General features: G+C 41.0%; 4 protein-coding genes across 5 annotated transcripts in view; all 4 read left to right on the plus strand.

Moving 5' to 3' along the window:
* Positions 1 to 7,743, plus strand: part of ADGRG4 (adhesion G protein-coupled receptor G4) — a 9,922-nt gene extending 2,179 nt beyond the window's left edge. Inside the window, exons 4-12 of the mRNA XM_069015867.1 lie at positions 557 to 722; positions 844 to 993; positions 1,800 to 1,922; positions 3,200 to 3,288; positions 3,384 to 3,391; positions 4,600 to 4,703; positions 6,487 to 6,608; positions 7,201 to 7,469; positions 7,739 to 7,743. Coding sequence (XP_068871968.1) covers positions 557 to 722; positions 844 to 993; positions 1,800 to 1,922; positions 3,200 to 3,288; positions 3,384 to 3,391; positions 4,600 to 4,703; positions 6,487 to 6,608; positions 7,201 to 7,469; positions 7,739 to 7,743 — 1,036 coding nt within the window. The remainder of the gene's footprint in view (positions 1 to 556; positions 723 to 843; positions 994 to 1,799; positions 1,923 to 3,199; positions 3,289 to 3,383; positions 3,392 to 4,599; positions 4,704 to 6,486; positions 6,609 to 7,200; positions 7,470 to 7,738) is intronic.
* A 14,458-nt stretch (positions 7,744 to 22,201) lies between these two features.
* On the plus strand, positions 22,202 to 26,795 carry BRS3 (bombesin receptor subtype 3). Its single transcript, XM_069014884.1, has 3 exons — positions 22,202 to 22,632; positions 25,311 to 25,662; positions 26,388 to 26,795. The coding sequence occupies exons 1-3, from the start codon at positions 22,202 to 22,204 to the stop codon at positions 26,793 to 26,795; spliced, it is 1,191 nt and encodes a 396-aa protein (XP_068870985.1).
* A 6,037-nt stretch (positions 26,796 to 32,832) lies between these two features.
* Positions 32,833 to 47,744, plus strand: HTATSF1 (HIV-1 Tat specific factor 1). The gene is made up of 9 exons (XM_069014977.1): positions 32,833 to 33,180; positions 36,758 to 36,962; positions 37,272 to 37,319; positions 38,457 to 38,611; positions 39,632 to 39,795; positions 41,417 to 41,516; positions 42,038 to 42,127; positions 42,626 to 42,763; positions 43,136 to 47,744. Exons 1-9 carry the CDS (start codon positions 33,004 to 33,006, stop codon positions 43,418 to 43,420), a joined length of 1,362 nt encoding a protein of 453 aa, XP_068871078.1. The 5' UTR covers positions 32,833 to 33,003; the 3' UTR covers positions 43,421 to 47,744.
* An 823-nt stretch (positions 47,745 to 48,567) lies between these two features.
* Positions 48,568 to 58,163, plus strand: VGLL1 (vestigial like family member 1). 2 transcript variants are annotated; one of them, XM_069014978.1, is made up of 6 exons: positions 48,568 to 49,256; positions 51,814 to 51,877; positions 52,452 to 52,681; positions 53,263 to 53,682; positions 55,760 to 55,819; positions 56,467 to 58,163. In XM_069014978.1, the coding sequence occupies exons 3-6, from the start codon at positions 52,471 to 52,473 to the stop codon at positions 56,505 to 56,507; spliced, it is 732 nt and encodes a 243-aa protein (XP_068871079.1). In that variant the 5' UTR covers positions 48,568 to 49,256; positions 51,814 to 51,877; positions 52,452 to 52,470; the 3' UTR covers positions 56,508 to 58,163. The 2 variants fall into 2 exon arrangements, with proteins under 2 accessions (XP_068871079.1, XP_068871080.1); XM_069014979.1 differs by having other exon boundaries at positions 53,266 to 53,682.
* Positions 58,164 to 70,731: the final 12,568 nt, after the last annotated feature.

The raw sequence follows: 70,731 nt of genomic DNA on the forward strand, positions 1-70,731 counted from the left end.
CAGCCTTGACAAGGGCAAATGAAAGGACACGGAGTTTACCCATTCAGAGCTTTGCTGGACAAGCCGCTGAGCAGCAGCTCTGCCTTTAGAGCCTATCCTGCCTGAGGTGGTGAGGAGCTGGAGGATGGACTTCCAGAGGTTCCTACCAGACTAAATTGTTCTGGCTCCAATATTTCGTCTCCTGGTACAATTAGATGACCAGAAATAATCAGATTATCAGATTTTACAAGTTACTGCCTTCCAGATGAAGTGCAGTTTTTGACTGGGTGTGGATTTTGGTTCAGTTCTTCTCAGAACCTCCTTCTGTGGTCCCCACAGGAGAGTATCTTCCACCTGCCAGAGTCCACTGAATCATGCCAACTCAGCTGTTTGCCATCACCTGAGCCTGTGCAGACAAAGTGCCATCTACCCCAAAATGGACCCATTCTGCTCAAGTGCTTGCTCTTTGTGATCATAAATCAGAGCAAAGGGTTTTAGTCACTTGGGTGTGTGTTATGAAACCAGCAGAACATTTCAAGAGTTGTATTTTTTTTTCTTTCTGTTGCTCTTATTGAAGTATCCTGAAGATGGCTGAGGAGATGGGCTATAAGGTTACCTACACAGACAGAAATATGTCAGTCATAACCACGTCCTTGGCCCTGTTGGTCCTGCGTCCAGATCCCAGCCTGTTTGGAGGACTGGCCTTTGGCATTACCTCCTACAACAGAAGTGTGGATCTCAAGGTGAGAGCAAAGTATCACCTCAGGGACCACTGACTAAACCGGACCATCCTCCTGCTCTTTTGTCTCATTTTGAATTTGACCGGAGGATGGCACCCCTGAGCATGTCATCTCTCTCCTGCAGATCAGTGTGCAAGAAAACCCTTTCAAAAAGGCTTTGGCCTCGGTGTTTTTGCCAAAATCCCTGAAGAACTTCCTAGGGATCGAGTACTCTGACCCAGACAAGCATTCAAAGATCCAGTTCAAGTTTTTTGGCACTACTTCACTTTTTGTGGTAACTACGACTCCCAGCAAACCCTAACACAGCAGGAATGGGCTCAGCTGTTCTCAGTGCCTACAAAAGAAATCCCAACAGCATCATCTGTTCTGGGCACATTTAGCATCAGACTGATGGAGGGATGTGCAGGCAAAATGTACTCAGGCAGCAAAACCTTTTCTGTAGCAAGGTGTCTGTAGACCTTAGACTTTTTTTTCATTTTCTGTAGCTGATGTTATTCTAGTCCTTCTGTTCTGCGGAAAAAAAAAAACATACCCTAACCTTCCTCTGATAGTAAGGATGGTGCATAGCATACGCCAAACATCACGAAAATAATTTCAAGATTGATGTCTCCATTGAAATAATATAGCAGCATGATATGCAGGATTTATGACTATTCTAATACTTATTATATTTCCTTAAGGAGGGGGGGTGGGTATAATTTAGAAAGGGAGACATTTCTTTGAAATGATGGCTCATACAGTGTGCTAAACAATGCTTTTCACAATGAAGGAGCATTCACAGTTGTGTCCACTGTCTAATGACCTTAATGATGTACAACCAAATGTTTAAATGTACTGAAAAAATTATACAGCTTTCTCAATCCAGCTGGTGCATCTGAAACTCAGTTCTGCTTCAGCTGATGTGGAGACTGTCCCTGAGCTGCAGCTAACTATGATTTTAATGACATAGCAAGTAGCTAAATTACATTAGGCATCCCATGGAGTTTAGCTGATCACTATTTCCAAGGAATACAGTTTTAAAAAAATGAGAGCAGGGAAGAGCTTGGATTCTTTTTGCATGTGTGTGTTTTTCCCCTGCAGGATGACAGTTTAACGATGGAGAGGTTGAACACTTACGTTGTGAGTGCCAGCATTGAAAATGCATCAATTCAGAATCTTAATGAGCCCGTGACTGTCACTCTCCACCACAAAGACCAGAACAGGGTAGGATTCGTTCATTTCATCAGGAACGGGGTGAGGCAGAGCTGACTTCACTTACCCTTTCAATAAACTGGGAACAGGACAAATAAGCTTAAAACACTTTGCTGCCTGACTTCCCCATGATACATGGACCCAAACATTGACTGACCACACAGATCTCAGTGTTTAATAATTCCTTTAGCCGGTCACTAAAGCTTGTGTCTCCATGCTAAATCCATGCTTAGTAAAAAGGGACATTCTTATTGTTTCCTTGTTCTGATCTAGACAATTTTTTTTCAAGGAATAGTTTTATTTGCTAAAAACCAGTGAGTTTTGGATTGGACTGAAATGATTTATCCTTGATCTGAATTTGGAAAATAGGTTAAGTCACCAAAAGAGAGAAACTATAAAAAACCCAAAACCTTGCAAAGATGTTTTCAAAATCAAATTGCTTTGTTTTGTTTCAAAATGGTGTTTCAAAAAGTTAGTCTGTTTTATTTTTAAATGGGCATGGGTCAAATTTGTTGACTGAATTCCTCCTTAGCATTTTTGTGCTGCCAATGTTTATGGTCCAGCCTCCACATGAATATATTACAAACCCAGGGCAGAAGAAAATTATTCAATGAGATGAACTTGATTAAAATTCGAGTTAATGAGGACTTGTAATTGCTGCTTTTATGGCAAAATGCTCTTTCCATTCGGTTCTAGCAAATATATACCCAGAAATTTCACCTAGATATCCCCTCTCTTCTGTCATTTTTACTCCACCAGGCCATCTGGCACCTTTCAGATATTTTCCTTGACCTTTTAAAATTATCTTAATTAAATATTTAATGAGTTATCATCCAAACCTACATCTTTGGCTCTCTGCCTAATTATATTTGACAGTCTACAAATGACACATCTTAACAGCTTATCTGTTAGGCTGGCTTCCTGTAAGCTCTGTGCATTATTAAACTTTATTAATGATATAATAATAATAAAAGAAAATTATTCTGTGCCTTGGAAAAGTTTGCTGCAGCATTATGAGTAATGAACTAGAGTGTCCCCACGAGAAAACATTGCATTGAATATCCATTTACCTCTGTTCAGCTCTTGCTTGTCTTCCCTGCCTGATTTCAGAGAGGGCAATTGCTGAAATTCTAAAATAAAGGTTTCTTGTAGGGGTTCTTTTGTTTTGGTTTTTTGTTGGTTTGGGTTTTTTTGGTTTTTTTTTTTTTCTTCCATAAAATCCCAGGTTGTTATTCCAGGTCTTAGTCATAACTTTTGAATTTCACCAGTAATTTGGTGTGACATCTCAGGTACCACATGAACCCAATGAGATTAGACACAGGAATTTCCCGAAGGTGAACCATTTGTCAGATTTTCTGCTGTCCTTAAAGACAACAAGGTATTGAAAGATACAGGTAAAACTGGGAAAATCACTGACTCACAGGATTTCCCTTGGTGAAGGGGAAGGCAAAACTTGGGACTCTGCTGGTTTAGTGCCATGGGTGAGATGGCCAATATCCTGGCTGTGTCCTCAAGCCAAGTGTCCAGCCTCTGACCTCGTGGCATCTCCACTCACCCACAGACCCCCTGCAGCACCACCACACAAACAATCACAGATGTGAGTGGGCTTTGCTGCCAAGTGGTGCAGGGGAAATCAAATCCAAGTGCCTTGGTTATACACCCCAATTAGAGGCAAGATGCACTGTCTGCAAGTGCAGACGGAGTGCAGATGTCCTGAATAAATGTCACAGCCTCCTTTCCTCTGCTTCCAGGGCAATGCAGCAGTGCACTGTGTCTTTTGGGACTTTGGGAAGAACAGTAAGTGTTACTTGCTGAGCTGGCTCTGTCCCCGGCATCACAGAGGCTTTGGCTTCTTGACAATGTACCTTGAAACTTGAGTATGTGTTGCTGCTCTGTGTTGATGTTGATACCTCAGTACTCAGTGTTATCCCCAGGGATACGGATATGGCATTGCACAGTGCTTCATCTACACGAATAAGAAGACTTCGCCTAAGAAAAAGGCAGAAATGCAATGAAATGTCAGATGAATTCTTACAATGACTTCAGGGAATACAGTAGGGGCTTTGCTGGGGTCAGGACTTTAAAGTGGCTCAGACAGTCACCAGACAGAGAGGGATGACTGAATTGGGTTAACTCAGAGCATGTGAGAGAGGTTTCCTCTGCAATTACTAGGATAAGAATTTTTTTTTTTTTTTTTTTAAATCAGAATCTTAGCTTCTGGGTATGTGATGCACACTACATAAATAGGGTCATAACTTCAGTCTTACCAGGGAAGATCTGGCTAGTTCAGTGCTGCACTCTGCCTAAACAAATCCTCTGCCCTGGACATGTTTCTTTCCTTTTCCTTTTCCCTTTTCCCTTTTCCCTTTTCCTTTTCCCTTTTCCCTTTTCCTTTCTCTTTTCATTTTGTTTCATTTAGTTTCGTTTCCTCCAGCACAATCTAGCCCAGCACTAGGTTCTTTATCTTCCTTCTTTCAGTATGTGCAGACATTCATTCCACCAAAAGCTTTGAGGTTCTCAGGCAACTACAGAAGATGTGTTTTGGTGTGAAATCTCACTTGTGTGCTGCTAAATGACCCTGCAATCTGTACTAACTTGAGCTCATCTTCACACACCCTGCATGCTACAGAGCTATAAATGATGGAGCGTGACTACCTCTGCTTAAAAATCCTTTTTCTCTATTACACAGATGGACTGGGTGGTTGGAATAAATCGGGGTGTGAAATGGAATATACAGATATGAATTACACAATCTGTTTTTGTAACCATCTTACCCATTTTGGAGTCCTACTGGTAAGTACTCTATGAATCATCTCCCAGAAAATCCCATGGCACTAAACAAAGTCATCACTAGTTTTGGAGAAGAGATGGGAGATTCATATCTATACAAGCTGTTAGATATCTGCAATTTTGCCAAAATCAGCAATAACAAAAAAGCCAGTTATAATAATTTAACGGTGTAAAGTCCTTTAAATGTCACTTGCTTCAAGGCAATTTTGTTTTACAGATGTAGTTTGTACTTCTTTGCAGTGTAACTTAATCAACCTTAATGGGTTATTTACTGTGTTGGAAGTACTGTGTTAAATTTATTAACTGCCAGCAGCAACTAACGACATTACATCTTTTTAAAAGTTTTATCTATGCTCCATCAGAAAGTGAAGTTTAGTATAAATATGGGAGATGTCATTGTCACCTCTTATTTCTCCAGAAATAAATAATTAGAGATAATTGTGGATACAAATATTGCTGTTAGCAAGAATTTTTCTTGCTTCTTTCCAGTCCCATGAAATACTTTTCTCTCTCACAGAAGATATTAGCAGAGTTCTAAAAACTATGAACACCTGCAACATTTTAAAGCTTTGTTTATGGTACAGTAGAAAAATATTTTGACAATGGATGTTTTAGGATTTTAGCCAGTCACCCCAAGGGGTGGCTGATCCTTTGACCAATTAGACTATGAAGAAAAAAGTCTATAAAAGAGTTTGTAAAATAATTAAATAAATCATTCTTGCTGCACAATTCCTGCCTGTTGGATCTCTCTTCTCCTCCCTGCCACTGTGGGATACTGTAATAGATAATTATTATATTATATTATATTATATTATATTATATTATATTATATTATATTATATTATAATTATTATTATAGAGGTAATACAGAAAAAACTGCCTCTAAAAGCAAAATGTCAAAAGCTCAGATGACTACCTGAGAATGGGCTGAAACAAAGGCAAAGAGACAGGGGAGTTCTAAGCAAACTAAGTAGATTAAATTGTCTATTCCCAGTAGGACACCACTCACAGGATGGGATGCAGCCCTACCTTTGCCTTTGGATGATTCCCCTAGAGGTCAGCATGACCCTGCTCCAGAGGCAAAAGCCCTCCTGGGAGTAAAATTGTGGCTTTTCAGAAAGGAATTGAGATGGTTCAGATTTCACACACTTGCTCAAGTTTCCAAGCAAGGAAAATTCAACCTGATTTTCAGATCACACCTCTCACTGCCACTTTGGTAATCGGCACAGCTACAGGTATTCAACAGCATCGTCCATGGTACATCAGAGATGTAGGTTACTAGTCTGAGGTTCAAAGTTTCATGAAATAGCAGAGAAGCTATATTCCTCCTGGCAGCAGCTGTGGAGAAGCAGGGTTCCTGTCTGGTCTTGCAGTGGTGCTTTCTGGACAGGTAGGGCCTACCACGCTCCAAGACATTTAGCAGGTTTGTGCAGTTCCCAAGCATGGCAGCTGACACTGAAACAAAGCAGTTTCTCCTACAAAGCGAGCTCCCAGTGGAATAATTTTTATAAGATCCTGGAATCCATGTTGAATTTGCAGTTTTTGAAGAACAGCTTTTCTAGCTTCACAACTTATTGCTGGATACTTTAAATACTGCTGGTTAATTTACCGTTTACTAGTTTGGATATTCTGTGGGACTATACAGTAAGAAACACATAAAAATATTAATGGAAAACCTCCAAAAGTAGCAGTAAGAAGAACAGGAATTTCACAATGTGAAAATGTGGAAAGGAATTTTCTAAATCTGTCCTGGCAAACAACTGTGTTTCTTTATCTTGTAACACAGGACTTGGCTCGGACAGAAATAGATGTCACAAATGATCATATATTAACTCTGATAAGCTATGCAGGATGTGGTGCTTCCTCCCTTTTTTTGGGAATAACACTCATGGCATACCTAACCCTTGAGTAAGTCTGATCCTTTTTCTTACACTGATTTAAATATTTTGGCAATAATGAATTTGCAGCAGTTATCAGAATGTTTGCTAATATTTGATTCTCTGATGCATGAGGGAAGACTGAGAGCTGACAGTGTAAATATTGTTTTATTTTGATGTCTGACTGTTGCAAAATTGGAGCTATTTGAATACTCATACTTCAATACAAGCACCTGTCTGAACTGTCCAGCAATTTTTATGTTCCTAAATTTCACAAAATCATGGAATGGTTTGGATTGGAAGGGATCTAAAAGGTCCTTTAATTCTGACACCCTGCCATGGGCAGGAACACTTTCTACTAGACCACATTGCTCCAAGCCCCATCCAAACTGGCCTGGAACACTTCCAGGGATGGGGCAGCCACAGGTTCTCTGGGCAACCTGTGCCAGGGCCTCCCAACCCTCACAGTAAAATGTCTGTAAAGAGTAAAAACTTCTCTCATTTCAAAAATTTACCCCTGGACATGGGTGAGATATTACGTCAAGAATCTGGAATATTACTGTGTATAGGCTGTACATTGGATGATGCAGTGATAACCTTGTGGACTTTCCCCTTCTTGTTAGGAAGGTGCGGAGAGACAACCCTTCAAAAATCCTGCTCAACCTTTGTGCTGCACTGCTGATGCTGAACATGGTCTTCCTCACAAATTCCTGGCTGACCTCGTTCAACCAGCCAGGCCTCTGCATCATCATGGCCATGCTCCTCCACTATTTCCTTCTTGCAGCATTCACATGGATGTGCCTGGAGTCTGTTCACTTTTATTTGGCTCTTGTCAAAGTTTTCAATGTTTATGTCCCAAAGTACATTCTAAAATGCTGCATTGCTGGCTGGGGTAAGTAGACAGATTTCCCCTCCACTTCTGTGTTTGTCAGCTTCTCTAAGATTGGGGCATATTTACAGAGGTAAGTGAAGACACTGAGCTAGCAGAAATGCGATGCACACCCTGCACTACAAGGATGGATCTCTTCCCCCAGGCTGTTCAGCTTAGATTTCTTCCGTCCAGGGAGACATTAGCAGAGAGTGCTTGTTGGTCCCTGCACAGTCATATGCAACTGAAAGTGGGTGTAAGACTCTGCTTTCCTACCCCTCTTCTCTTTACAGGATGATTTATCGTGGTACCTCACATCAGTGGGTGTGATTGGGGCAGTAATGCTGTCCACAGCCTTCACCCCTGTGTGGTGATCCTCAGAGGTGATTTTAACTCCCTCTTCAGGCCTCATGTCCATTCCTGGCATTCTCTTCCTGATTCCCACGCAGAGCGGATTTGGCTTTCATTCACTGCTCTCCCAAGGACTTCCCTTGACATGTATCAGAGATTTGTTTGGGAGAAACATGCCAAGAAGAACCCAAATTTTGGTTCACCTGTTAGAAAAGGTGTTATCAGAAGCACTGGCCTAGAGCAGAATTTAGGCTGTATTATCTGGGTCAACATTAGATGCTGTTTCAGAGGGGGGTTTTTACTCTTGAATAGTGTGCAGCATATTATCATCCCTATCCTCAGATCTGATGTCCCATGCAATTGTTCTCAGGGGCAGCCATCCTTGATGGTGCTGCCAGCAATTCTCTAGAGAAAACCTAGAACTGAAAAAAATATGGGAAATGTGTGGAAGGGAAGACTGATAAAGCACTGCCTGGGAAACATCTGTCTCTATAAGCTCTTAAAACAAATTGCTGTGGTCTGCTTATCCTTCGACACCCAGCTTTCGTAATAATCAGTTGGTTTTATTTTACCAGATTGGATCCCTTCTGGAGATGTTTGAAGACTCACAAACATTTTGCAAACACAGATATTTTTATGCCTACTCATTTGTAATTTGCATAAATAAGGAGATTAAACCTGCTATGCTACACATCTAATTGCACTTGTTTCAGAAGGAGCTTTGGGGGTAGAGTTTGATCCAAAGATGCACACATCTGCTGTAATTACATATCAAAGATTATCTGACATCTTCCCAAATTCTCAATTTTTTCTTTTGAATCAAACTATTTATTTTTCTTTTGCTTTCCACATTAGGAATACCAGCTATTGTAATTACTCTTGTGCTCATTATAAATAAAGACTTCTATGGCAATGGGTCACTGTCTGAGAGCCATCCTTACAGCAATTTGTAAGTATAATATTTTAAGCTTTTTTATGGTCACCAGAATATCTGAAAAATACAAGAAATAACCAGAAATAACTCACTTTTGTCTCTTCTCCCCCATCTTTACCCTCTCCTTTTGGAGGTTCTGGTCCACAGGAACATTTTGAATGCATGGCTACTACATGGAGTAACTTTCACATTACTGAGCACATGAACTGGGCTCGAGGACAGGGAAGGCTTTTGCCAGTCAACTCCACTTTTATTTTCTGTGAAATTTATTTCTTTGCATTAACCCAGTCTAATGGGATATTTGTATATGCTTCTGCATATTCTGGATTTCTGGTAAAATCTAAAGGCACAATAATTGCTCCAGGATTTTCCACATTTCCTTATGTTGTTTTTTTTTGTTTTAAATGTCAACTCACATCACTGTCTCATCATAATTTCAAGTAGTTTAATTTAAATCGTCTCAACCTCCTCTCTTTTCCAGTGAGAAAACACTGCATTCTTTCACCCTTTTTAAAAATGCTTTTGTAGCAAAGAACGTTTCCACCTCCTTCTTGTTTAGCACAATCTGATCACTTGTTGGTGAAAATTACCTGGAATATTTGAATTTTCTCCCATCACAGAGGCAACACACACCCATGACACCTCAGAGGGAGAATTGTTCCCCATCTTTAACAAAAAGATGTTAAGAAAAAAAAAAGTAAAATTCACTAATTTGTGTCTAAGGAAAAGCTAACCAGTGGCATGCTATTATTTAGACCCCTAATTAAGTCGTATTTAACTTGGTTTTTCTAAGGCAGTGTGTCTTTGTGTTTATACATTATTAAGCTGTGAAACAATCATCAGGTTTATCTGAATCTGGCAGAAATATCAATGTCTTAAAGAATTTCCATAACATCCATAAAAAAAAGGTAAGTGCAGGGATTCTATTAATGTCCTCGTTGTGGGAAAATAGCAGGTGCTAGGGAATGCCCCTAACTAGGTTTTGGAGAACCATACAGAATACTTATTTTGGGAACCAGGCTTCCTGAGTTTCCCCCTCACAAAACTCCTTATTGAATACACACCTCCCTTTCTTGCAGTTGCTGGATCCAGGACAACACAGTGTTCTACATCTCCGTTGTGGCCTATTTCTTCTTAATATTTTTGATTAATACAGCCATGTTCATCACTGTTCTCCTTCAAATCCACTCTGTAAAAACAAGGACACAAAAGCCATCCAGATTCTGGAAACAGGGTGTTCTCCAAGACCTCAAAAGTGCTTTCAGCCTGATGTTTCTTTTGGGCTTAACTTGGGGTTTTGCCTTTTTTGCCTTGGGAGCAGTGAGGATATTTTTCTTGTATCTCTTCAGCATTTTTAACACCTTGCAAGGTAATTTCTGAATGGAGTAGTGCAATAAGCACAATGGTTTAGGGATGTGAAATAGAAATAAATCTGTATTATCATGTAACTCAAGCATGGGCAAAGAGGAGACCTGATACAGCTTTTGTATTACAGGCTTTAGCTATTTTAAAAGGAAAGTTCTGTTGCGAAGTGAGATGACAGTGTTGTTTAGATAGTATTGCTGTGATAGAAAGACTATTAAAGACATGAATTCATGCCTTGGAAACACAGGTCCCAATAAATGCGCCTTTTCAGGAGCTGGCATGATCCTTTTCATCTGGGCATAAAAATGGCTGATAGAATCCACATTGACTTGCAGATTGTTCTTAAACCAAATCTGCAGAAAACTCTTCCTGTCACCCTTTCATATGCACGAAGAAGTCAGTGCAACTCTGGGCCAACATGATTATAAAATTGGCTTGGATTGGAAGGGACCTTAAAGATCTTAATGCTGGCCCAGGGACACTTTGCCCACACAGAACACACTGGTGTCAGTGGCATGACAAAAGTTTAGAAAATGGGCAGCAGGTTGGAGAATACACATGAAAACCCATGAATCTCTCCTTTCTTCTTTAGGGTTCTTTATCTTTGTGTTTCACTGCCTGATGAAGGATGAAGTAGTGAAGCAGTGCCGAGTACACTTCTGCTGGGGAAGATTTCGTCTGAGTGATTATTCTGGTAAGCTCTGAAGGGATTTGTTTAGTTGACTCATAAATCTTCGTCTGCTACTGGTGTCACATTTGTTCTGCATTAAGAAATACGGCTCCTCTCAACAGCCCTTCTGCATTGCATTGGATAATTGTTCTTTAATAGGTCTTTATCCTCTTGCATTAACTGCTTATATGATATGATGATGGGGTGACAGCATGCAGTAAAAACTGCAGATTTCCAAAAGAGATTTCAGCTCTGTCTCTTAATTCTGTTCTCATATGCCATTCAGGGTTTCCTTAGGTGAGCCATGTTTTTGGTGGCTTTCCAGTCACCATAAAGCTGAGATTCTGAAATTTATGCAGAATATTGGGCATACTAGTTGCTATTTTTTATGTGCGGGAGCTGGATTTGCTCAGCCTGGGAAGGAGAAGGGAGATGTCTTGCTATCTTTGGCTATCTGAGGGGTAGTTACAGAAAAGAGGCGGATTTTCAGAGCTGCACATCAAGAGGACCAGAGGCAATGGACACAAGCCACAGTGATGGAAATTCACATTATTCCTAAGGAAATAAATTTTTTTCACTATGTGGGTAGTTGGGTGTCAGTGGCCCAGAAAGATGGTGCGGGGAGTCCCTCTCCTTGGAGAGTAAAAATTCAGCTAGACCCATGCCAGACCAACTCGATCCAGCTCTGGGCAGGAGGTTGGAGTGAAGACCTCTGAAGGTCTGTTCCAATCTAAATTATTCTAATATTCTTCTATCTGCCAGCTCAGCAAGAAGTAGCATGTGCCGTGGCTTATTCTGGGCTACTCCAGTGATGTTGATTTTTTACAGAAATGTGGAAGAATTTAATAACTCTGTGTGTCTACCAAAATGAGTTGATGTTATGAATGGGTATAACAAAGGACAAGCTTAGCCCCTTGGTTTTCAGGAAACCAGACTAAAAATCCTGGTTTAACACCTGTGTCTTGTGCACAGCATCCTGTGCACCCTGTGCTGTTGAAGAAGAGGCAGCTTTCCGTTTGCAGAGGGGGAGTTCAGCACAAGTGCTCTCAGTAGCACACAGAGTGTTCTCCCTTGAGCAGAAGCCAGGTCAGTGTTGTATGACAGAATAAAGATGAGGCTGCAATTCCTACCCTTTGTGTGACTCCTGCCTTCTTCTTTGTGACCTTATCAAATTAGTAATACTAGATTGGGTCCTCAAGGGGAAATAGAAGACTGAATTGCTGGTATCCCCACCTGCACAAGTGTGATAGAGCTAATGTAAAAATTTACATCAGGAATTGTGCACTGTGTGGCACAGAGACCCCTGGCCTCCGGGCAGGGATAAGGATGGCACAAGGATGACACAGAAGCAAGCACAGACCATTCCCCTCTCTGCTCTCTGGTAGCTTGAGATGTGGCACCTGTACAGAATTTTATTTCTGCACCTTCCGCTCTCTGATTTCAGACTGGAGTGGGTCAGGTGCAACTGCTGGATTTAAACCAAAGCATTTAAACCACAGATCACCCTCCCAGGCTTTGTGGAGTCTACATTCTAATGGAACAAGTTCAACTTTTAATGCAGATTTCCTTCCCAGGACTTCTCCAGATACAGATTTTAAGACTGGTAAGAAAAACCATGTGCACTGCATAGACTATAATAGGTATATACTATAATAAATTCCATATGGTGGCAGTCAAATCCTAACCAATGGAAATAAATAGGAAACCTTTCACTGATTTGTCTGTGCCAGGCTTCCATTTGGGGGTTAACATTACAGAAGGCTTTTGCTGTACTAGGGAAAATAAGAAAGCTCTTAAAATCCTGGGATGGCTCTTCTCCAAAAGGACAGGAACTCCCTGCTCAGCTGCCACCCTAGGTACCTAAGGAATATTCTACCCTCTGCCAGCTGACTGCCACTCTCATGGGACCTATTGCCAATTAGGGAGCACCATAGTCTTGAGGTAGACTATGGTGCTCTCTAACTGGAATTGCATTCCCAAAAGAGCAAGGATCTTGGGGTTTACAGAAAGCTAAACAGGACATGCTCTGAGCCTTTTTAAACCAGGAGAATCCCAGCAGAAGGTTTTGCCTTCCAAGATGGAGAAATTGTTGCAGAGACATATTCTGAAAAAGGAATAGCACCAAACATTCCTGGTGGGTTTTGGAAAAATGCTAATTTCTGTTATTTCCTCAAAGACATACATTAAAACTGCATAGGCAGGTTCTTTCTAAGTACAATAAACCAAGTTATTATAATGGAAAAATGTTCCCAGTTCTTTCCCACAGCTGAAGTCCATTACAACCCCGCTGCTGTATCTCCAGAAGATGGTGAGACCAACCATCCTTATCCACGAAGAATGCTATCTATGGATACAGGGTTGCAGTATACACAGAAAGTAGGATTTTTACACCAATACTGAATTTGTTTTCCTCTGCTTATCTAATGTTGGTTCTCTTTTAAGGCATGTAGAAACACAGTTCTAAAGAATTACTTCTGATGTACAGATATCGCTCTGGACACAATTATAGAGCTAAAACATCCCATGACTCAACTTTAGGCTTCATTAGGAGTAGCAGTACTGACCACAAAAGGATATGGTCCCACTGTGTTTCCAAGATTAGTCCTCATGTTAAACAGAGACTGGAAACATTCCTCATCCTGAGCCCCGTTCTTAGTTCATCCTCCTTTTTTTTCCCTTTCCACTGTCCTGATAGCCCTCTGTTTTCTTCTTCATCTGATACTTATCTTGATGCCTTAGGTTTCACTTCAGGCATCAATCTCAGAATCTAATACCAGTAATATTGAGTTACAAGTGATATTTTTGAGCCTGTTGGCTGACTGTCTCAAGCATGGATATCTAGGATCCTTGATCAGTATCTTTCCTTACTTTTCTGAAATGGACTTTGACCAACTCATACATGAAAAAGTTGTACTCAGATTTCCACGACGTTCCTCTCAGTTGTATGTTTTTATTTTCAGTCATGCTGTCAATGATGACTTGCTTAGATCCCTAAAGAGATGTAGATGCATGTCTAAGTGTTTGAAAATGCTACCTAGTACCTTCCAATGGAACGTGGAAACATTAAAAACTGAAATTCCCACCTTCAAGGGGTATCCACAGCTATGGTATAGGTTTCAGATTATCTGTCCTAAAAAAAAACCAAAACTAAACCCAAACAGAGCAATAGCAGATAAAGCCCTACTATCGTTGCAGCTGGAAATAAGGAAGTTTTCCCTTTAGTGTTGCTTTGCTGTGAATACAGCAGGATGTGAACTCTATTTCATAACATCACAAGAGAGACTTAACTTTCCTCATCTGCTGAGCAGGGGCTTTTTTTCAGCAAATGTGTTTGAATCAGTAATTTGCCTGCTCAATCGATCCTAGTTTTGAATGCCCTTCTCTGTATCATTCAAGTAAAGATTTTTAAATTATTGTTAATATAGTGGAACACTAACCTGTACCCATGATAGAGGAGTAAAATAATATAATGGAGTGATGTCTTAGAACTGGTATGTATGATACAGAAGACAAAAGGTTCTTTCAGTCTGTGAATAACTCCCACATAGCAATTAGTGGAAAAAGATGAATATTTTAATGTACAGTAGCTACAGCCAACCTACTTGAAATCAGACAGATCACCTTCAGTTCCTTGGCTCTATGGGAGAAATCTCAGCATTAAAAACATGCAACCAAGGTCCAGCTTGTACTTGTTTCTAACTTGAAATTGCTTTCAAGGGGAGTGAAATTTAACATAAATGGCAGTTCATTATGTTGGACATGAACTATTGTATTTTTTATTTTCTTTAGTAAACTCTTTGTTCCACAATCTGCTGCTGTTTTCCCTGCTTTCCAATGTGAAGCACAACACACTGTGCTGTAGTGCTAAAGCTGTGCCTAACCTTCCCTGCACCCCTAACCTGGCTGCTGCACACCCCAGGGGGATCCTGAGAGACTTAGGAAAGAGACTATGTAGTTCTTTGGGAGAACTGGAGCTTTAGTCCTCCCCCAGGCCCCTTTGAGACCAGTTTCTCTCTGCCACATCAATAAGACCAGGTGGGTGGACAGTCTGATGTGTCTCTATCACCCTGCTTTGACCTGCACTTTCTCCTTCACGCAGTAATTCTTTCTGCATCAACTTCAGAGGACAGAAAATAATAGGCTTACATTACAAATAGACGTTAGGTAACAATTTCTATTGTTAAGGAATAAGAGGTCTAGAGAGCACATGGAATTGCCGTCACTGCAGGTCTTAAAAAACACTCAGGGTGATGAGACAAATATCTGCCAGAATTGGTATAGGTTGATTTTGCCTTAGGGCAAGTCCTTCCAAGTGTAATTTCTATTACTCTAATTTAAAACAAAAAGACATCAGAAGGCGGCAAAACATGAGAGCAACATAAGACTGGCCTTATCTCCTGCATCCTGTAATTGTTTTTTTACATTCCTGATAAAAGCTGAAAGGTACCTTGATTTTCTAAAGTTTTTGCTAGATGCCCTCATAAAGGATGAGGAGAAACAAAGATTCAGGTAAAAGCTGGACAAGCAGTGAGAAAAGTGCTGGAATATGGAAGATTTCTCAGGCTGCTGAGAAATGTCTGGAAATGCCATTTCTTGGGCATATCCATCAGCATGCTTCCCACTTTGGAGGTGTACCAGTGGGACGAAGGGCAAGCTGCACAGAGGGGAGGTCTTCATTCTTCCTACTGATTTTTTTTTTTTTTTTTTTTTTTTTTAATCTGGAAGTCAATTTTTAAAAACCTGTCAAGTTGTTTATGCAAAATGCAAAGCGCTATTTGTTCTGGGAAGGTGGTTAGCTCACTTCCACTCTCCATCACATGCCTAATGCCTTTTCCAGCTAAACACTGTATCATTTATGTTTCAAGCATGGCATTGTGTAGGTTGTCAGCTGGAATGAAGATGTGTAATTTTCCTTGGGCTGAAATAATATCTTCCGCACCAGCACTGTTGCATTTGCTCTTCTCCAACATATCTGTGCTGACATTCTGTCACAGAATTGTGCATTGATGGTTTTCACAGGGAGAGGACACGCACAAAGACAAATCTAATAAAATTTCCTATGCGCTTGTGTTTCACATCCTAATAATTTTAAATGATGGGAGCAGTGTGTGACCAATACAAGAACATCCTCCTTCTCCCCGTTTGGATTCTATCAGTTGACTTCTACCCATGGCAGGGTGCTGGAACGAGATGATCTTAAGGTCCCTTTCAACCCTAAACCACTCCATGATTCTATGACTCAATGTAAAAGCTGCTTTGATTTCTAAGTTACTCTCAATTTACTCCTAGATTGCTTATTTTTAGTGATACATACACCAGGAAATGTGTGCTCTATTTTAAAGCAATAAAAGGATTTCAGAAGGTACATTTATCTATGAAGACAATTGTTTGATGTCAGATCTCAGTGGGTTGTTAACAATAGGTTAGATGATACAAGAGAAATAAAAAATGATAGTAAAATCACAGCAGCAGTTGTGGTAAATTGAACAAAACACTCCCCCCTCCAACTTTACTATTTAGACTGGCACAAAACTCCACCAGTCTTCATCCTAGCTAAATCATGGGATGCAGATCCAAGGTGTAGGCAGCTCACTCATGTGTTCCTGGAGACTTTTTAAGTCTCCTCATGGACAAGTAGCTAAAGCTGCTTTCTAGTTCAGCATATGTACAGTGGTTTGGTAACCCTGGGATAGATAAATATTACATAGGATGAGAGCTAAGGGTCAGTATGGCTTGTTTAAGCTTCCTCCTGACTGTGTGAATCTGCAGTAGTGGTTAGCAGTACACCCAAGATGTATAATTCTTTCTAAATTTAGCAGACAGTTATTATTGGGACAATGAAAGAAATGTCATTAGGGAAAATGATTTGAGATTAAAAATCAAAATACTGGGAAGATAATTGCCTATTGCATAAGATGATTGTTGAGTCTTAATGCACAATTCTCTGTGCTTTTAGGTATCAGAAAGTATTTAGCATGTAATGGCACTTTAATGGTTCCAAATTAAATGTATTGTGGAGAGTTTCAAAGATGCCCAGAAGAATTCTCCTTGCTATATTACTTCATTGCCTGATTGCTCCTGTAACTAGAGAAGCCTGAGGACACGTTCCAGTGTTTATTTTTCTCTCTTTTCTAAGAAATTACACCAATATTTCACTGGCCATTCCCATACTGACACTGGCTGAGGAAACTCCTGGAAAAAGGGGGCTGGAAGGGATGCAAGAATGGAAAAACAGGATAAAAGGTATTTGAAGCCATAGATTAATGACAGCATCTGAGATCCTGTTGCAGCCAAATTGCACCACACTAAGTCCACTGAACAGGCTGGATTTGGGCATCGTAACAAAATCAGAAACTCTTTTCTTATATTTTTAACCAAAAAGATACTCCATCTTGTTGCTGCATCACTGACTGCTCGTCCGGACAGCTCCTCTGAACTGACCTTCCGTCTCACTTTTGTAACAGTGACAGCTAGGATGGTATTATTTTTGCTTCTACACATGCTCATAAGTCTTGTGGTATTTGAAAGTTTAATTGGGTAGCTCATCTTCAGTTTCAAAAAACAGGGACACTGTTCCAATTAAGCATTGCAACAGGATTTTATGCCCTGAGTCTCAGTACCTGCACAGCTCCCTTGGCCCTTGGTGTAAAATCAACTCCACACAGATAAACCCAAAAATAAACCAATGTATTTTTCTCCTAAATAGGTAGTCTTTGACAATAAATGGTTACACTCTGCTATGAATGTGACACATATGAGGAAATTGTCATTGAAGTGTACTAAAAAATATTTTCCATTTTCATAGCTCAGTAGTTGTTTAGTCTCCAGCTGCTGAGGAGACTGGACAATAGTAAAAAATCAAAATACAGGGTAGAGAAGATGCTCCCACTTAGTGGTGAAAACCTTCAGATTGACAGACACTGAAATCAAGCTCTTGTCATCACAAGTGAAGGAATCCAGTGTGGGCAGTGTCCTCTGCAACATTCCTCCCCTTTGCCTGAGACTTGTAGCTCTGAAATAGATGCCGGGCAAGATGAGGAGGTGATGTTCTCTCTGTTCCAGGAGGCACTCGGTGTGGTCTGTGGAAATTACTTACTCCCATTCTTCCAGTAGGACAGAGCAGAACAGAACACAGCCCTGAATATGTTGGTAATCTGCTCTGAACATGGACTGCTCTCTCCGACATGGATGCTCACTCCAGCATGCATTCAGGCTTTTCCACTTAACACTTGCCTTCCTGAAAACTAGAAAAAGCATTGGGAACAGTCACACAGCCATGACATGGCTTTTTGTCCCCTCATCTTGCCATTATTTGTCATGCCATTGACAATACCAGTTTAAAGAGAAGACATTAAAGCTCTAACACATTCTGACTGCTGTAAGTCAGAAACATGGTAATTGCACACACCCATCCCTGAGAATATAGTCTCTAGAGCAGGGACTCCTCTTCCCAACACAGAGGTGGCAAAGCCAGTTCAGAAAACACTAGGAAGAAAAATACATTTCAGAAGTTCTAGTTACAAATGCAAACTCTGGTTTATAAATTGGAGTTGTTAAAGGACTCCAGGTCAGGACTTCTTGATGAAGGAGCAAAAAGCTTTCCTGCATGTCAGAAAAACATGACCTAAAAGGAAGGCTACTGGGACTTGCTGAAAGATTTACATTGATCTGGGAAGACTTCTAGACTTAAATCAGTTTTCCTCATCTTGGGAGGAGTAGGAGGAATGTTCCTGTGGTGTCCCAGCAGCAGAGTCCCACTTTGCACTAAAGAGTTTGGGCACGTGGAGAGCAACCAGGCTCACCTGCAGGAGAGATCCTAACCTAAGAACAGCCTTTTATAAGAGAAGATGCCACAATGGAGTCTACCCAATTCAGAACTAGGATAGACAAGCTGTTCAGAACCTCTCTACCGTAAACACCCGACAAACATAAATGTCAGTTCACTCAGGGGAGAGACAGAAGGATACGTCAGCCAACAATAAACAGATGGTGAAACTGCTAGGAGAGACAATCAAAGGGTCTAAAATGAGTTTGAGACATAAAAGAAGAATTAAGACAACTAAATAGTTCTATTCAGAAGTGATACCAATAACAACCAAAAAAAAGTGAGCTAAAATTATCCTAAAAACACCAGGCTGGCTAATATAGCTGCAGTTCAGTGTGTATCAGTTTTGTGCTCCTAGCACTTTAGCTACAAAGCATTCTGACATATTTGTATAAATAACAATCAATGCAGCATGACCAATGTACCTTGAAATAACAAAAATAAGCAACACAAAACAATTACTATTTTGGAAAATAATTTTCTTTAATGTGAGTTAAGGCTTTGGCTGTTTTCTTCCTATTTTGGCTTGGTGCAGAGCAAATGTTTCTGAAAGATTTTTCTGAGTGGGTGATAGTATGCAGCACATGGCAATGATTTAAGTCAGTCGGCACACTGCATTAAAACAGAAAATTTGCATTAAAAATGCAGCTAAATGATATACTCTTGAGTATTTTACTCTTCTTTTTTGGGGGGCATGGAGTTCAAAAGGAGCATTTATTTTCTGTGAAGCTGGAACTTGAAAAAGTAGCCAGAATTACTCAAATTGCTTTTCACACCAGGAGGCAAAGCTCTAAAATAATGCCTTAGAGTACTTTACAGTTTGGAATAACAATGCCATTCTCTTCCTTTTCAGCTGGATTTGTACAACAGAAAGCTATCAGAAATAGCTAAAATTCTACTATCATAAACAAATTGCAGATGTGGTTTGCTGTCTGTCCTTCAGATTTTCATTGGGCCTAAACAATGTTATTTTGTGTGCTTTTTGAAAATAGTGTTTTTCACCTCCTACTGGTCCACTAAGACAGTATCTTAGGCTCCATAAAGAGAGAACCTGGGCAACTACCTAAAACTTCCAGTAATATAAGCACTGAAGAAAGAATTGTGAGAAATGATGAAACTTCCTTCTGCCACATTCCCACTGGGAGGCAGAAAGATGGGGGGAAAAGCAGTTTCTCAGTGGAAAGAGAAAACCAAGTAGAATTTCATGTTGCTCTGAGCAGGATTAGACATATGTACTGTGCTCTGTTAGAGAGAGAGAGCAGGGAAAATGTGTCTGTGTTTCCAGACTGGGGAGGATTCTAAAGCATGAAGCATCAGAACAGGCATTCAGGTCCAGGTACATGAACTCAGATCCAGTTCAGGATGAACAGCACATGAAGTACCAGGAGTAATGAGAATTTTAAGCTTTTGCCACTTTCTGGAGTTGCTTGCATCCGTGACACATGTTGATGTCCTCAAGAGGCTTTCATATGGGTCGGGAGGTCTGTCTGCTTTCCCTTCATACCTGAATCATCCCCCAAACCAACTGGTGGGAGCAACTCACAGCTCAAGAGCCCAGTCCTGTGGATTATGAGTTACAGAGAGGGGTATCAGTTTAGGTCCTCCATCCCAAAATGCTCAAGTGACAGAACTACCAAGCTTCAGAGTTCACACTGCCAGCCCGAATCTCTCAGACGGCTCTGGAAGCTCAGGGACTGTAAGCGTTGGTTGGGATCTCTGCTGCTGGCTGAGCTTTGGTGCATTAATCAACCTCTGGTGTAATTCAAGGCAAGCAACAAGCTTCTTTCAGCTCAATTCCAGTTTCAGCTAAACACCCGATGCTTCATTCAGATGCCACCCTTGAGTACTCAACACCTGGTGGAGTACAATTAGTTCCCAATGTTTGGTGACACCCTGCTTCTCCCATACAGGAAAATGAAACATTTTGTGTAAGTATCTGACATTAAGCTGTCACAATCTGCTACAGTTACTGAACTCTGTATTAAATTTAATGCATGGTACTATGCCAGTGTGGGTGGACAACATAATCAGGATCCTCAAAGGTACCTAAATCTGTGAACAACCTACATAGTGTGCCTGCATGAAAGGACATATTGTGGTTGATGATGACAAGAGCTTCTCTTCTAAAAGCACTTTCAAAAAGCATAATTGGAATTTTTAACCCATGAATCCTCTTTCCATCAGTGACTCCTTCTCCCACCATGCCACAGTACAGATCTTCCATTTGATGCACAATCTACCACCTGGTCTTTCACCACCTGATATCTATGGCATGGTTATATTTGAAAGGACTGGGGTTGGGAGAGGACAAATTAGGCCTTTCATGCATAGTACTTAGAGAAGGTTTTTTTGAGTAAATGAAACAAGCTTGATTTTGTGTCTCTGTGTGTATGCAGCTAAAGGGACTCTGCTATAAGGTTGCTTTTGTGATTTGAGCAGGGTACCTTCCCCACTCCAATGTCACAGCTCAAGAACAATCCAAAGCAAAAATACTTCAGCACCTGATCTAAATTTTCAAGGCATAAGGCTTTGATCCCTTTTCCACTCCCACTATTTAGAAATTAGATCTTGGCTTTCTTAGTTTTAAGAGATTTAACTCAATGCGCCACATTTCTTGTATCTTAGTTTACACAAAAGTTAATCAGGATTTCATCAAAGTAAGATGATTTGAGCACATAATGAGATGATGTGAGATTTGACTGTTGACTAATCTAAAGATAAGAAAACCCATACTACTACTAACATGACTGTTTGAGAAAGCATCAGGAAAAGTTATTTTTCTCTCAGAAGATTTAAATCATCAGTTGTACAGCCAATACATACATGGGTTATTGCAAGATAACAGGCATCTATCCCGCAACTACGTATGAAGTTGTTCAAACTTTAGTGTAAGGTGTGGTTTTAATGTCAGTGGGGCTGTTTCAAGGGAAAAAACCTAAGTGCTACCAGGACCGTGGCCATGAATTTTGATTTTATATTGCCTTTTGGAAGGTCACTGCATTTCTGTGATAGAAAGACTAATCAGAGCATAGTCTGTCTCTATAGCTTTTTCCGCAAATACTAACTATATTCTGATATCTTTTATCTGCCATTAATGTATACTGAAGAGTTTTGTGTTAAATTAGTATATTCTCTGCTTATCTGTACTACTGAGAAAACTATTTCAGGTTTTCATTTTATTTCCATTTTAGAAAATTTTGAACAACAGTGACAAAAGTTTGCTACGTAATATACAAACCCTAACATTACAGTTTTGATACAATATGATATTTACTTGCCAGACATCTCTAGGAAAAAACCCACCTTATTTTAGCTAATGTCTTTAAAGAAACTTGGTTTCCCTTTTCCTCCTCCCTCTCTGTTCCAGTAGCTGAAAAGCCAATAAAAATATTCTCCTCCTCCCCAGTTCAGAACAAGATCTATGTGCATTTCTCCTAGGCATATTTTGAGATCCAGAAGGGGATGAAAGTAGTCAATGTGCAACAGGAATCTGAATTTCAGACGCAAACCTGTACCTTTCCCCTGACCCTGCTGATATGCTGCAAGCTAAATATTAAACATTTTTTTTGATCAATTGAAGTCCAGCCTGGGGAGAAGAAACAGTTAAAGAAATGTCTCAATTATACTTGCAATCAGCTAATCAGACTTTGTGTGCATCTACAGATGGTACAGAACTGAAATCAAGCTCTGATAATGAAACCATGAATGAAAAATGGACTGAAGACTCCTTTCCAGGATTAAAAATACTGTGCATAATTTATGTTACATATGCTGTGATCATTTCAGTGGGTCTCCTTGGAAATGCAATACTCATCAAAGTCTTTTTCAAGATTAAATCAATGCAGACGGTTCCAAACATCTTCATCACCAGCCTGGCATTCGGAGACCTGCTGCTTTTGTTAACGTGTGTGCCTATAGATGCAACACGTTACATTGTGGATACCTGGCTCTTCGGAAGAATTGGGTGCAAGCTGCTGTCTTTTATCCAGTTAACATCAGTTGGAGTATCAGTGTTTACCCTGACTGTTCTCAGTGCTGACAGGTGGGTCTGTGCAACTGATTTACCAGGAGATGCTGCGGGTTTGAAGTTAGAAATGGATAAAATAGCAGGTATTATCATTTTGCACAGTCTTAAATGGCATACTGTAATAGACTAAAAATCCCAAACTACCAGTCTCCCATGTAATTTAAAAATGCGTGTTAGTAAAATCGTAGCACTTCTTTTTAAGGTAGTGAAGTGAGAAAAACTCTTCAACTCTTCTGACCTTTTATTAGTTTGAAGTACAGTACAAGGGTTAGTCTCAATTGCACAAAAAAGGGAGATGGCTTAAGTTGAGAAAAAAAGACAGTATATTGGTGCTATCTAGTGGTACAGTGAAGTAGTCGAGGAACATGAAAAATAAAACTGAATATGAGTGAAAATTCTTTGATCTATGCACTCAGGGAGGATTTAAAATCCTAGAACATAAAAGATTGCCATGGGATAAAACGCCAAAAGAAAACACAGAACAGACTGACAGACAAATGAATTACTCTCATGATGTGATAGCTAATATAATTTTCAGCTTGAAAAGTGAATATCTATTATTTTTTTTTCTCTTGTAGTTCTTCTATCTTTTACAGAAATATTATAGCCCAGGCGTCCTGAAGTTAAACTCAGGTGGTAAGGACAGCATTGCTAGGATGGATCAGTATTCTGACTGCTGTCAGGAAGTGCTGAATCTTTTTTCCATGTACTTCTTTCTTGAATGAATAAAACTAAGATGATATTTCAGTTCTGATAATCAGCAGGAGCAGGAGCATTGAGGAGTAGAAAAACAAAAAAATAAAATTTACTATTAAGAGGGAAAAATATCTTCATCTTGTCCACCAGCAATTTTAGACTGTATGTAATAGCGAATTGTTCATGTGTCCAGAATTTTACCAATGCTCCTGTTACTGTACTCTAAAATAATCAGCCAGCACAGGAATGGCCACATAGGGTCAGATCAAGGATCCATGTAGACCAATACCAGCCTCCAGCAGTGGTAGTATAAGAACAAGAAAAGACAAATAAGAAGAATAAAAACCTCTATCCAACTACATTTTTGACCCTATGCCTTCAGATGACACTGAACAGATGTGGTTTCTATTTAATAACCTCAAAGGATTTCTCTTCTGGATACTTGTTCAGCCTCTTCTTGAACTTGTTTAACAATGACTTTCACTGCCTGTACCAAGCAACTCCTTTTACTTCTGCACTGCACATGGCTTCATTTAGGGTGCTGGCTCTTGTGTCATAAGAGACAGAGATCCCTGTTTATGTCTCCAGGCTATTCATGTCATAATCTCTCCTTAGGTTGTTTGTGTTTCTTTTAGTTAAGGTGTGCAGAGCAACACATGGTATTCAAAGGTTGCATGAATCAGGGATACAGGTAATTGCACAATTGTCTCTTTTTCTCTCCATTATTTTCTTAATACTACCTAACATTTTGCTTTTTTGTTGTTGTTTTGGTTTGGGTTTATTTTAGGGTTTTTTAACTACTGCTAAAGATAATGCTAATGTTTACACTGAACTATCTATTGTAGCTCCAAGGTCTTGGTCCTGTATGATGTCAGTTCAGAATTCACCATGACTAGATGACCTTTAAAGATCTCTTCCAACCCCAGCTCTTCTCTGATTCTATGGTTTAGACACTTGCTTCTGTATTCAATTCTTCACGGTAGCTGCTACATAAATACTCTGCACTACATTCTCACAGTCACTACACAGTAAAATTACAGAGAAAGCTCAGGTCATGTGCTCAACACCAGACTGTTGTCTTCCACTGTGCTAGAAGAGCTCAAAGTCAATAAAAATGGTATTTATTTGATAAATAGCAAGCCAGCTTCCAGCTTGCTATTTAAATTTGCCTAGAGGAGAAAAAGACCAGATCTTCAGCTTGCACAAAATGGTACAACTACGCTGTCTTATCCCCTGGGTCCTTTTTCACCACCTTTCTTTTCATGCCAGCCTTGTGCCCCCTGGAGGGGTTGCTTCTTTCTGTGTTATCAAGACTCCCTGGTCCTTTAGGAGCAGGGTATAATGTTTCCTGCTCTTCATCTGCCGTCATGGAAGTTGGTCTTTTTCCATGTGCCACTTCCACACAGATTATCATACATCTATAGATTAATCCAGATTTTTCTCATATGCCTGACTCAGTCCACATGCTGCAGAATCGCAGGCATGAATCAACAGCAGTGCCCTCTCCTGCTTTATAAATATGAATGAATCCTGGAGCATTATTTTGAGTCAGATCACTGCACTCAGCTGTGGTCTTAGGAAGATGGAAGAAAGGAGGGGCGAACATGCTTGGTTTCATGTATTTATGAAATATTTAACCTGTTTCATCCCTTCATCAGTTTTGCATACTAATTCCCTCATTTATCTTTCAAGGCGGTGTCATAAAATTAGGAGTGATGATTGCCCTTAGTGATCCCAATTCAAACTGTAGAAGTCATCTTTACATAGGAAGGTTTTAATGGTAAGTCCTGCCTGCCAATCCATTAAAATACATGCTTGAAGTTAATTTTTACATTTCCTTCTTAATTCCAAAGAGCTAGTGTCTGTTTTCATTTCCAAGAGAATCCCAGCACCCTTAGTTTAGCAAGAAGAGTAATGGCTTTAGCCTTAAGAATTTTGCAGTGTCAGAGCTCGCATTATTTCTGTGTTTATTCTGATAGTGATGTTGGTCATTCTAGGTACAGAGCCATCGTTAAACCCTTGGAACTGCAGACTTCAGATGCACTCCTGAAGACCTGCTGTAAAGCTGGCTGTGTTTGGATTGTCTCAATGATATTTGCTATCCCAGAGGCTGTTTTTTCAGATTTGTATTCTTTCAGCAATCCTGAGAAAAATGTAACTTTTGAGGCATGTGCCCCCTATCCTGTATCTGAGAAGATCCTGCAGGAAGCTCACTCCCTGGTTTGCTTCTTAGTGTTCTATATTGTGCCCTTAGCTGTCATTTCTGTCTACTACTTTCTTATCGCCAGAACTTTATACAAAAGTACATCCAACATGCCAGCAGAAGAACATGGTCATGCCCGTAAGCAGGTAAGCTCTGATCAAGCACTAAACTCTCCAATTTTCCAAAGTGTATTATGCTGATTAAATCTGAATTCTTGAGTACAAAACCTGGCAATGGAGTAAAAATCTCCACAAACTCAGCCCATACCAAACTCAAATCCAAACTCAGCTGTGCACTTAGGCATGACACATGCTCATGACTTGTGAGTGTCCACACTGCCCTATAGAGGGATGGGTCTGTCATGCTTTATCATGACCCTGTTAAAAAGAGGAGTAGCCTGTCTGTACTTAGTCACTAGTTACTGCCTTCATTTAACATAACAAAGCAGCTTAAGAAAAGAGTGTTTACCTAATTAAGGATTAGCTAGCAAATTGCTGGTTCCCCTCTTATAGGGAGCAAAATATTTCAGGAAAACCTGAATTTTAAACACTGGGACCTCATCCATGTGAGCTGACACATTAATTACTGTACTTTTAAATGCAAGTCTAGATGAGAGTGCCATATGATTTATAATGGAAAGGAAATGTGATCTGCACTGGGAATACTTTGTTAAAAAATTATGAAATAGATTTACTTTCCTGTTTAATTCTTCTGGTTTGGGGGTTTTGTTTGTTTTTTCATTTTCCTTTTACTTTTTGCTTTTTTGGTTACTCATGCATTTAGACTTTTACAGTGCTTTGCAAATCAACACCAACAACACAAACATTTTACTAATTGGTATTAATACCAGCTATGCATTAATTTCTTGTAGATTGAATCCCGCAAGAGAGTTGCAAAGACAGTGCTGGTGCTTGTGGCTCTGTTTGCCTTCTGCTGGCTGCCCAACCACATCCTCTACCTGTACCGCTCTTTCACGTACCACACATCTGTTGATGCTTCCACCTTTCATCTGATAGCAACTATTTTTTCCCGCGCCTTGGCCTTCAGCAATTCTTGTGTCAATCCTTTTGCTCTTTATTGGCTGAGTAAAAGTTTCCGGCAACATTTTAAAAAGCAAGTCTCATGCTGCAAGGCAGCATTCTGTGCAAAGCCTCCCAGTGCTCCCCAGAGCAGTTCTCCTACCAGAGCCCTGTCGGTCACGGGCAGCATGCATGGCTCAGAAATCAGTGTTACACTGCTAACAGATTACAGCATCACGAAAGAAGAGGAAAGTGTTTAGTCCATGTGGGATGAAGAAGGACAGAAACTGAGTCTTTGCTATCAAGTCACTGCTACTGGGATCCTGGAAAGAGGTGCCATGGCTTGCCCTGTCTGTTAAAGTGTGTTCATCAGGTGTTCCTCATTTTTCAAAATATAGAATAAAGAAATCAAACTGCGGGGGGGGGGAAGAAGCTGAAACTTTCCAGCATAAGCTCAAAGGGATTGCTCATGTTCCCAGGCATGAACACACATTCCTAGCTGGAATTCCTGGACTGGAAAGGAGACGACTTAGCAGAGTTGGTGCAAGAATTGGCTGTAAGGATGGTTTTGTTCTTGGTGACTTGCTCTTTGAGTCATACCTGAGAGCTCCCTCTGACAGCTACTTCTACAGCAAGCAAGAAAAGCCACTTGGTCGTAACACAACCATCCAGGCACATCTTTGATTCATTTATTTTCTTGTCCTAAATGTTAATAATTGGTAAACGCATGAGAAAGAATGCTAAAATGAAAGAAGGCTAAGGTTTGTAGCACTGTGAAGTAAAAAAAGAGAAAGCATTATGGGCCAGATCCACAGTAGCTGTTTCTCTGTCAGTGATTTAGCAATTCTGTGTAAGAGCTGACTGCTGTGAGATGGATGTTCCTAAGGAAGTCAAGGGAACCAGGAGGTGATAATCTCTCCAAGAAAGCTATAATCATCTTTAACCACACTTGTAAAATTCTTTGTGATATATGGGTAAAACATCTCAATAGTGCAGAGTTTCTTTATTGTTACAGTAATTTAACATCAGGAAATTGGGGTGGATCTGTATCAAGAGTTCTAGTTGGGATTTACGGTGCACTTCTGAAGTGCTTAAAACATCCTCTCCTGCCTTACTTTATACCCCAAAGTAGTCTTGAGTGCACAACCTGGATTTCTCTCAGATGTGGAACTGTATGTCCAATCCACCAAACCAGACTAGAGTGAATTTGAAGTGAAAAATGTACAGTGTGAAGAGTCAGACTGACCCTTTACCTGCAGAGATCCACTCCTGCTGTAGTGTACATGATTGTATCTAAGTGGTCTGCACACATTCAAGCACACTGGGAGAGCTGGATTTTTCTATTATACTAATTTTCTATTCTTCAAGTCATATCCCTTTTTAATATTAGGATAGTCTGTCTTAATGCCATAGGCCTTCTAATCTCAGATCCACTGATTTTATGACTGGGCTTGCAGAGGCAAATCAGGTCAGGCTGTCCACGCTCAGCAGCACTGCTGGCAGGGACTGCCTTCCCATCAGGAAGTACAGGAGGCAAGTCTTCCTACCTCATGTTACAAAATAGCTGAGTGGCACTTATTTTTATGAATTTTGTGTTCTCTGAACCAAAATTTTGTTCTGTGGAAGCTGGTGATAGAAAACACAATAGATTTTCCATTGTTTAAACTAAGGGACTTCTATTCCAAAAAAGAATTTGTGCGTTAAAGTATAGAACAGAAGTTGCAACATATGAATTAAAATAAGTCTGTCAGTCACATAAGCTTCAATTTTAACTAATCCTTGAAGGTATAGCCCCCCCTTCAACTGCACAGAGCTTCTTAGCAACACATGGCTAGAAATCCATCCACTGATGCACTATTATCTGATGAGGAAATATATTTACAGACTCTCTCTGTTGCCTGTTCTAATCAGAAAAGTAAAACCAAACTATAAATCCCAGGGGCATTGCAATACAATGTCGTCATCATAAACCAGTTAATGACAGACTGGTTTAATCCCATCAGGCCCGGCCTTATTTTACTACAGTCCTTGTGCTACAAGCTGCAACACTACAAGCACTAATTTTCAAATGGATTCCTCCTTTTATTGTACCAATTGTATACCAGGATAGGATCACTGAAATAAATGGAAATCCAACAGCACAGAAATACAATTTATGGCACAGCAGACTCCAGAGACCTTATTTTGCTCTCTTTGTCTGGTAGAGAGCTATGTACAAATACAACAAACATGCTGCACTGCTATTTTCTTCTTCTCCCTTTCCTTCATGGAGCTTCAGGGTGAGACTGAAATAAGTAGATATGCCTACACACTTATGAACCTACATTTATCTTTCTGGATCTTACTATAAGGAATTCTAAACAAAAGAAAAATCAACCAACATTACCATTCCTTACTTCAACATTACCATTCCATTCGTTCTTTATTCTAGCTTAGTAACGCCTTTGGGAAACAGATCTCCTACATGTTTCTGGACTTCACAATTTGTCTCTGTCAGAGACCAAATTTCCCACTGAAAAATCTTTGGCTACACCTCACAGTAGCCCTTAAAACCCAATTTCCTAATTCACCATTTTTCTTTCTTTGCATGCAGCTACTTTTCACTTACGTAACTACTCCTCTAACTGGATTGTCTATCTACTGCTAATATATCCTGTTACAAAACTGATGGTTTTGCTATATTCTGCACATGTTCTGGTTAAAGACTGGCAATATTTCAAGCCACAATTTAATTATTCTGTGTACTTTATGCTTTGGCAATTCTGTACTTTCAAATCTTCATGGCATGATGTATTGGAGTGATATATGGGTCAACGCATATTTTTATCCAACCAATCTGATATTATTAATTCCATCTACTCCCCACAGTATCATTATCCATAAAAAGTCTCCACATTACCATAACCGGATTTAGGGGGAAAGAGTTGTTTCCTTTGCAATCTTTTCTCGGTGTTCCAAAACCAGTTTCTTTGACTGTTAAGTAATACAAGTGTAATTCTATAAGACCATGTGGGAATACCATCTATTTGCATGAATATTGAGTGTTATCTAGCAAATAAATAGGATGAATAACTAGGGGTTCACTATTTATCTCCACAGTGGAAGAATAGGTAGAAAAAAAGGCACAGAATACTGAAAGGCAGACTCCCTCAAAGCTCATGTCCATATGGAGTCATAATGAGAAAGTAAATACAATTTCTAGGAAGTACTTCTTTTTATTGTTTGTTTTGTGAATGAGATGTACACATTTCATCTTCACATTAGCAACAGTTTTAATGTCTGTGTATCACTACGAGTTGCTGGTTTAGTTAATCCCCTCCAAAATCCACAAAAATTAAGAAACCTATGTCAAAGCACTGCTAAGGTGCAAATGACTGGGGTATTAAAGTCAGTTACACAATTATAGCCATTTTAAAGCTCCCGCTCCTGTTCCAATAGAAATTGTTTCATTTTACATAGGCTGCCTGTTGACACTCCAATGTTTCTGCTGAGAATATTACAATTAAAGAATAACCCAAAGCTACACACAGCTACAGCACTTACACATTTCAATCAGTGTTATTTAAAAAATGTAATATGGGATTTAATCAGCATTTAATTGTTGGCTCTGCCACAGATGGGCCCCTCAGTGCGAGGTGAACTGTGAGGTGGAATTTCTATGCATACGACAGAATATTGAATTTTTAGTACATCTGTACAGGTTCTTTAATTTTTCCCACCATGAAAACTTCTCATCACTGTCAGTAATCTGTGTAACAGCTACAGTCTCCAGGCCCCTGAAAAGCTCAAAGAGGAGTAGCCTGTCTGTACTTAGTCACTAGTTACTGCCTTCATTTAACATAACAAAGCAGCTTAAGAAAAGAGTGTTTACCTAATTAAGGATTAGCTAGCAAATTGCTGGTTCCCCTCTTATAGGGAGCAAAACATTTCAGGAAAACCTGTGTATCTGTATGTTTAGTAGGTGGCACCTCTCGAACAACGTTCAGGTGCTATCTTCAGACCATCAGTCAGCTTTGATGAGCCAAAATTGCCTTGTATCACACAGACACAGATACAGAATCATCATGCTAATGCCATCTTTTCATATTTACTTTGAGACATTTTGCCAGGATTTAAAACACCCTTTCTTGACAGCTTGGACTGATCGAGCTGTGGAACGCTTGAGCTCTTTCCACCCTCCTCAGAAGATGCAGCTTGCTGCAGCAGTGCTTGTGCAGCCATGATCTGTATCATTTCAAGAGTGAGATTGAGAGGAAAGTTGTCTCGACCCCACAAAATGATGAGTTTCCAGCTGAGTCGGCTCCCCGGGCTGTTCACTGTGTCTTTATCAAGGAGGAGGGGAACAGATGGCTGTGGAGCCGTTGTAGGCTACGCCGCAGCAGCTGCCGTCACACGTTCTGTTATGTGAAGGAAGTGTGAGAGAACTCGAGGCAGTTTATCCTCATAACTACATTACAGTGTGCAGAGCAGATTTACTGAGCATTAACCCGGCTGCACACAAGCACTCTCTCACTCCCATTGGATTGAGAGTAAATTTGGATCTCCTACTCCCCAGGATAGCATCCCAGTGTCTCACTGTAGGCAGATCTGCACAGGAGGGAAAGCTGTACAGACCTCACTGCAATCACTCAGGTAATAAACATTAAAAACCCTGCAAAAACAAAACAAGCAGTTTAAGACTTAAATAGTATTTCTCTTACAAAGTTTAAGGCTATAATTATCTGATTTCCAAACATATACCCAATTCCAAATTTTATAAGCAAGTGCAGTTTATGTCAAGCCCCTCACGCTTCTCTCCAAAATCTAACAACTGTTTGAAAGTGAAGACAAATGTCCCTTAGGCAGTAAGTTTATAAGTGATCACAAAGCAATCTTTGGACAACTACCGTAATAGACCTGCCAAGAGAAAATTCTTGAAGCATCAGAGATGCCATTGACTAGGCTGGATGTTCTTTGTGCAACAGCAAAAGGTTACTAGAACTCTATATTTATATTCTCAGAAATTTTGTCTGACAGCTTGGTGCCCAGGCAGGGAGCTGATGTTTGTCTCTCCCTGCAGAGACAAACACGTCTTTGATTTTATTATCATTCCAGTCTGTATATTTGTTCCTGGCATACTAATTTCCCGAAAACTTCTGTTTATAATTTTTATTTCTGAGTGGAAATATTGTTTTGCCCCTGGCAACCAGCCACTGCCAGCTTTGCTGGGGCTGTTCAGCTCAATTTCCATTTATAACATGTACATTGATACACGGGGCTTTATAGCTCTAGGTTAAGGTTTGCTAAAGAAAACATGAAGAGTGTGCTGCTTTATCCTCTAAATAGAAATACTTTAAAATACGTTAGCAATGAAAATAGGTTTTGATGTAATGCTGTCTGGGCTACACTGTAAAAACCACTAGATGGCACTAGATGAAGGGCATTTAAAAGAAGTGATTTGAGAGAAAATTGTATTTAAAATATTTAAGTATCCACAGACAGAGTACTAATTGCAGCTTCATTAATGCAAAAGGAATTGAGTGCTTTGAAGCCAAGTTTCATCCCACTAATACGACGTACTAACCCTTTCCTAAGGGAGCACAACCGCTGGACACCCTCAGCCAAGAGACCAAAGAGAAGCAATGTGATTTCTTGACACTTAAGAGAGCCATTTCAATCTCATTTATCTATTTTTGCTTCTATCTTTGCCTCTAGCAGGACATGAGTACACTTCCAGTGCCAGACAGCAGCCAACCTTGCACAGCACCGCTGACAACAAGCCGTTTCACTGTCCAGTGTTGTCCTAGGCGCAATACGGAAAAACATTGCAGCAGGGAGGACTTTCCGTGCCCCAAACTTTTATTTATCATGTAAGAAAACCTGCAGCAGTCCCCATGCAAAGCCCATCAAGGTACAGCTTCTCGCCCAAAGCAGTCTGGTGCGCCAGGGGCAGCTGCCCTCATGCAGAACTCCCGCCTGTGGTGAAACAGCGCTGGAGCCTAAGGGTGAAGGGAAAGGAAAAAACGGGAAAAAGGGGCAAGGCCACTGTGGCGACTGCCCCCGTCCCATAGCGGACCCACCGCCCTTAGGGCCCGCCCAGAGGCGGGAAAACACGCCCCACTCCCTGCGTCCGCGCCCGCCCCCGCCCCCGCCCCCGCCCCCTGAGTGCGCCCGCTCCGCCCTCCCCAGGAAAGGCTCCCCTCCCTCCCTCCCTGTTCCCCATTGGCTTCGCCGCTCCCCGCGTGACCCACCAGCGCTCGTCTCATTGGCTACATCGCGAGGTAAAGGGGCGGGACGGGCGGAAGGTACGGTGGGGGGTTGTTTCCGGTGTTGTGCGTGCGCTGGGGCCCGGGACGGTCACGGCGGCCGCGTGAGGTACGGGGTTGTCCGCGCGCGCTCCTGCCAGCCACCGAGAGGGGCGGGGTGGGCGTGCCTCAGGCGGCGGCGGCGGAAAGAGCCCGGGTGCCCAGGCCCGGTGAACGGGGCAGGATGAGCGGCAAGGACGGAAACGAGGAGTTCTACCGGCAGCTGCAGCTCCAGCAGCAGTACGAAACCAAGCCAGCCGAGGGCGAAGGCGAGGGCGAGTCGGACCCCTTTACCTACGTGGACCCGGCGGACGGGGCTGCTTACGAGTGGGACCTGGAGAAGAAGGCCTGGTTCCCCAAGGTGGGTGTGGGAGAGCCCCGAGGAAGGGGGAAAAGGAGGAGCAGTTGATGCCGGAACTCGTCGGTACAGAAGTGTCCGCATTCAGCCACATCGTGTCTGCTGCGAGGTCTCAGTAGCACCAAAACACTCATTTTTACAGGCAAAACCACGGTGTCGTCTCAGTCTTTGACTGGCTGCGCTGTTGTGAAGACCTGTGTGTTGCGTGTTACCCTTAGCGGAGAATGCGTAGAGCTGCTCGGGCCTGGGATGAAGTCACGGTTGTTTGTGAATGTTGCTCGGGGGTGCCTGGGATGTGTTTAGGTCTCTGTCACAGTAGCTGTGATCTCTTTGTGGGCAGTCTAGAAATGAATTGGTATGTTACGAGGTCTAGATGAAAATAGAGTAGTATTATCCGTCTTGTACTGTTATCTGAAAATTATGTCAGATAAGCGATGTGTTGTTCCATCTCCTTCAGTCTTAGAAATGCACTTGAAAAATAAGTGTTTGTCTTAGTGGCACTCCACAGCATGGAAATATGTTACACCTTCTATTTTTTTTTTTTTTTAATGTAGTAAATATTTTAAGTATAAAATATGATCTTGCTGTGATAATATGGCTCTTCGAGGGGAGAATGAACATAGATTTAATATGTTGAGCCAATCTACTGATATGCAAGTGAAATAGTAGTTTTGTTATCATATAGCAATGAGTGAGGGCAATTACTTAATTTAATATTAAGATATTTTATGGTATCTACTTGATGGATGTAACGTGCCAGTTCTAGCTTGTGACTGTGAATTCATTGCAATTCAGAGAATCTGAGTGAGAGTGAAGCCTGTAGTGCCAAGTTTGTGTGTAAACCTAGGAAGGTGTCTGTGAGCAGATGGCTTATGGAGGGGTAAAAATGTGAAAAATCCAGACTCACAAAGTGGAGCAGTGGAGAAGTGAGTACTCCTGGCTCCCTGTGGGGTGCTATATCCAGTAAGCACAGTAACCTATAAAAGGGTTCTTCCTGTTTTGATCCCATTTCTTCCCCTTCTTCTCACCTTTTTTGAAATGTGTCTCTTCTCAGTAGCATTTGTCTTTCCTAAGTGCTTTTCTTATCTCTTCTGTCTTGAAGAAGAGATAACATTAAGGGTTGGACAGGTTAAATAGGAGCAGCAAAGTTTATTAGTAAATATGATGTATAGTAGAAGTTGGTGACCTATCCATGGCCCATAGTGCTGCACAAAGATTCTTTACCCAGCTGGATGTCATAGTGTTTTTCAGGTTACTTCTTTTGTTTGATGATTATTAACAGAATGTTTTCCGCATAAACTGAGGAGACTGTTGTAACCAGAAGCTGTACTTCTTTCTCCATGAGCAGTAATAAAACTTTTAATCTCTGTTTCTTGACAAAAGATGAAAATATTCTGACTGCTCTAAGTGATCGGTATCTACAGACTGGGATTGCACTGCTGCTCTGCTTTGGGAATACAGTGTCTGCTGAACTTGTGCTAAAGCATATTTCACAGCAGTACAAAAGGTGAACGATACTAATTGCCAGCATTCCCCAGAAAAATTTGGAGACAATCAAATATTTAACAGAAGCAATTGTAACCTCGTTTATTACTTAATTATTTTTCTTTCAATGGTACTGTATTGATGAATACCAACTTTTTTAGTGCTTCACAGACATAGCGCAAAATAACATGTGGAATTCATCTGCTGCTTGTGTCACTTGCTGTGAAAATACAGACATTGGCTGTCATCTGCAAGCACAGGGTATCTGTTCTTCATTTGGTTAATCTATTCCTTTCCATTTCAGTGGGACCAGCAGTTAACTACATGCTCACATGTCCTGTAGTATTGTGTTTCTTTTCCTATAAGCTTAATCACCCCAAACTGCTTGACTGTGTGGGTGTGCAGGTAGGACTGATTTCTCTGATGTTCTCCACCAGAATGGGATTGAAGCCCCCAGTAACCAGTTTTGTGAGTGCTTGTTTCTCATACAATCATGGTATGATAGAAGTTCCAATAAAAGCCGCAATACGTGTATAAGCTTCTCTGTGCTTGCAAAAAACATTTTAAAGTGAAATAATGGTAATGGTTATATGGTAGGATGATAGCATGTTATGCAAAAAACATCTTTGTTACTGAGTGGCAAAATTTGATAGTCCATGGTAGGTAATTTGCTAAGAATAAATGGAGGCTTACGGAGAATGCAGTTCCCCCAGAAGCTGCAAAATAATCTTGTTGCAGGTTTAATCACTAATTTACCAGTAGGTTCTCTGATGAAAATTAATAATGCTGTTCACCAGAAAGTATAGAAGCTTCTTAATTCTCTGGATCTCATCAACTGTGACACTAAGGATTTGCTAAGATTGCTAATGTCAAATATCGTGAACCTGATTAGAGCACAGAGTCTTCTTTTCTTCAGTAAACTTAGTTGTACTTTTTCTTTCTCTTGACGTTCTGTTATGTCATACCTGTAAGAGCAGCCGTTTACATTCTTTATTGAGGTGTGTGGCAAATCTTGTTTAGCCTAAGAGCTATTTTGTGCTAACCTTTAAAGTTATGAGGCTCCATGGTATCTTGCATTATTCCTGACAAGCCTGTTACTGTCAATTTTGCATTTCTGATTTGTCATAATGAAATTTTAGAGTTGAAACATCAAGCTTCAAATCCGTGTGGAAGAGATTACATTTTCATCACTGACACTTGAAATTGCTCTCTTACAATAGCTTAATGGCATTAAGTTTTGTTCCCTTTTGAATACAGATGAAGCAAGTGCAGCATAGATCAGAGTCAGATAAAATTTCCAAAGGTCAAGGCTCAGTTTTGAGAAAAAATATTTCAGAGTGTGTAACTTTAGAAAATACTTCATAATGCAGGGATGCTGACAAATGCAGCTATGATGTATCTCTTTGTGTGTGATTGCTAGTGGCTGGAAGTACTGGATGTAATTTATGGGGGGTGGGGGGAGTTTTGACGGCTAAAACATAGGCATTGGCCAATCTTATATTTTATCCAAATACAGTTTCTCTCTGGAAAAGAGCAAACTAATTCTTTATCTATTAGTAGGATATAAAGTAAAGCCTGTTGCCTTAGAAGCAGTGTGTTAAGATGCATCTCTGGTTAAGTGCAATATTTACCGCCTGTCAGCACAAATATATGTCATTTCTTGAAGTGATTCCATGAAAAGGCAGATGCCTGCAAATGTCAGCCATTCATCATCCGTGGATAAGTTGTTGGCTTGCCATCAGTGTTGCTTTATCTCTTCACCATGGCCAGGAGCACTTGGTTTCTGTCCCTCAGGCAGATCCAATTCCCATGAAAAGCAGAAAGCTTGGTTTGAAAAATGTCAGAACTTGTGAAATGTTTGTGTAAAAATTTCTTGTGCTGTATGGAATTTATCTTCGTCTAGTTCAGGTAATGCGTGAACTGGTTGTTCTTGTTGTGTGTATGGCTTTGCAAAGATCATTTAAACAGTTTTAAAATATTGTTATTTTCTATGTTGACAGATTAGAAAATGACTGTCACCTAACTAACATTAAAATACAAACCCGAATTTATAGTTCTTTGAAATTTTGTATTACTCTTCCTAATATCTTTTCAGATAACAGAAGATTTCCTGGCAACCTATCATGCCAACTATGGCTTCCATGCAGATGAGACAGACACTTCATCTGCTTCTGGTACAGCCGTTGAAAGTAAGCAACCAGTAAGTTCTAAGACATCAGGAACACAACCATCAGCAAATGAAACAGGACAAAAACAAATGGATCCAAAACAAAAATCAGAAAAAAGGAAGCTAGAGCCAGGTAAGTGACAAAGCACTTCCCTCTGTGTAGGCTGTGACCTGTATTGTGCTGAGGGAAAACTGGCAGTTGATCTTTATCTGGTACAGCAAAGATAAAGTTGTGCTGGAAATTTCCAGAATGGTTCTAAAATTGTGTGGTGCTTCATAGGTATCCTCCTGAATGTGTATGCAAGACGGGAAAAGCAAATTAAGGCATGTTCAAAGTTTCCCTGTGCGCAAGCAAAAAGTCTTATAAATCTGATGGAATATAAAATGTGTATGCTCCCAGGTTTAATATATTACCATAACTGAATTAAACTCTTGTGTTTAGGGTGGTTTCATGTTGAAGAAGACAGAAACACAAATGTTTATGTGACAGGTAAGTAATAGTGTTTATTTATCTACTTTGAGCTAAAGATGGTAAAAGGGACTCATATACGTCTCTAATATTATCTATTCGGTCTGTCACTTGCAAGCTACTTAATGTTGTGTTCCTGACTGCATAATGTCTTTGTGACCTTTAAATTGCAGATGTGGGAAAGAAGTAGAAGGGATGTATTTCATGCTTTTATCTGTTACATGAGGTATTCTGTGAGCTGTGTCAGCCAAGTCACTAATTTATTCTTTTATAAGAAAAATAATTTCTGCAGGCTTTTAAGGGATAGAATAATGACAAGTTTATAATGAGATAGAGCAAATGAAAATTATAGATTAAGCAATGCGTATAGTTGATGCCCTAACAAATAACTATTAGGTAAGAAGGAGGAAACAGTAAAAAAGAGTTTGCAACAGTGAGAAAGTAATGTGAAAACTCAGATGAAATTATCTGTGCACTTATTATGGTGTTCCTCTACCTGTTTTGGATGGTGGGGTGCTATCTCTAGATGTATATACTTAGGTACACTTGGTGGTTGTGAGCAGTCACAGGAGTGCACGCACATACTTGCATTTTCAAAAAATCTTCAGGCAGGCCAAATTAGGATGGGACATCCACATAGTTTTCTCATCCATTTTGGTTTTTTACTTATCCTCAATTCAGAGTTCAGGTCTTAAAATCTCTATACATAATCAGTTACTCTTTTTATTGGATTTGTGAGTGGAGAAAACAGTTGTCTGTTTATAGGTTGTGTTCTTATGGGGTTTGTTTTGTCTCTGATACCTAGAGGTGCAGTGGAACTTGAAGCTTGGGCAGGAGAGTTACATTTGCAGAGGCCTTTGTGTCCACTGCAGTGTTGATGACATATGTGACAGTAAAGCTCTAGGTGTCCATATCAGGGAGCACAGAGATGTTTCCGTGCATTACACCTTTTATAAAGTACAAGGATTTTCAAAATACTGGTATGAAGTAATGTGTAGAAGGTAAAGCCCAAGGGCAGTGGTTTCATGCAGTGTGTGTAGAATGTCCTTTATTTTGATATCTTTCATTTAAAGAAACACTATGGGAAGATTTGTTCTAAAGAGGTTTTTTTTTAAGAATCGATCATGCTCAAGCCTTCTGTTTAAATTTATTTTGCAGGTTTGCCTCCAGATATTACAAAAGATGAATTTGTACAAGTCATGTCAAAATGTGGTATCATCATGCGAGATCCTCAGACAGAAGAACACAAGATCAAACTGTACAAAGATAAGGAAGGAAATCTTAAAGGAGATGGCCTCTGTTGTTATCTGAAGGTCAGTGGTGCACTGAAATGCAGTTTTCCTTAGCAGTGAGGCCACATATGGCCACTGTTTCAGAATCACATTCAGAAGATTCTTGAAAATCTAAAGCATGATTTGGAATATAGGTGTCTGTTTTAAAGATTTACTCTGGAAATGCCCACTTACCTCATTTGTTTCCTCTTATCCAATCCCACCCTCTGCCTGGAAATGGCCATAATACCTGCTGAACATGTCTCTGCATGCTCCTGTCTTGGGTGCCAGAGATTATGGGCTGAAGTGGGGGGCTCCTCACCTTTTACTTTGAAAGTATGCCACTGTGTAATCAAGAATACAAAAATAATGATCCAGGAAGGAGCATACTGTAGTCCTGTATTTAGAGCTTTTAGTCAAGAACTGGTTTGGTTCAGAACTGTGCTTTCATTCTTTATTAAGCTATAAAAGTTTAGGCTGCAGTACTATTTCTTTGTGTTTCACTTGTGAATCATTTGGAAAGTTGGTGATTGCAAGTGCAGCCTGCTTTAGTTCTGCAAGAAGCACCAGGCAGTACTAAATGAAATGGCATGTAGTTTGTACTATTTTTGTAATTGTAGTAGTTAGGGCTGTGGAGTGCACAAACATAAATACAGTCTTCACTGTAAAGGACTTTTAGGAAAACATTAAAAATTACTTCAGAGTCTCAACATCTGCTGTTCGTGCAAAAGTGATACAAGTTTTACAGGAAATCAGTCCCCTGAAATCTTTTTATTCTTGCTTTTAAGTTCATCTGCTTGCTTGGATATTGCAATTTAATGTCTGTGACGTATTTGAATGAAATTTATGCAGCTGCTTTTGGAAGTATTAATCAATTACAACAGGAGTGAAGAAATAGTATGTTTTGATCAGGAAAGTGTTGCCAGCTGTGTCAGAAGACATCACTATGGTTTTCAGTGACAGGGACTTGATTCTTAGCACAGCATACTTAATGACATGTTATTGAAATACAGTTCGACTTTGCCATGTGCTTTAAAGTTTGTGCTGTTTATCTTCAAATAGAGAGAATCAGTTCAACTTGCATTGAGGCTTCTGGATGAAGCAGAAATCCGAGGCTATAAATTGCATGTGGAAGTTGCAAAGTTCCAACTGAAGGGGGAGTATGATGCAAGCAAAAAGAAGAAGAAATGTAAAGACTACAAGAAGAAGTTGTCTCAACAGCAGAAGTTTGTATTTTTTATTTCTGTAGAATATTGCTTGAGTTCTAAGTGCTGTTAGTAAAGTGATGCTTTCTTTCAAATGCAATGCTAAGTTATGCCAAAATTAAACTATTTCCTGACAGTGCAATAACTTAACTACTGCACGTTTAAAGGGGATGAACTCCTAGATTAGGTGTTGATATAATGAACTTCTTTGTGATTCACACATTGAAATAATACGTAGGGAGCAGTGGTGCCTTCAGATGTAGAAGAAAGTACTATGGCTCTGGGGAAATAAAAGACTCTCTTCCTCAGTGGATAAGAGCATGCAAGTCCTGTCACAATATCTGGGCTTACTGCTGGAAAGTCATAATACTCTGGCTGCTCACATCTATTTAGTGCCATACTGCAGTAGTTGCAAAGGGCAAGAAATGCTGGCTGCCACAGGAGCAAATACTAAAATATCTCTGTAGATTCCCCCAGACATCTCTCTCTGCTATAAAATATCCTGGGGTTTGAGTTCATTGCTTTTGATTCATTGCTTTTGTAACTTTAAAAATGTTTTTCTTCCTTTTGGAACCAAGAAGATGCAGATTAAAGAAGAAAAAAGTTTGAATAAAGACTTTTGATATTTTAATGAAAGCAACATTCCACTTAACATTGTAAATAGTAATGCAGAAATGTTTTCCCATAGTTAAAGGGAGCAAAAGCTACTTGATATCAATTAAAGCCAGAAGTAACTTGAAATGTATCTGCCCCAAAGATACACTGACAGTTCTTGCTGTAAGAAGTCTTCAGTGTGTAGGCAGGTGTATGAAAATTATGAAATTGCATTTGACAGCAATTAGTGTGAATAACAGGACTGTGTTCTTTTTGAGTGGAAGAGCATAAGTTACTTGTAGAACTACTCTCATTGGAAATCCAAGTTTTCTTCAGCTAAAGTAGCAGGTATAAGGAGAAACTTAAGATTCCCTCCCCCCCCATAATGTATGATCTTGAGATTTGAAAGTGTAAGTAAACGTGTGGGGTTTTTTGTAATACGATATGAAGTAGGCATTTCTCTGAGAAGTAAGATTTGATGTAGGAAGGCAAAGTCCTAGAACAGATGTGCTGGGTTACATGACTAGTTTGTGTTAGTGGCTCTACACTGGGGAACAAAATACATCTTGTAGTAATGCCTGTGTAGGAGTCAAGGTGTTCTTGCATGTTCTTTTAAACAAAAGCAGTTAAATTTTACCAAGGAGAATAGTGGATCTCCTTTTTTTACAGAATAAGTTAGGAACAAATGGTAAAACACTGACACTTTAGTTGTAGTTGAAAACAGCTGGTTCCTCTGTCTGAGTTGGTATTAGGAAGGAATTAATACTTCACAAATATTTTCTCAGTGTTTTAAAAAATACTTTACTTTGAAAAATTATTTATATTCTCTCTGTGAGCCTTTAAGTACCTTAAAACCTCCAATGCTTTGTAGGAGTAATAAACCTGGCTAATTACTGCATTTTTTAGAAGAATAACTTAACTCTTTGTGTCAAAATATATGGTAATATATTGCAAGAAATGCCAAATTAATGATTTTTTTTCAACAAATACTTGTAGAAACTGAAGAGAGCCGCAACAATATCTTCTTACTGTTGCTTCATTTCATTAGACAGCTGGATTGGAGGCCGGAGAAGAAAGATGGGGCAACTCGAATGCGGCATGAACGCATCGTTATTATCAGGAATATGTTTCACCCCAAGGACTTTGAGGTAGGAAGATGCAGTTTGCTTCTGTAGATTGTGCTGTTAAAAGTTAACATTGCCTGAACTTTCTGCTGTACAAATCGTAGCAAAATTCTAAGCAGATGAAAGTAAAATTAAACTTGCTGTTTGGGAAGGACGTTCTCCTGTGCCAAACATCTGCTTTAAATTCATTCATCTCTCTGCAAAAGCAAGAAAAAAATGTTGGTAAGAATGTATTTTTCAAATCAGGGTTTTTCACTGCCTGAAAAACCTATATATCTGACAATATTCCTTTCTGGGATTGAAAGAAGAATAAACAACAGTAATTGTTAAAATGGAGAAATGAACACAAAAAAGCTTTATTAACCCGTAGTATTTATTAAATTCAAATAAGAGCTGTCTGCCAGGTGGCTTTGAAAATGCTGCATAACAGCACTTAATTTATGGACTTTTAACAGACTGGCAGATGTGTACCACTTATGGAGCAAAAATAAAGCTGAGAGAAGTGAGTGCTTGTGTTTAATTAAAGCTGTGTAATTGCTTTGTAGGAGGACCCTTTAGTGCTAAATGAGATAAGAGAAGATTTGCGGACAGAGTGTGAAAAGTTTGGTCAAGTAAAGAAGGTTCTCATATTTGATGTAGGTATTTTTACATGTTGTGTTGGCAGAATTGATGTAATGTGCAAAGGTGCAAAACATTTAGGCTGCTTTTTAATATGAGTGGAGCATTTATTTGGGTGTGTTTATTTCATGGAAACTTGACTTAATCTTTCAGTACTTTAAAACTTTTGGAACTTAATGTCTAAGCACCTGTCTAACTTAAGCCTGTGTGAAGGCAAACTAACTCTTCCCAGGAGCTTGGATACATGTCACAAGTTCGAAAGTGTATGGATACATTATTTATAGCTAAGCTAGCTGTAATATTTTTTGTTTTCTGTGTTCAAAAATTGTGTTCTGTGTGCCAGTAGAAAAACATATGGAAACTTGAAAACTGAACTTTTAAAATACAATTATGTATGATCTAAATGGAGCTATATCCTGATTGATTTTATAAGACAATCTAAAGGATTGTCTAAATGTATTGGAATAAATACATTAGTTAGAATATTATTAAATGCAAGTTGCCTGTCCTTACAGAGGCACCCTGATGGCGTTGCTTCTGTGTCATTTAAAGAAGCAACAGAAGCTGATCTGTGCAAGCTGACTCTAAATGGAAGGTGGTTTGGTGGCCGTCAGCTCAGTGCTGAAACATGGGATGGTGTAACGGATTATCAGGTAGCCTTTCATGGTTCTGTTTTATCAAGTATGTCTTCCAAACAGTAAATCTGCTTGAATTCTAGGAGTGATTGGCATTCTTGTCCCCATACCCTTCCCCTGCTCATCCCTGCATTATCTTGCTTCTCTTCAAAAGCTGTAGAATGTCTCCAAAAATCATTCTCAATTATTCAACTTAGCAGAAAATTAGAGGACCTGTTTGAGTACTGAAAGTGTCAACTTAGAGGATTAGCCACTGGATGTACAGGTCATTAGCTCACAGTCAGCACTGAGATATTTCTGTAATACAAATATTTGTTTAATTTTATCTTGTAAATACTCATTTTGACAAGTATGACTCTGTAATGATGTGTATAAACACTTCTTTAACAGGTGGAGGAGACTGCAAGAGAAAGGGAAGAAAGGCTCAAGGTGTGGGAGTCATTTTTAGGGGATCCTGATGCAAAGGAGCAACAAACTACATCTGATTCGGATTCTGCGTCAAATGATGTTAAACTGCCCGAAGGGAAACAACCTCCAGAGGTTAATGACACACCTAAGGAGGATGCAAATGATGAAGCTCATAAGAGGGAGAATAGTGATGAGGGTATTAATGAAGATGGAGCTCCATCCACAGACAGCAGCCTTGCAGGCAGTGATGGTGAAGCTGATACATAACACCTTTAATACTTTATGAAAGCATGATTTTTAGGGTGATGTTTGAGTGTATCACTTTCTTCAGGGTGACTGCTGACAATATTCATATGAATATAGGCATATTAGAATGTCATCAACTGTGTGCTTTGAAGTTTTCATTAAAAGCAGTATTTAATGAGGTTCTAAAAGTTTGTATTAATTGGCTCTTCAGGTAAAGAAACTCAAGTTGCCAAGAACGCAGTAAAACTCATCAGGCCTCTTTTGTTATAGCTATGCTTGTTGGTGTTTCATCATGTGAGTGTGAAATATGTTCCAACCCTTAAGTTTATGTAACTATATGTAGCTTCAGTAATGCAAAGCTTTTACAAGATTTGTGGATTGTACTGTTTATTTTCCTGTACCCCTTAGAACTCAGTATTTCAATAATGTGTGTCCTGATATGTTGAATCGTTTTATGGAACAGGTGCTGTGATACATATAGGGTGAATGCATTGGATGCATTGCTATGTATTAGATGGCAGATGATGAGTAGTATCAGGTCACAAGCTTAAAGAAAGTGGCAGACAGTGTTCACATAGCAACCCTAAGGCAAACTGAGTGAAGATAGGTTATTAAATCACAGCATTCAGCAAATTGTTTTTTTCCTTTCCCTGTTTAGATCTTCTGTTGATGTTGGATAGAGGCTGGAATTATGTCAAGGAGACTAGAAATGCATGAATACACATATTCTAGGCCATTATAAGATTGGTCTTAAACTCTCATGGTCTGTATGCAGTAGGTATCAAAATAGGCTTTGAATTTTTGTGGTGGCTTTATTAGTTCTTGCTTTTATATTGGAGTAAGGGGTTTTGTTTAACTTTGTTAGCATGATGAATGTGAGTTCTCAACATTTTAGTTTAGCTCTGTGTGCTCTTCACAATGGGGAGGATCTTCCATACTTCATAAAATTTAAATGCTTTTGGCAGCTCAAACTACAGTTGGTTGTGCAAAAGTTAGTATACTTTAAAATACGCTTTCAACTAATGCTCTTATATGGAAAAAGCAACTGCTAGTCCTCTTCAAAATATTTCTGAAAGCAAGGACTTAAGAGATATTCTAACTTTAGATATCTTAATAAGTGGCAGGCTTTCAAAAATAACTGGGGGGAGCTGTTTTGGACATAATCATTCTTAATTTAGAATTCCGTTATTTTGATAAGTAAGGATAGAAGAACATGGGTTTAGGCACTAAACAATTAAAAATTGATAGCATGCTGTTCATATGGATCATTACCAGTACACATTTGCAAGGATGATCTTTTGAATTTTTTAAATTCATATTGGATTACAAGAAACTATAGATGTTAATTCCGGTATTTCCATCACGAGGCAATCAGAATACTCTGAAAATGTTACTTTCAAGCTTTGTGCTCCGAGATTACCATACAGATTTTTTCCTGAAGTCGATATGGTTCTCTACGTTTATTTTGTTGGGGTTTTTTTAATATATGTAGTCAATATGTGTGGGTGACTATGCTGACCAGAGCGTCTCAGTTGTCAGTTGCCACTGTGGTTATAAATCACATCTTTTTGTGACAGAAATAGCTGTCATATTTGAATTCAGGGGTTAAAAGTCTGGGGGCTCATAATATGCTAATAGGACAAATTTCCCATTTTGAGTTGCATTATAAAGAAGAGATACAGCTCTCAACAGCTAAAATAAGTCCATTTTTTCATCTTTCCAAGTGTGTGGACCGTGTGTTTCAGCAAAGCAGGTGTTTGAAGAATTCAGGGAATCTTGAACACTGCCTGGTTAGTAGCTGCACATAGTGGTATATTCAGATACGTTTCTGGGTTGTGTTGGTTCTGCCTTAGTTATTTTTATTGGTAATAAGCACCACAGACCTTTGAGAGCTGGAAGTGTTTGCATATGAGGAGTGTAATTCAGTGTGGTGAGTATTTCTTTCAGTGCTCCTTTTTTTCTTCCAGCTTCTAGACTCCAGTCTTTAGATCTTACTCTTGTGTTTTGTTTGCTTTTTTTTTTAAGGGAGCCCATTTGTGTAACACTACACAGTTAAATCACCTGTTTTACAGTAGAATGACAACTGATATAGGGAAACATGTGGACAAATATATAAAACTTGTAAAGTTCTGTGAAGCCTTATCATGGTATCAGATATGGAAAACAAGGTTAGTGTTAATGTTTGAAATAAGACTTAGAAAAATAAGGAATTATTGTATGTGCAGTAAACCTTCCTCTCTCCAATTGATGTGCAAATTTGACTGGCTTGCTGCAGAAGTCCTTTCTTAGTCCTTTCACCTTCTTTAGACTTCACACTAAGGTAGAGCACCAACAAAGACTGAGACCAAATGCTTTACTGGCTTTCCTATTAACTAGGATTATTAAAAAATAAAAGCTCTTTTTCCATGCAAATACAGTGTTCTCAAGTGTGGCATTATACTCAAACTCATATATTCCTTTTGTCTACCTCTGTTTTCCCCAGTAAAATGTAAAAATATATTTTTATAATCTATTAATTGAGTTACTGAGGCATTTAGTAGTCCAAGGAGAGGTTAATGTAGCTGTGACTCTTTTCAGCAGATTTTCATTGAAACCAGATTCTTTAGATGTTTTCCTTTTTGAAATTATTTATGAAATCACTTTGAATTTATAAACTTTTTATAAATCAATCTGAACAGAAATCAAAAATTTTCACAGGAGTTAAAATTGCTATTTTGAAGTATGATTATTAAATTCTTATAGAGCAGTAATGTTTAATTAAGAAATTTTAACAAATCTGAATTAACAGAGTTGCTTTTTAAATGCACACATTTTTCTTATTGATCAGCATCATACTTAAAGTAGTAAGAAATTAAAACCTTAAAGGAATTTTCACTTTATTTGTTCTGTAATTAAAAGGGTTTTCCAATTACTTTTCTTGCTCATTAGAAGTGACAAAAACGACCTTCTTGCTCAGTTTCTAAGGGTTTTTTTAGGTCCCATTCCAGTGTTCCAGTATACTGCATGTTCCTCCATCCCTCTGCTTTTGGTAAGAGGTTCATTTTAAGAGAATCTGTCTCCTTTCCTCTGTATATGATGAAAACAATAACTAGCAGCAGGCTGAAACAATTTGTGGAAAATTACTTTTGCTCAGTTTTGAACTAGAGAAATAGTTGTTTCTACCAATTCTCAGTGTAACATAATGGATGTGAAGCCACTTAAATACAATACGACAGAGTATTAACTGACCCTTAAGCATAATTTCACAGAATCACTTTCTGAACCATCCAAAATCATTGCTTAGCTTCAGGATAAATTGGTAGTTTGCTTCAGAATCAAATGCTGTTCAGTGGTTTGCTGAGAAGGAATTTTTATGGGGTTACAGGTATTCACCAGAGATGACGTGGTTTGAGGCGCATGGCCTCAAAGTTAGACACCTGGAAACAAAAAGCCTCAAAATAGCAGGCTTTCTAGAAGGCTTTCTCTTTTTTTGCAGGTTCTCGAAGGTTCATATACAGGTGTAAAGAGAGAATTAGTTTCATTTTGCATCAAAATGTTTATCTGTTTCTCCTACTGAGTTTTAAATTTTTTTTTTAATTGAATTTCAGTCCCTTGTACAGCTTAGGTTTTGTATAAGGATTGCAATTCACTTAAAATCTTTAGTATGTTAAATGCAGTGCATTTTAGCTAAAACATATCCTAGACATTATTCAGTTAACCTGTTAACAATTACAAATAATTAATTAGCTTAATTAATAAAACTTGAAGGTGTTGGATGCTTCATAGAAACCCAAACTTGCCTTTCATCAGTATTCATACCCTGAATTCTTGAACCTAAACCAAACCAAATTTGGAAAAAAAAATTTAAAATACATTCCTATAGATTTTAATTGGATTTTAACGTCTTATTTTTATTTCTGCATTTGAGGAAACATACTGCAGTATGGTAAATGAATTCTGTGAGTTGTGTATTTGTGTTGATTTGACTTGTGTGTATTTCAGAGCTCATTACAGCTTGACATCTTACTGTCAGGATACTCTGAAAGTTCTGTAAAATATTTATAGAATTATGAAACCTTTTGCAGCAAACTGGTTTTTTGCTCATTCTGTAATATGAAAGTATATTGTTAGATTAAGCTTTACAGTAAGTAGACTTGGAATTTTTTCTGACAGGTGATTTTTTTTCAATAAATTAACTGTTTTCATTTATCCCTTAGAAAAGAAACATTAAAAAGCAAATGGTATTTGAATAATATCTAGACTTGTGATAGCATCTGAGAATACCCTTCGTTTGTCTTCAATTTGTTTCTTAAAGGGGTTGTGTTTTATACTACCTTTTTAATAAACAAACTCATGAACAGAACAAGTCTTTGCTGATTAGTTTTAAGATAATGTATTTGTCTTTTTTTCCTCAGTAAAAGATATCATAGCATTTGGTGCACAGGGGCTTCAGTTTATAAAGCACATGTGTTAACATGCCAGAGCTTCCATCTGGACCCAGTAGACACATTGCTGGAACTGTAAGTGGGATATGGTATTTGTTCCCTGTTTATGGGTTTGGTCTCAGCCTTCTTCCTGGCTTGGGTGTTAGTGGACCTGCGTGGAGCGAAAAGGAGCAGGAGGGACCACTACAGACGCTGTAGTTAAAATTGAGGTTGTGAAGATGGTTTAGTAAGTACAAGTAACTAATAAGGACAATTGTAATTTTTAGTATCAAAGTATTTTTAAGTGGTTTTTTTCTTCAAAGCTTTGACAGTTTGAATACTTCAAAAGCACTGGAAATCAGTCATTCAATTCCTGTACTGAAGAATAGGGATTATAATCCCATTTTACCCTGTAGTATTTTCTAGGAGCTTTAAACTGATGCCATCTTAACCTGAGGAGAGCTTTAACTGCCAACATGAGAGGAAGATCTCAAATAAGGTCTTGAAAAGCTTTAGCAGAGGAAATGTCTGCCATGTGAGACAGTTTTGAAAAAGGGGGTCAGAGAAAGAGCCATGGAGATGTTGAGGGCTCTTGCCCTGCTGGTGGACTGAAATCCAGTCTGTCTCACAATGAAAATGTGTTTATGCAAACAGTGTGTCAATAAAAGACTAAGCACCATCACGAGAACTCTCCCAGCCTGGTAGTTAAATTGTTCTGGGAAGGGCAGAGGGTGGATTCATATGTATTTAGGCAGAGGGAATTGGATCGTGCTCTCCAGCTTTCTGGGTGAGTAAACAAACTCCTAAGGTACTCTATAAAGACATAATGCAAACTCTTTCCTGCTACAGCCCTTACAGAACAAGAATTTTTTTTTCCCTGTGGTTATTAAAACAGATCCAGCAAAGAAAAGAGAGAAAATTGGTTATCCAGTTTATCTGGGTTGGAAACAGGTCATCTTTTCCTCACAGGTGTTTGTAGTTACCAACTTAATAGTAAATATTCTGTAACATGGCATAGGAAAAGTCCTTTATCATCCTGGCCAAGTTTGGTTCTCTGCCATAACTTGTTTATCATCTTACTCCAAACTTTTCCGAAGTTTCACATTGTCTTCTTTATTGTGTACACATTGTCATAAAAAAAAAAAAGCCAAACAAACCTAAACCTACTTACAGTCCTATTTTCCTCATTCCTGAAACCTCCTAACCTGGTTGACTCGTTGGAGTGCATTTCATGCATTCTTAGCAGATAGGCTGAAGGAAACGCCTCGTTCTGCGCAGCTGGAGGCTAGAAAGTGTGGGGAGTTCATGAATGTGGCTTGTCTTCTGCTGCAGTCACTGCAGTGCACTCAGAGCTGGCCGGGCCCAGGAAGGATCCCGACCTGCTGGACACAACATGAGTGTCCCACATCTGGAAAATCTGACTGGTGTGACACTGCTGCTGACAGTGAGTTAAGGTAGGAGAACTCACCAACTTCTTCAAATGTTCCCTTATTTGAGGGATAACTTGATGAGAGGGAATGCCTGCTTGTTAAATTGTGGCTTAATACTAGGGAAGTGGGAATTTTTTTTGTTTTTTAAACTGGTTTAAGCTACATGAAATCCAGAATGAAGAGTTCCCTGTCAGATGCTCCAGTGATGGGAAATCAATACTTGCTGGCAAGGGTGGGGAATGTGAAAAACATTGTAAAGTATTAGCTCTTGTGGTGAGCTGTCAACAGCCACCACTCTTAAGCCTGTGTTGACCATGGGTCCTTGTCCACCTGAGGGAGAAATAACTTGGACAAATACTTGCACTATTTTGCCACTATTAACCCATTCTGAGAGTAGTGTGATATGAGCTGGGTCCATTTCGTCCTGAGCTCCACTTCTACTCTATTTTGACAATGGTTTGTGGCAGACACAAGTTGGATTTCTGCCTTTTGCAGACTTTCTGCTGGATGATGGAATAATAGGAAGTTCAGGTAATGAAGACTACAGTGCTCCAAATTTAGGTCCTGTCTCCTGGGACATTTAGAATCTTTATGTGCATATGATCACTGAGAGGACTAAGATGTAACCTACGTTATACCCAGCCTACTTTTGGCTACTTGTTGGAAGGCACAAGAGGTTTTTAAGGGAAACAGTGGAAAAGAGATATAGGGCCTTTTTTTGTTTAAAATATATTATTTTTCCAGCGTTGTAATTGGTCATAGTCATACAAGCTGCTGCACGTGAATAAACTATGCTAAGGAGCCCAGAATTAATGTCAGGAGCCAGTTACGCATGTTAACAAAGTGGTACAAAGACACAATGGCTTGTACTGAGTGAAGAACAGGAAAAGTGATCCTCTGGGCCAGCACTAATGCTTTCTAAATTGTATGTTGATGTGTAGCGCTGGAGCAGAGTAGGAAGAGCTGCTTTGCTTCTTGCTGTCAATATGACTCCTTGTCCTTTCTCAGGCCATCTGCTTGCTCATGTCTTTGCCCAGCTTTCACTCCTTGGGTTGGAATTTTCAATGCCAAGTGTTGGCCCCCAGCTGAGCAACCGTAAAGTTCCTTAACCTCAACAGCAGGATGCTTTCTAAAACAATACTGGGAAAATCCAGTGTCTCTTCCCATGCTCAAAGTCCTTCCAGCTGGGTGGCTGGGTTGTGCTAGTTCCTGCTTCCCCTCATGGGCCTTGGGAAGGTGGCTGTAAATTGGGAAGAAGTGTTTTTTGGTTTTAAGTTTTCCGTGTCTGGGAAAACTGGGTCAGTTTTAAAGTTGTGAAAGACTGTCTTCTGAATCAGATGACTCTGAGAGTGTGGCCTTGCAGTCCTATTCCCACTGCTGTGTTTAGGTGAATCTAGGAGGATGGAACTGCAGCAAAGCAATAGAAATCCTGAGATAAGGACTAACGACCTCTCGAGTTTGGACATGAGTTGGCAGGAGTAACTCTTGGTGACAGGAGATACCGGTTGGCTGAGCAAGTAACCATGAAGCAGGGAGAACTGAACAGAGAACATGGTGGAGGGAGATGGAGGTAACAAGCAAAGCTAGACATGGAAGCAAGTAATAAACATGGACAAGATGTTTGTAGGTGAAGGCTTAAGCATTAAAATGGGGATAGATTATGGCTTGATAACCTTCATCCTCATATTTCTTAATATCTGGATACTTGTTTTACAGCCTGAACAGTTTTTTTTCATGTGTAAGAAAATTCTGAGAAACCATTTGAAGGCACTCTTCACAGGCACCTTCAGAGTATCCTTTGAGACACAAATTAGTGCAATGCTAATTGGAAAGCTCCTGAGGACAGGGAGATTTATGACTAGGAAAGAAGTCAGATAAATGTGTTGAACTAGGTTAAGCAGTGTTGTGTATTGCAGGGTTAGTTGCATGGAAATACATATCTAATGATTCATGAGGTTTTGTGCAGTACAACTGGCTATTGGCTAAAGGTTTCCCTGATGTCTGAAAAATAACAGCTTTCCTTTTGCTACCAAGGTAAATCAATTATGCTGTGCAGTGTCATGAGCTGACAATGAGACTGGAAAATTGAATAGAAACAGCAGGCACTTCACTGCATTTGTAACCTGAGCCTTGCTAAATATGATTTTGATTAGAGCAGGACTTGTGAGCTCTGGCTGGGAACTTGCTCCCTTGCAGCCAGAAGCGGTACAAATGCATGAAAACAATGCTTCTCCAGGGCAAGCAGTGACATTCCTTGTCTTACTCTTACCATATCTGGCAGCAGAGATTTTTAAAGAGAACAAAAAGGAGTCTTATAGTCTTCTGTTGACTTCCTGCAAACTATTTTAGTGGAGTTCCTGCCTTGAACCTGTAAATTCTGGTTGACCCAGAGTGTGTGTTTTAGTCTTGCTCCAAAGTTTTAAGCAGCTGGCAGACCCACCATGTTCCTACTAACTTGTTTCAAACAAGAAAAGGTTATTTCTTTTGTTGTTTGGTTTTTGGGTGTTTTTTGGTTTTTTTAACTTGAATTTGCCATGATTTAAATTTCCAATAATTTAATCTGAATGTCTTTTTCTAACAGGTTAAGCAACTAATTACTCTTAGAAGACTTTTTGTTTTGGAGATCTGTGCTGACAGTGGTCAAGGTACTTCAGACTTTACCTTATCTAAAATTATTATTTTCAGTTTTAATGTAGTATAGTGGGGTTTGGGGTTTTTGTTGGTCTTGTTTTATTTGTTTTGGGTTTTTTTCACTCTATCATTATGTTTTTTGAGCAATACAAAAATCAGAATTGGACAAAACATCTTGATAAGTTCACCCTGAACTTCATTCAGGGATTGTGCCACCTCTGAATTATTTTTTTAAGTGTTTCAGTTCTTCCAGCACAGTTCATCATGAGGGAACATTTGCACAGTACTTGGTCCTAAGCCCAAAATTATAAAGTCAGGGTGAGAAATGACAGCTGGTGCATAGATGTGCCCATTATGCCCAAGTATTTCATTTTAGAAGTATCTCATAAGGAAATCAGGAAAGAAGAGGTGCATGGAAAAAGCAGAAACACAGAGAATCTAATCCTACTAGTAAGTGTTCTTCTGGCCCCTACCATTTTGGGATGAAGCTGGGCTCACCACTCACTAGGCACTTGAAGTTGAATATTGTCTCTTTGACCTGTCTGGTTTTTTTGGGGTTTTTTGTTTGTTTGTTTGTTTGTTTTGCAGGGACTGTTGGTCATAGAAAATGGAAGAAACAAGGAAGCTCTCCTCAAAGCTGAGTAAAAGCAAAGAGCCTGTGAAAACAGAATGGGGATCTCAGAGCGTCGTGTTCACCTATTTCCAAGGGGACATTAACAGCATGGTAGATGAACATTTTTCTAGAGCTCTCAGCAATGCCAAGAACCCCCAAGATCTGAGCACAAAGCACAAGGGTGCGACCGTTGTCCTGAAAAACGGTGAGTTCCTTTCCATATGTGAGCCTGGTGGTGGATGGGGATGACTGGCTTTCATTAAGGAATTTAAGATCCATTGAGCTTAAATTTGGAATTGTGTGCAAACAGAAGGCAAGAAAATCATGCTTGTAAAGCCCTAGGTTATGTAGCTGGGACTTCCTGGGAAAATCCCTGTGATTGCTGGAGTGATTCCCAAGCTTTACACGGGCCTGTTGGCAGGACTAAGTCATCATTTTCCAGCCAAGTTTCTCCATCACTGCTGGAAGCAATAAGTGCATTATGACTTATATTTTCATGAAGATAAGTTATTTGTCCAAGCTTGCAACTGTCAAAAACCTGCTGAAGTTGGTGGCTGTGTAGTACACATTTAGTACTTACTAGAAACTTTGATGTTGGTAGTTTAATCTGCTTTTAGTATGAATTTGTGGTTGATGTTTAAGATAAGCAGCACTAAAGTGATTATATATTTCTGTAAAAATGAATATGCCATCTGGTAGCATTCCCTTAGAAGTCCACTGGAATTTGCCTTGGGAAAAAAAGTAAGAATTTATGAGACTTCCGATGCTTTTTTTTCTCTTTTTAAGTAGACAGCATGTCTCCCCATCAGTGGAATTTCTCTTCACATTGCTACAAACCATATCCGTCATCTTCTGCAACAAGCATGGCAAATTCTGCTCTGAATTTTTCTGCTGCTGGTGTGGTAGGCCAGTGCCAGCCATCATCTCTGCAGAGTCGTCCAGCTCAACCTGCAGATTTATGGCCCTTCCCTCCAATTGGAACTCCCAGTGTCACCAGTTCAGTGTATCCTCACACCCTCCCTGACCTGCATGTGGCCGATGAGCCGATCTCTGACAGGAAATACAGTTCTCTTCTTGGCCTTCTGCAACAGGAAAGATGCTTAGCATCCATGCAAGAATGCACCATGAAGCAACACTCAAGTTCTTCTTGTTTGACTGGACCTGCCAGGTTACAAAATATGAGTCAAAGTTCAGCTTCTGGGGGAGGTAAGAAAATAACTTACTATCACTTTATTCTTTAATGGCATCTGATGTAAAGTGACATCTGTTCCTAAGCTTCTCAAGCTGGATCCAACTTCAGGCAAACTCACAGAAATCTTTTACAGTAGATAACCCTGACATGTACTGTGGTACTTGAGATCAATTAGCCGTATAGTATGGGTTAATCAAAAAACGTGCATTGCCTACTCACACAATATTTTACCTTCTGGCTTACATTGGGGAGGTATTTTAAGTGAATATAAGCATTATTCAGTGCTATCACGATCTCTAATACCCATGGGTATTAGGTGTGGTGTGTACCACACGCCCCCCTCATTGGGACCAGAAAGGGGTGGCCAGGAAAGATCCCTGAGCAGCCTCTCTCACTGTGCAGGCTGTTAATTATGTTCTGAATACAGGATGGGAAACTGCAGCCCTTACCATCATGGCCAGGGTTTTTTCTCCCTCCCAGTCTGTCTGTAGCTGGAATGATGAGGGTACAGGGGCTGGTGGACCAGCCTTGCCTTGCGTCCTGGCTAAGAGCTCCCTGCCATGAGGCACTGCTGCCCTGCCTGCCAAAGGCTGTGTCTGCTCCCTGCAGATTTCTCAGAGCTAATGAAATTCATAGAGTGATGATTGTTGCTTGTTTATTATCCATAATTACTAGGAATCCCAATACTAGGTACTACCAGCACACAGCAGAAAGATACCTGAAGTTCATTTATATCCCCACAGAGTCTAGATCTGCTGGATAAAATTGCTCCCTTGTGAGTAATTCTGCCCTTGAGAAGCTCTCTGGGGTCAGACTTCCTGGCCAAAGCACTGATGCCTGTTGGGGTACATCTGCATTGCTGTTCCAGGCATTCCCCAGTCAGGCAGCTCAACACTGGTCTCCAAGAAAAAGGGTTGTGGAAGTGCTTAGGGAATCTGCTGAAAAAATACAGTGCATCCTACCTGGTGCTTCTAGACAAAAAAGATCAGGCATGTGAAGAAGCAATCCTGAGGCTTAGGTTTCAAAAAATAAGCAGCTGTGAAATATCTCCTGGTTACCCGGTTTCGAAACTGCATCAGCAGGACTTTGGCAGAATGTGGGCTAAAGACTGCCTGCAGAAACAAACATGGGTTTATCTACAGTTTATCTATTTTGAGGATACAACGGAGCTATGTTGCTATGAGGACCCTGACTGTAGGTGTTTTGTTAACTTATTGCTGCTAGAATGTCTAATGCCTGTCTGTGTCTGTGCATGGTAAAGGGAGAGTGTCTGTATCTTCAGCTGGAATGCAAACTTTCTGCTCATGGTATATGAGCAGAGGTTTTGTGTATGTGTTGCACAGGCACTCACCCTAGACTTTGTGTAGCTAATGAAGGAGAGTTTAATTAAAGACACTCTCTGAACTGGGATTTCATTTAAGAACAAGGTAAGGTGCCCTCTTCCCCCAAGGGGGCAATGTGAGCCTATCAATGCTTGGGAGCCCCAGGAACTGACTCATTCAGAAAAAGAGGTATTTCATGAAATTAGTTTTGTGTTGAAAACAGGGAAACACTGCTAAAAACAGTGGACTTTTTTTCCCAAAAATTCAGGAAGAAAATGAGTGAGGAAAAAATTAAAAAGGAAATTAAAGAGCTCAGTATTCCCCAGCTATTACCGATTAAAGTCTTTGCTTTCAGGATGTATACAGGGCTTTTCTGAATATTCGGGAGCCTCTAAACACCACACATGTAACACTATCCTTGTGATTATCAAACAACCCAACAAGGATCGATAAGAAATGGCTGGTCCGTGTTCACAGGAAGTCTTTGGCAAATCCCTAGGATGTGTGCATTTAGTTTGGCTGTAGGAGTCCCTGTTTCTTGGCTCTATCTGTTAAATATACTTCTTGCTCTGTGTCATGTTTAAGAACAGCTGATATTTATATTTCTGGAAGTGTATGTTGCTGTGCCAGACAGCACAGAGCTCCTCAGCACCTGTGCTATAGGCTGGGCTGCAAAAGCACAAGGTTTCTTTAGTAACTGTCTACTTTTAGCTCTGTGCTGAATCTCTGCTCATCGCTGGTATTTTTAGGTTGTTTTTTTTTTTTTAAGAGAGGAAAGCAAGCTCTTACCAAGGCTCAGAAAATCCCAGTGTAAGTCATGCCACTGCAGGTGAGTAAAGAAACCAGCAGGTTTGGAACAAATCAGACAGCAGCCTTGCTTATGCATGCAGAATTAAAGATGCTTCCTTGTTTGCTTCCAGACTGTATTTCAAAAGCTTGTTTTTCCCCCAGATAGAACCACCACCCCCCATAACTACATTAACAAAGAAGAAGAAAAACATTACATTATATTAAAATGAGATACTTTTTTTTTTTTTTTTTTTTAACCCCATCTACCTTAGTTTCTGTGCTTATACCATCAGGCTGCCATTTCACAATGCGTGTTTTGCGCTCACTGTCCAAGTTTCAGATCCCAGAAAGATAGAACAGCCCTTGCATTGTACCTCAAGCACTCATGTGGTAACACCGCTGCAGTTTGCACCAACAAACCCACCATACTGCTGGGTGAGTTGTTCTAAGAAATTATTCCCAAAGCATTCAGGCTTCCATATTTTTATTGGTCTCTTGAGACTGGTCATACCCCATGTTGGTTCTTTGATGCGCAGTGTTTTGCAGATACTTTGAATGGGTCCTTCTGGTTATTCTAGTAAGGGCTCTTTTGCACCAGACCCAAAGGTGCAATTTTGTTTGCGCAACATCTTAAGAGATTGTGAGGACTGTGCTGTTTGACTGTCCTGATGCTGCTGTGTCTTTCAGGTATTCAGATTCATGACAGAAGACGAGATTTGTACTTCTAGCAACTGGATGTTTCTACTTTGTTGTGAAAGAGAAAGTTATTTCTGTGAACTTTTATTATTTGCAACTGTGAATCAAGATGAAATGAACTGCAGCTATCTATCCTGTGTTTTTCTCTCAGCTGGAAGAATACATGTACTATTTACTGTTTGGGGAATGACAAAATAATCCTTTTCTATACAGTAAATAATTTCTAATGTTTGTGGTATTAACCTGACAGTATGTTTGTTGTGGTGATATATTGTCTATCTAAGGCTTTTCATGCAGCCCTCTTGAAAGGATTCCTGCACTTTTTAATCTTTGTGTTTATACATTTACTATCTCCTGATAAGAAGCACAATTCTTATCAATGCAGCTGATAACCGATAAGTGCAGGGATGCAGTTAGCATAAATTTAATGCTTCAGCTTCTTAGCTTGATTTGATATCTCAGTATTGTTTAAAATAGTCTTAGACCACTTGTGAGAGACTTCAACCACAGGCTAGTAAAGCACATTATTTTATTTATGTTTTGAAAGTGCAGCAATTTGAAACCATACCTGCCTTCAGGGATCCCAGGGATACTCTTCAGAAATTATATAATATGCTTGTGCCTGAAGGCTCTGTTTTGCTGTCTCACTAATGTATAATCATCCTCTAGAAAGCACTGAATTCACAGTAGCTCTGAGAGGAAACCTGGATTCTCACTGAGTACAATTAAAATACCATTCAGCAAAAAGCTGTAGGTAGGACTCTTCTATTTTCCCAGCCTCTCTGCAGGTGTAAATAAACTCTTTGGGTTTATTTTTTCCTTCTCCATTTGTTATACATTAATATAATATAATGGAGCATGATTAGCATTTTCTGACAGCTCTATGCAGTTGCTTAAGGCAATTTGACCTCTGAGATCACAGAGCTTGTGATTTTATAGAACAAATCCAGAGCTGGTATAAGTGTTTGTGACTGTTGCACCAGATATCTCTGCTGCCACTGCTCCAGTTGTAACACCTTGTGTAATTTTATAAATAATGTGAGTTTAGTAACATCAGGTGTTTATGGTACTAATTTACAAACTGAGATTTTAAAAAGAAATTTTTTTTAATTTTACAAGTCTGCTCTAGAAGTTACCTGCTCTAGATCAATCTGAGATCACAAGATTTAGTTAAAATTCTCTTTTAACTAAATTAATAAAAGATACACCAATATCCTGTCTCCCTATAGATGAGCACTGGAAAAAACCCCACTCTTTTTTAATATTTCTACAAAAATACCTTTCTTCTCTTTTAAGAGTACTTCTCCAAGTAGTTTTCTTTTGTCATCCCAAATCACTTGATTCCCTGATTTTTAAGGCTACACTGTAATATAGTCTGACTTCCTCTATGGGCCAAAGCCAAGATTTCCAAGCTGTGCTCTGTACATCTGTCTTACTGGCATGTGCTATAAATCTAGTGAATTATAATTCTATAGCTTCAAAATATTGAAATATTTTTTTTTCTTCCTCTTCCATCCCTTCCAAAGAAAAATGCTTATGTAATTTCTGTGCAAGGTCTGAGAAGACAGTAGATTTAAATGCTCTTAAATGTAGTGCTTCCTTGAACAACTTGGTTCTGGGCATGTTACAGCTGGGAAATATTCAAGACGACTTATAGAGTCTTTGGTGCTGGTGAATCAGCCAAGTGGGTTTGGACACTGGGGGGGGAAAAAAACCATTGTTTTTAAATGCGTGTCCCTTATTGCAAGAACATGAGGCATCTGCCTTGACAGGGTAACGCTGTGAGCCGTTGCTGCAAGGTTTGTGTCCTCAGTGTCCAGCTGTCTGGCAGACCTGGAGAAAGGGAGCAAGTGTCCAAGTAGCCCAAAGGTCCCTGGACCCCTTGGCCGTGCAGGCTCCACACCAGGCACACAGATGCTTGCTCTCCTCCCTGGCTTTTAGAGGAATGAGGAATGGAATATAAGGCTGTGGCACAGAGGCTCTGCTACTTTGGCATTTTGTCTTGCACCACCACAGCACCATGCACCAGAGTGTGCCTGCGTTTATGGCATCTCACTGCTCTTCTGCAATAACCATAGTTAACCCATTGCTCCAATTTACCTCTAATGTTTTAGTATAATAGAGTTTTGAACATTTCACAGAAGTTCTCTACAGCAGGTAGGCTTTTATTTATATGTGTATGGATTAAAACAATATAGGTACACATATATGCTCCTCTAAAATATTGTTTGTCCAGAGTGGAGTGTTTCTTGCTCTCCAGCCCAGGCTGTTGCTGTATTCCTGTGCTGTCCTGCTGTCGTCACGTTCCAGTGACTGTCTTCATTCCCATTCAGTGCGTACTCTCCTTCCTGGGAAGGACTTGGCAGCTGGGACACTGCATCCAGCAGCTGCCATCTGGTACTTCCCACAGTTATTTTCCATGCCTCCTCTGAATGCACCAGTCCTGGAGGTGATGGGAGAAGGGATACTGGATGTTCCCTTTTCAACAGCTTCTGACTCCCTGAATGCTAATGGGCCTCTGCAGTGACCATTCTGAAGGATAGAAAGGGGCTAGGTGTTATATCCCTGGAAGTGTTCAAAAAGTGTGTGGATGTGGCTCTTGGGGATGTGGTTTAATGGTGAAACACAGTGATGCTGGGTTAATTATTAGACTTGATGATCTGGGGAATCTTTCCAACCGTAATGATTTCATGATTTTCTATTAATTTACTAACCCTGTGAGAAACCACTACTTGCCTTTGATTGGGTGTCCTCTAGTCCAGGAATAACTTGTTTGCACAGATGGCTTTTGTCCTGTCTTTTTCTGATGGGCAGATGAGATGCCAACTACATGCTCGATGAGCTCTGGTCAGAGATTAACGCATTTCTGAGACACATTAGTCTCAGAGATTTATGTCAAGCATTGGACATGCCTGCCCTGTGTGGAGTCTGGGCCTTTTTTCACTCAGCTGCAGGAACTGGTGTGCATTTTTTCCACCATGTGTGACCCAGGACACAGACACTTTGCAGGCATCTTGCAAGCTCTGACTCCTCACATGAGCTGGCCCTGGTCCAGGTCCTCCTCTGATGGTCAGATAAACCTTGTGGGTGGCTGAGAGCAGCGAGCTGGTTTAGCTACTCCACCCTGCTTTAGTCACTCATTAGAGTTAAAAATAGTCCCAGACTGCAGTGACAAACAAGAGAGATTCTTTTGCTATGAGAGGAAAAACCTAAAGTGTTATATATATTAAAAAAAAAAAAAAAGGCAGCAATGTTCATCCCTTTCAAAGAAGGGAACACAAGTTTTCATTTGCTTTCACTTTTGTTTGGGTGTCAATCCCAGGTGAGCAAGGGGCACCTCATGTACCCATGTGGCATGTAGCCTTTGGTAAACACTCACTCATCACTGGAAATTTTCAACCGCCTTGTGGGTTTTAATTCTCTTTTCTGGCAGGCTTTACCAAGCACGGCAATCCTGATCGAGGGAAAAAGTGTTGCGACACTTTGTTCTGTGTTGTTTTCATGCAGTGTCTGGTTTAAAACACTGCATGTTTTGGGCTCAGGGCTCTATTCCGCTTAGCTGCTGACCCACTGAGAGTTTGGTACTCCTCTGAGCTAGCATATATCATTACACTTGGAGGATTTTAGATGAAAACTGGTGCAAACTGCTGGTTTTGGTGCCTTGGTCTCTGGGAGAGGTTTCAGTATCATGGGCCATGTCAGAGGGTTACTGCTCTGACAATATTGCTGCACAAGCAGCTGCTGTAGGTCACATCCTACAGATCATAATTTACTGAGGCGGTGCAAGGGTAGCTGAGAGGTGGGCAGGCAGCAGCTGGGCTCTCCAGAACAGCACAGAGGATGTTTTCAGGTGACTGGAGCTGTAATGGAGCTGGCTGAGCCAATGTGAGCCAACTCAGATGCGGTGTTCCGCAGGAGCAGGGTTCAGCAGGAGTGCCCAGGGTCCCCTGTGAGCCACCATGAACCTGGCTGAGCCCAGTGCCAGGAATTCACTGCTGTGATTCGTGCTGTCCCCAAGCCTGGTTTCTAGGTGGGGGTTAAGTTGGGTGCAGAAAGGTGGCTGCTTCCCTGACCTTCATCCTCACCTCTGTACCCCCATCTCATTCCATTGCCCCAGCCTGGGATTTGCAAGCTCTGGATTTGTGTCTGAGCAGGGACATTTGTGTTTTCCCCACCTCTCTTTCTCCAAGAGGCTAATGCTGGAATCAGCACAGGCTTATAAAACTATTATCAAACAGCACTTCATTCTGGAATACAGCAGTATTACAGCTCCTGATTATGATCTTTCTACCTGAGATAGGGATAAAATAACAGCTCTTTCCCCCCAAAAATAAAAAGTTTCTAAGCTCAGAATTATAAAGCACTCAATTAGCTCCCACTACTGTGTTTTCCCAGAGCAAGATGTCACTTTAGATAGATCCCTCTGCCAAACAGAAAAACAAATTGAGTGGATGGAAGGAAACTGAATGTACTGAACACCCAAAGGGCATCTCTGGTGACTGAGTACAGCCTAAAATAATCCTGCACCAGCTGTCTGTTGGACATTGTCATCCTGGGCCTGGAGAGCAGTGGCGATGCACCCACACTCGACGGGCTTCATGTGAACTGCCCAAATATCATCAAGTCTCAAGCATGTGCTGGATAAATTATATATAAGAGAAGTTGCTATATGCAGCTCCCCAGCCAAGGTACAATGTGTGTAGTCTGTGCTCAACCCACTCCAGAGGAAAACACATCAGCCAATTAAAAATGATGGGCAATAAGGAAAGTTCTCCAGCTGGACTTTTTAATGCATAAAGTTGTTTGGTTTTTCTTTTCTAAGGTAGACTAAGTAGATTTTAAGGTAAACTTCCTGGCTTTAGTCAAGCTGTCACATAACCAAGACCTTTGAGACACGTGATACTATCACAGTTCCACCTACCCCACATTGTTTGTTGGTGCTGGATTTGTGCCATATTTTAGGAGAAGATTAGCATGAAAACTCTCTTTTATTTCCCCTTCCCAAGGTTGCACTAATGACTGCTGACTGGAAGTGTGCAAAGGACAGTCAGGCATTATTTTGCTTGCGAATGACAAAGGGACTTTGCTAGAAAAACAGCAGTTAAGGACTGTGCCACTTCTGGATGCCCAACAACCAAATTTGCTGTGTAGCACAAAGGTGATTTACTCTGACTAAAAGAGCAGGGGCAGGAGAGGCTGGGCCTGTTTCCACTCTGCTCCATGCAGGATTTAAGCACCCTCTTGCTGACCTCTACATTTGCAAACAGGTCATGAAATGATTGCCCAACACCTGCCCTGGACGATTGGGACTGTTTTTCTGTGTTTGTTCAAATATGTAGGAGCAAGATCATGGTTGCACTACTGTCTCCTGCAAAAAAATTATTACAGAGAATTTGGTTTATTAGATGGATTTAAGGCATAAAATCCACATGTATCACCTCTAAGCTGGTACATTGAACAGAGTTGGTCAGTGAGGCTCCTTCCCCATCAAGTTGGGGCTGAGCTGCTGGCAGGGCATGAGTCAGGACAGGGCTGGAGGATGAGCTGGGTCTGACGCAGAGGATTCTAGGTCTGCCCTTAAAAACACGCTGTTGTGGGGCTCATCTCACAGGAACACCCGTGGGATGGTGGGACAATGGGGAAGATCAGGAGGCAAAGTCACAGTGGAGCTCACAGACCTGGGCAGGCAGAAAGTCAGGGATGTGCCTCATCCCTGCAAGGCATCCTGGGCAGCATTCTCCTGGCATAGGCACAAGGAAGGATGCCCCTGCCTGCACAGAAACCTGTTGTCTGCCCACAGGCTGGGTAGAGATATCCCAAAAAGGAATTGGGTTTATTTGGGGTTTGGGGTTTTTTTCTTGCTTCACAGGAAAGCAGCCTGAAAATACTGGTGAGAAATGACAGTTTGGGAAGCAGCTCTGGGATTATCCTGCAGAGCTGGTGCTGCAGCAGACTGCCAGGCTGCTCTGATTCCAGGCAGTTTTCCCACACTGACAGGCTGCAGGGCACAAAACAACTGTGTAACAGTGACTAATGAGAACGGCTGCCTGTCTCTATGAAGAAGCTTGGGAAGGGAGGGGTTTCAGGAAAATAAGAGCCTTCTCTATTACTCTTCCTTGCCTGGGAAAAATGCTTTCTGTGGTTTTGCAAACTGGGGAGCACGAGAACCCAGAGCCAGGTTTATACCCCTGTGCAAATCCATGCCTTGGTCTGTAATACATGCAGCTGTGACAGGCACAGAAACCTGCTTTAATGCAGACTGAAAAGCCCAGGATTTCCTGGCCTGATTCTGCCTGTTATGCTTATGAAGGCAGACACAGGCTCCCTCATATGCGGAGGAACATCAGGAGCTGCAGCTGTGGCAGTCCTTCCCATGCCTCTGAGTTTGTTTATGTCAATAAGAGCAGGAATGTTGCACATGTCTGTAGGCACGACCAAAGGAAGAAATTAGTGTCTCTAGTCTCTCTGGCTCAGTTTGTGCAGTTCTGGGATTGTGTTCATCTTTTTAAGCAATCCTGAAAGGAGGGAGAGAAATCTGCAATTAAATCGATACATATGTAAATGAGCATCTGCTACAAAACCAGTTTTACTTCTTTGTGTTAAACATGTATTTCTGTTGATGCATTATTTGTGACATATTCTTTGTCTATAAGGGTGTCATTAAATTGGATTTTGGCTTCATTTAAGCAATTAAATGAGTCAAATCATTCTAAGCATTTGCAGGATTTTTTAAGCTGTTACGTTGGCTCTTGATGCATGTTCTTGAGGCTGTCTCGGCTGACAGCTACTTTGATTATTTATGATTATTCAGAAGTAGGTTTGGATAAATTATTCAGGTAATAACCAGGTTTTGGGTTTTCATGATTAAATGTGGTTGGATGTGAAACTAAGAGCCCTTCTTGCAAGCCTGCATTTAGGTCTGGTTTGTTTCTGGACTTCTCTAAGAACCCTTCAGAAGCAATGGCTTCAGTCACTTCAGTCTAATTCCTTGGTGGCTCTAAAGTCAAGTAGCTCTATTTCATTCATCTAGCATACAGGAAAAATACTGAGAGCCTGTAGTCTTTATGGCATGAAAGAAGATACTGTTTCTGCCCATGGAGGAAATTAGTCTGGTCTTACATTTTTCCTGAATGCTCAGTGTAACTGAATATCCGGGGACAAATGTGATCCACTATTTTTTTGTTTGTTTTCAGAGCTTGGATCTCCCTAAATCTCTCTTCAAAAAATTTAATGTATTCCTAGCTGATCTCTTTGGAAAAATAATAGTATTGGTGATTATGCTGTGATCATTCATTCTGCAGTGACGCTCCAGGGGTCGCTGGGCTTCTGTGTTGTGCTTGGGTGCTGATGGTGTGTGGGTGGCAGGGTCAGAGGATGAGCATCTCCTCTTAACTTGGGAAGTCTAGCTGTGTCAGTATGGCTCAGTCAGGAAGGTTGCTTGATCTCACCCTGTTATATATGTATTTTTTTGCAACCGGTCTTCACACACGTGCAATAGTCCCCTGTGTCATTGGATCAAATAAATACTGCATCTCTCTTTGCTTTCCAGGGTTTTTCTCTTTATTTCCTGCTTTGTGTTACTTCCACCACTACAATACAAGGAGAGTGAGAACAGTCAAAAGAGCAAATCCAAATGTCTGGCTGCTTCTGCACGTTGCAGCACCTGGCAATTATCACTCTGTGTGCCTGAAGGTGTGCAATGTATTTGCACATGTGCCATGAAGTTTGCCTCTGGTTTGTGAGTGCACTCATGGTGCTGCTGGGGCTTGTGAGAGATACATGGTGCAGCTCCTGGGTGACAGATGCCACGTCATGCTGCTGGCATGGTAATTCCAAGAGGCTCCATCAGGACAAGGCTCATCTGGAGATGTTCAGAATACAAACATGCTCAGTAAACGCAAGGACTTTGACATTTATCACACTCTGCTACTGCTGCAGTCTTTGAACAGTACATTGGCTGTATAAACAGCAAAAGGCCCAAGAATAAGTAATGGTTTAGGGCAAGGAACACAAATACTACCTTTTTGCCTTTTGATAAAAGAGAAAGATACTTGGTAAAGCCGCCTGCAATGCCCAGCAGAAGAGGGATAATGCAAAGTTCATGCCTGCTCCAGGCACAGTGCTTTGCATATGCCTTAGTCCTCAAAAGGTGACAGTAACAGACTGCAGGCAAGCCAGATCTTCTTCCTAAGGTCCAGGCTCTGACAGCTACCACTGCTTCCTAGGGAGCCATGCTATGTCCCAGAGCTGCTGTCAAACAGTGCAGTGTGGGAAGCAAACTTTCCATCAGGTTTAGCTTGGAAAAATGCCACATTACTGCACTGCATCAGTAAAACCAGTGAATTCTCAAGGCTAAGGAAGTGGAAGCTGTAGAGCAGCTCGGCAAGAATCAGACAAGGTGAAGCAAGGAGAAAGAGCTGTTTCTGTTGCAGTGTGTGACCAAACTGTGGTGCTCCCAGCTCAGGGATGCTGTGGGGGACAGCAGGAAGCACAGGACTCTCCTAAACACAGCTCTCTGGATGTAACCTCCAGTGTAGGAAGTTACAGGCAAACTTTGATGTGGACAAGGTGGATCCTTAATTTCCTTCGTTGTCAGCTATTCTTGGAGGTCAGCATTGCAGCTGTGATCTTAATGTAGGATGGCTTTTATGCCTGGTGTCTCCTGAGCTCCATCTGGGCTGGGCTGGAATTGTAATCCAGCCCTTGATCTGTGTGATGGTGTGTGCTGAGCATCATGCTACCCCATCTCACATCCTCTAATGTTGTGTGTGTGGACCAAAACCACTGGGCAATGTGCTGCCAATCCAGGGGAGAGCTCCTGCCACCACCACACCCTGCAGGGACACAGAAATTCAGGAATTGTGTCTGGACAGTGCTTCCTTGGCCTTAGTCACGTCTCATAGCTGCAAGTGCTGGGGTTTGGTGCTCACCAAGGCTGCACATTGGACAGATGTATGAAACCCTCAAGGGCTCCTCATTAATTTTGTATGTTAGTATCCCCAGGACAGCTATGAAACTTCAAGAGCATTTAATTTCCCATGCAGAGCTCTGACCTTTTTCCTACCTGAGGCATAATTTTATGAGTGACTCACTGGCACCTTGCCACCCAGCAGGAGCCACCACGCTGCAAAGGGTTGTAGTGGCGGCTGTTAGGGAAGAAATTTCCTCCTCATTCTGGGATGGAGCAGAAATTTCCCCCATCCTATGAACACAGGTTATCCAAGGCTGTGAAGAGGACATGGCAGCGGAGGTTTCCAGGGAACGTTGCTGCTCCTGTGCCATGCAAGAAGGGTCCCCACCCTGTGGCATGTCCCCACCTGTGTGAAGGGATTGTAAATTGTGCTTCTTCCCAAGTCTGGAGAGGGATATCTCACGGTTTTAGTAAATCTACTTAGAGCAAGGAGTGATTATCCACATCTTTGCTGTGTGATAGCGCCTTTGGCCATGACCAAAGAGAACCTGGAGAACCTGGTGTGGATATCAGTGGGCACAGTGTTTGGCAGCTCCTGAAATGGGCTAAAAGGACATAGTTTGTCTTAGAGATGCCCATTGCCTGCTGTCAATCACATCTGGCCTTTCCATATAGTTCTTTCCAGGTACCTTGAACCTCAGGCTCTAGTCTCCTGGGAGATGCCTGTCCATCCTCACCATGCAGGGTGGAAAACTTGCTTTACATCTTCTCCCTGTGATCTCAGGTATGTGAAGGAAGGTGATGTGAGAGCTCTGGGTTTGTACAAAACACTTTCTTATTTGAAAACTGGGGCTCATTCTCAGAGACCTGAATCCTGTGCTTCTACCCTCTGGGACAAGCTCAATGGGTTTTCTGCCCATTGCAGACCAAGAGGTCTTTTCTACCTAGTCTTCTGAGGCTGCTTTATGCAGCAGCCAGTGCTCAGAAAATGAATGTGGTAAACATTAGAAGGAGGTTGTGTAATTACCTGGTTTTGTGGTTCATGATAATTTTGCATGGGTGGGCACTGTGGTGTGAACTGACTTTCAGTTCCATTGATTTTCTTACCCTGCAAAACTTAAAAAAACTCACCTGAGTCCGCTTTTCAAAGACCCCAACAGCCATCCCAGAGGTTGCATGCTCTGCTGTTATGAAGGGAATTTGGGGTAAATTTGCCTTTCTGCACCAAATCCAGGCTGTGACTTAGAGACTCTGTATGTGTCAGTGCAACAGAGCCTCACAGCTCTGTGCTTGTGGCAGCACAAGGACTCGGCATTGCAGTACATCATTATTAGCTGTAGTGATTCAGCTCAGTTTGAAAACCAGGTGAATTCCTGGGCAAGGAAGCCAGGAAGGGCAGTGATGTTCCTCAGGAGCTGCATTGCAGGGTAGCAACTCAAGAGTAGCTCATGGGAGGGCTGGGACCTCGTGGTGGGTTGACCTTGGCTGCCAGATGCCCACCCAGCCACTCAACAAGACAGGGAAGGAAGCTAAGATGAAAAAACTTTGACATAAGGACTTGGATATCACTCTGCAATTACCATTGAGTCCAAAACAGACTCATCTTGGGGGAAAAAAAGATTTTGCTTTTCCTGCAGCCTCACACTGAGATACAATCCACCCTGAAATTATATTGCTCTGCAGATTAGAGCTGGCATAATGATTTTTTTCTATATATGCTGAATCTATTTGGCTATTTATAACTTTGGATCTTTACCCTTCCCAGCAGCAGAGATGCCTCATTTCACCAGTGATGAAATTGAGACCAACTGACTTATCTAAGGTATCATAAGCAACCAGATGCAAGCAGCAGGAGAAAGTGAGTGTCCTGCCTTCCAGATCTCTCCAGATCCGTCTATATGCCCAGATCCCAAAGGCAAACAGGATGCACATCCTGGCTGGCTCATGGCCTGAAAGGGGATGTAAGGAGGCTGATGCTGAGAGAACAGATTGGGATGTGCTCTAGGTTTGCTTTCCTTTCTGTCCAACCACTGAACTTGGTTTCCGGTATGATTCCCCCAATTACTGTCATAGAGATGACAACACAATACTTACGTGGGTAGATTTTCTTGTGGCTCAGCAAAATGGTGATTGTTGCATGTTCATCTTCCCCTCCCTGAATACTGGGGAGAAATGGTCCTTTTTTCCCTTTCCTTAGGCTTAGTGCCAGTAATGTTTTCCTTGAACAGCATGTTTGGGGTTTTCCTTTCATTGTGTTTTGCAGCAAGTGGCCATTCCAGCATTCAAGCCTCTCTGACTACACCACCTCTGTGTAATACTTCCCTCCGGGTGTGCAGGGGGTTTTAGGCCAAAGATTTTCCACTTTGAAATAAGGTCACTTTTCTGCTAAAAGGGAATTACAGCCTCTGGGGTTTGGTGACTCATTCAAGCGAGTGAGGAGAAATATGTCCAATGGCCTGGGCTTATAGGGAGCTGCTCTGGAAAGAAAACGTGTGTCCTGAAAAGCATCTGTCTATCCTCAGGTGAGTTCTCATCAGTGAAAATAAGGGCATGGTTGTTCCAAGGGGGTGTGGGGATGTGCTGTTGGGCACCCTGGATGAGCCTGGGCACCAGCAAAGAAGTTGAAATCCCATGGCCATGCAATTTGATGTGGTGATCTGGACCCATAACTAGCACCCACCCATGAGTCACATAGCTCTGTGTCTGATTTATTATGCATGAGATATGTTTGCAGGGGTCTTCTCCATGAGAAACTTGTCCCTCTGGTGTGACTTCATCCTGGGGGACCTGCATGTGAATACTCATCTCAGTCTGGGGGGTTTTTTAACCCCATCATATCCTGAAACAGAGTGCTTGAACAAGCCATGTTTCTCTGTTTTTTTCTACACAATTTTTTCCACATCTTACAGGAAATCTCTGGCAAGCTGCTGACACATTCAGGGGTTTCCAGCCACCAGCCTGTCACAACCTGAGTATGGTGGGAGAGGAGCCAGGTGTGGGGATCCAAGAAGGGCTGGTGCTCTGTGGGCACTATCTGGATGCACCTCTGGCCCCTGTGGTAAACGTGAGATGAGCTGAGGTCTCTCAGCCTCTGTAAATAGACAGTGAGCTCCGAGAAGCACCCTATATCTGCCAGTAAGAGCCACAGGTACCTAGAAGCTGTAATGGCTTTGCTCCCAGCATCAGCCGGATGCAGGAGCTGGGCTGCAACATCCTCCTGGAGATGTCCTGCTTGCATGTCAGAGCCTTGCTGGCTGTGATCCACCCAGGCTGGAGCCACCTCTTGGAAATGCATATCCTCTGCATTGAAAAGGGCAGAGGAGAATGCTGAACTGGCCCATCCAATGTTTTGCCATCACCAGGTGCCATGCATGACCACCCCTATTGTCCTCATTGCTCATTTTCAAGTGCACAGCACCCTTTGCAGAGAGGATGCTTAGCACAGACATCTGACCAGGGTGTTTGGAGACCTGCAGATCTTTGGGTGGTGACCAAAAGAATAAAATTCAAAGCAGGTGTTCCTGATGACAAGTGTGTCTGGCTGAGATGGAAACAGTGTGCCAGCAGGAAGGAGGGCTCAAGCCACAACCCAGCCTTTTGCCGTTGATACCTGTGTTGAAAAGAAAATAATCTGCCTTGGGAAAATAAGGTATTGGTGGGGCAGCTCATCTACACAGCAACCATAGTTTCAGCTTTCTCACTGTTTAGAAAGAGAAACTACTGTTTAGAATCTTAAAGGCCCTCACGTCAGTACTTCTGGTCACACCATCCCACTGCAGCACTGCCACAGGGAGTGTCCATCCCCCACCTGGTGGACACCCCAAGTGCTACAAGGAGAGGCAGTCCCCAGACCCAGAGATGCAAACCTGGCATTTGTTGTCATACTGCCACTGTTTTCTTTTCCAGAACCCTCTCGGAGCTCTGGTGTGGAGGTGGGAATTTGGGGCTGAGGCCCTGGTGCTTCAGCCTTGGAGATCCTGCACCCCAGTACTCCAGGACACTGCTGTAGAGGAAAACAAAAGAGAAAATTAATTTCTGGTGCTTCAGCACTCCCACTTATCACACACAGCTGCCTCTGTGCTGCTTAGGTGTGAACTTAGGCATTAGCTGACACTGTGCTGCCAGTGATGTCCTTGTCCTTAAGACTGAGAGTCTTCCCAAATCTCTGCAGCCAAAGCTCCTTTGCTTTGCAGTGCCCCAGTGTCCAGGATTTAGACCATGAGGTACCTTCCCACACAGGCAGGGTGGTTTTCATAGCACCAGGGGTATTTCTTATGTCTTGTTTCCTTTTAATTTCACTACTGAGGTGACACTGAGCTGATTGTGCTGCTCAGGTGTCTGTACTCAGCCCAGTCAGGAGTTCCTACAAAAGGGGGGTTGTCTATGTTCCTTTGACCATCAGGAGAACCAGCTGAGTGAGGTCAGTGCTCAGCCCAAACCCAGGCTTTGCACCCGCTCTGGTCATGGTGTCAGGGCTGCTAGACTGGCTTGGGACTGTCACCCACTCTTCCCCACCGTGGCTGCCAGTGTTTGGGTTGAGCACACGCTGAGCCAGCCCTGCCCCCATGGACTGTGAGGAAAGCCATTGTGAACCTTGACAAGACACTCACCAATCATGAGGTGCCGCTTCCTTGCAAAGGAAACCTGCACCTGAGGTGTCTTCAGACAGAGGAATTCCTGAAGCATCAGTGCTTTATGGAAACTGGGCTTTCTCTTTTCTTTAAACAGGTCTTGTCCCTTGCATGAGCACAAAGAATGTTGTTATGTCAGCAGCAGCTTTTGCAGCTTTACATTGCTCTTCTCCCCACAAAGCCCTTTTCTCTGCAGCCTGAACTGTGACCACATCCCTGGGGCACTGGGCAGGTGAGGCAGGATGTGTGCTTGACTTCAGGGCTTCTCTGGCATCTCCTGTGGCATCACATCCCAGCATGGAGACCCTTCATTTTTAGCCACAATTTTCCAGGTGGCTGTGTGAGACAGGGATGGAGGGATGGATGGGGCAGGGAGAGGAGCCGGAGGAATCAGTAGATGGCAGAGTTGTTCTCTGCTCTCTGCTGTTCCTCTCACAGGTTCACAGGGATTTTATGGTGGATTTGTCACCAAAATGATGCCCCAAGGCTGGAGGTGTTCAGCCTGGCCAAGGAGCAAGCTGGGGCTGGAACTGAGGTGAGCATTCCCACCATCGTGCCACAGCTGCAGCAGGAGTGGCAGTGTGCAGGGAAAGGGCTCCATGTGACGTCAACATGACCTGCTCAGAGCACCCGGGCTTATAGCTCCCAGGCAAAAGGGCTGTGTAACACCATTGCAGTGTCTATACATGCATGGAAGGGAGCATTTCTCTGCCT

Source organism: Aphelocoma coerulescens, chromosome 4A, assembly GCF_041296385.1.
Source record: "Aphelocoma coerulescens isolate FSJ_1873_10779 chromosome 4A, UR_Acoe_1.0, whole genome shotgun sequence".
NCBI lineage: Eukaryota > Metazoa > Chordata > Aves > Passeriformes > Corvidae > Aphelocoma > Aphelocoma coerulescens.

Excerpts from the sequence above, each read along its gene's own strand:
- BRS3 (XM_069014884.1), top strand. The coding sequence starts at position 22,202 with ATGTCTCAATTATACTTGCAATCAGCTAATCAGACTTTGTGTGCATCT. Across the intron at positions 22,633-25,310 it reads ACTGTTCTCAGTGCTGACAG|GTACAGAGCCATCGTTAAAC; the intron begins GTGGGTCTGTGC and ends TGGTCATTCTAG. Across the intron at positions 25,663-26,387 it reads ATGGTCATGCCCGTAAGCAG|ATTGAATCCCGCAAGAGAGT; the intron begins GTAAGCTCTGAT and ends AATTTCTTGTAG.
- HTATSF1 (XM_069014977.1), top strand. The coding sequence starts at position 33,004 with ATGAGCGGCAAGGACGGAAACGAGGAGTTCTACCGGCAGCTGCAGCTC. Across the intron at positions 39,796-41,416 it reads AAGTTGTCTCAACAGCAGAA|ACAGCTGGATTGGAGGCCGG; the intron begins GTTTGTATTTTT and ends TCATTTCATTAG. Across the intron at positions 41,517-42,037 it reads TTCACCCCAAGGACTTTGAG|GAGGACCCTTTAGTGCTAAA; the intron begins GTAGGAAGATGC and ends ATTGCTTTGTAG.
- VGLL1 (XM_069014978.1), top strand. The coding sequence starts at position 52,471 with ATGGAAGAAACAAGGAAGCTCTCCTCAAAGCTGAGTAAAAGCAAAGAG. Across the intron at positions 52,682-53,262 it reads GACCGTTGTCCTGAAAAACG|TAGACAGCATGTCTCCCCAT; the intron begins GTGAGTTCCTTT and ends TCTCTTTTTAAG. Across the intron at positions 55,820-56,466 it reads TGTAAGTCATGCCACTGCAG|GTATTCAGATTCATGACAGA; the intron begins GTGAGTAAAGAA and ends TGTGTCTTTCAG.